The 61481-nt window shown below is 57.3% G+C and overlaps 2 protein-coding genes and 1 long non-coding RNA gene across 5 annotated transcripts; all 3 read right to left on the bottom strand.

The window, feature by feature from the left end:
- Positions 1-310: 310 nt before the first annotated feature.
- Positions 311-21726, bottom strand: PPP1R12C (protein phosphatase 1 regulatory subunit 12C). Of its 2 annotated transcripts, XM_048832452.2 has the most exons (23): positions 21424-21726; positions 16894-17024; positions 15732-15850; positions 15489-15648; positions 14274-14418; positions 13959-14033; positions 13502-13590; positions 13055-13194; positions 12802-12887; positions 9426-9602; positions 9067-9189; positions 8406-8491; positions 7756-7848; positions 7298-7388; positions 6830-6961; positions 6274-6364; positions 5574-5701; positions 5153-5238; positions 4663-4768; positions 4143-4247; positions 3135-3185; positions 2886-2936; positions 311-2566 (listed from the first exon to the last, which is right to left on the bottom strand). In XM_048832452.2, exons 1-23 carry the CDS (start codon positions 21694-21696, stop codon positions 2480-2482), a joined length of 2625 nt encoding a protein of 874 aa, XP_048688409.2. In that variant the 5' UTR covers positions 21697-21726; the 3' UTR covers positions 311-2479. The 2 variants fall into 2 exon arrangements, with proteins under 2 accessions (XP_048688409.2, XP_074978497.1); XM_075122396.1 differs by lacking the exon at positions 9067-9189.
- A 610-nt stretch (positions 21727-22336) lies between these two features.
- TNNT1 (troponin T1, slow skeletal type) lies at positions 22337-29985 on the bottom strand. Of its 2 annotated transcripts, XM_048833492.2 has the most exons (11): positions 29927-29985; positions 28714-28746; positions 25998-26019; positions 25464-25527; positions 25033-25149; positions 24365-24442; positions 24135-24245; positions 23760-23869; positions 23020-23110; positions 22832-22872; positions 22337-22546 (listed from the first exon to the last, which is right to left on the bottom strand). In XM_048833492.2, the coding sequence occupies exons 5-11, from the start codon at positions 25129-25131 to the stop codon at positions 22501-22503; spliced, it is 576 nt and encodes a 191-aa protein (XP_048689449.2). In that variant the 5' UTR covers positions 25132-25149; positions 25464-25527; positions 25998-26019; positions 28714-28746; positions 29927-29985; the 3' UTR covers positions 22337-22500. The 2 variants fall into 2 exon arrangements, with proteins under 2 accessions (XP_048689449.2, XP_074978575.1); XM_075122474.1 differs by lacking the exon at positions 28714-28746 and having other exon boundaries at positions 29927-29962.
- A 3910-nt stretch (positions 29986-33895) lies between these two features.
- LOC142069861 (uncharacterized) lies at positions 33896-35958 on the bottom strand. Its single transcript, XR_012665827.1, has 3 exons — positions 35897-35958; positions 34845-34898; positions 33896-34447 (listed from the first exon to the last, which is right to left on the bottom strand). It is a non-coding gene; the product is annotated as an uncharacterized LOC142069861 (long non-coding RNA).
- Positions 35959-61481: the final 25523 nt, after the last annotated feature.

Consider the following 61481-nt stretch of genomic DNA (forward strand, 5'->3'; position numbering starts at 1 on the left):
CCTGATCTGAGAGACTCATTGGGCTTGTGCTAGTCCCCCGCATGGAAGCCCCCCGACTGGGCCCAGAGACCCTTTCAGGGTCTGTTATCTCTGGGGTGCTTTCGCCCTGAATAACCAGGCGGGGCCACGGGCAAGCCGGCTGGGCCCGCGTGGCCCCGGCTGCGGAAATCCGCCCACCCCAGCAGTCTCGGAAGGAAGCCACAGAGGGGCGCAGCGCCCCCGGGACCTGCATCACCCCATTATTCACACATCCAGCCCCCGCCCCGGTTAACCGAGCCCCTTAAAAAAACACGCCAGCAGGGAGCGGTGCGGGCTTTAAAATTTTTTTTTTCTTTTTTTTTTTACGGTTTCATTTTTGTAAGATTTTTTTTTCTATCCCTGTGCTTTAAAGATCTGCAGCCGGGCTGCTAAAATAAACAAATACAATATATAGAATTTCCTTTGCCGTATTGCACACGTCGTATCTTTCGGGGAGGGGGGGAGGGCGCCGTATAGAAAATACTTTCCTTTATATACAGATATGTTCACAGGGGTGGCGTGGGCGGGGGGAGAGCGGTTGCCTGGCATATAAATGGGGGGGGACCCCTCTGCAAACTTCATGGGGATTTTCATTTTGCTGAGGGATGGGGCGGGGGGGAGATGGTTGCACAGCCTGGAAAATTTGTGGATGCCGGCTGAATCTGGGGGCGTGTTTTTTGCTGAGGGGGGAAATCAGTTGCATGGCACAGAATTTAGGGGTCCCCCCGGTATTGGGGGGGATTTTGAACTGAGGGAGAGGGTAATGGCATGGAAATTTGAGGTTCCCCTACAAATTTCAGGGGGACATTTCAGCAAGGAGGCGTGGTATGGCACAGAAAACTGTGTGTGTGGGGGGGACATTTTCCAGGAGACCATGCTCTGGGGCCAAACGGGGACAAAGCTGTTTTGCATGGCAGGTTTTAAAGGGAGTCTGAACCCTGCTTTTTTTGCACTTGCATCTGTCCAAACCACCCCCCACCCCCTTTTCAAGGGGTGGACAAGCAGCGTTTGGGGCCCATTAAAGAAGGGAGCAGAAAACTGGGATCTGACCCCCCCCCCCACATACACACGGCACATTTTGGGGGGGGGCTGAAGCAGCGCCTTGGTTCTGAGATCCAGGCCCCCCCACACACACACACTTGGGGGGGCAGCAGATCTGCAATGCCCTTTGTCTTACCTGAACCCCATAATCCTGGGGGCACCCCCAGCTGGGTTTGCGATAGACAGGAGTTTGGCAAAGCCAGGAACCCCCATTCATTCCCTATGTGTCCAGGGGGGACATTGGGGAGCACCCCCCGACTTTGGTCATCTAATTATTGGGTGCCTGCTCCCCCAAATCTCCAATGGAAGAAGCTCTTAGGAGGAAGAATTGGGAGGCACCCCCATTCCCCGCCATCCACGTTTTGGCCCAGATACTGCAAGGGGGGAAGGGGGGCAGGGACTACAAAGTCCCGCCCCCTTTTAACACCAAGATTCCGAGGGGGTGGAGCCAAGGCAGGAATGCAGGTCAGTACAGCAGATGGGCCCCCCCTCCTTTGGACCCAAGTAGCGCACACTGGAGATGCCCCAATGGGGCTGTTTATTCAGGGGTCACCCTGAATCCCCCTGCTGGGTTCCTCTGGGGGCTGACCCTATAGTAGCCCTCCCCGGAACCCCCCATTTGTCCCCAAGGGCACCCCAATACTGGCATAGCCCCCCCTTCCCGCTGCCCCCCACCCTCCCGTGTGCCAGCCCCCCCACTTACTGGCACCTGGGGGGGCATGGCACAGTGCGCCCATGGGGCAGGCAGGTGAGAGATCCTTGGCAGCTCCTTGGCATCCATGGGGGGGGCACCGTGGGGCAGAATCAAAGCTGCCGGTTGGCAAGGGAGTTAATGTTCTGGGATTTGTTTAGCTGGGGTGGGGGGGAATTGAAGGGACCTTAAAAAGTGGGGGTGGGGGTCTTGCAGTACCCCCATCTCCGCTAACATCCCCACGATCAAATGGGGGGGGGCATCATTTTGGCTTCTAACTGGAGATTACTGGGGTTAGGACTAGGGGAGGGGGGCAGGCAGGAATCTGCCCCCCCTCCCCGCCCCCAGCTACTGACAACGAGCATCACTTAACGAGTAGCAGGAATTGTAAAGAGCCACAAATAATAAATATTTTTCCCAGGGCTGGAGGCTGGATTTTGTTGTTGGGTTTTTTGGGGGTGGGGGTGTGTGTGTTGGTCTGATTATCAGGGGCTCAGACACCCCTCCACCAGTGGAAAGATTTTTGGGGGAGATCAGCGAGGCCCCTGTTTTGAGGGGGAGGCCTAAGGGGTGTGGTCCTGCTGTGGGGGGGAAGGGGCTTATTCTGGTCCATAGACTCTCCCCTCGCATGGCACCTTGGCGGGGGAGCTGGTCTGGAGTGTGGGGGGGCTCCCTGACGGTTGGAAGGGGCTGGCCCGGAAAGCGGGGCGACTCCCTGCCCTGGGGGCATCACTTGGAGAGTTTGCTGATGACCCGGATCAAAGCCGCGTTCTCGTCTTTCAGGCGCTGGTTATCGGCCTTCAGGTCCGAGAGAGCCTGGGGGAGAGGAAGGGGGGTTAGCATCTGATCAGCCCCCCAGGCCCATCTGCTCCTTTCCCTTCCCCCAGATCAGCCCCGGTATCCCGTCTTCTCCTTTCCCTTCCCCTGGATAAGCCCCCCAGGCCCATCTGCCCCGGTATCCCGTCTTCTCCTTTCCCTTCCCCTGGATAAGCCTCCCAGGCCCATCTGCCCCGGTATCCCGTCTGCTCCTTTCCCTTCCCCCAGATCAGCCCCCCAGGCCCGTCTGCCCCGGTGTCCCGCCTCCCCCCCCTCGCCGCACACCAGGACCCATCCAGTCAGGTGCTGAGCCGATTACCTTCAGCTCCTCCTCCAGCTCCGCTGCCTTCCGCTCCAAGGCCCGGCGCTCCTGGGGGGCCGGAGAGAGGGGGTGAGTGCATGGAGGTAACAGCCTCAGCTGCGGCTGAGGCAGGGCACCTCACCCCCCGAGGCTCGGAGGGTGGACTCCTCACCGGGAGCAGAGTGAAGACCTGAGCTGGGGTGGGGGTGGGGATGGGGGGCAGCATCCTGGGGGCACGGTGCCTCCCACAGCAGGGCAGGTACTTACAAATCTCTCCAGCTCCAGCCGTGCTGGCCGCTCGGCAAAGCGCTCCTGTCTCTGCCAACGAGACCAAGCACAGGGTGTGAGACGGCGCCCTCTGGAGGGAAACGCCGCATGCCCAATTGCCCCACCCCCGCCCCAGCCAGTCCCCTGCCCCAGGGCCAGATCCAGGTGCCTGCTATACCGAGGATCCACCTTAAATTCCTCTCCCCCCCCCCCCCCCCCCCCAATAACTGGCCAAACGGCTGGTGACTCAGAGCAAAAGCAGCTGGCTGGAGAGGGACCAGCCCAGCCCAGCGCCCTGGGTCAATATTTGCTCAGCTTCTCCGGGCAGCGGGTGTAACTGCAGGGGGCTGCCAGCAGGGGGAGCTGTGTGGGGGCCATGAGACATTGGACACTGATGCCCAGCTCCCCACCCCATCTCTCCATGGCAACCCAGCGCCCCCTAGCGCCACCCTGGGGCCAGCCCTGCCTGCCGGGGGGGTGGGTGGGGGGAGTGCCCCCTAGTGCTGCCCCGGGGCCAGCCCTGCCTGCCGGGGGAGGGGGGGGGAGAGCGCCCCCTAGCGCCGCCCCGGAGCCAGCCCTGCCTGCCAGGCCCAGAGGAGGGGGGGGAGAGCGCCCTCTAGCGCCGCCCCGGAGCCAGCCCTGCCTGCCAGGCCCAGAGGAGGGGGGGGGAGAGCGCCCCCCGCTGAGCTCACCAGGGTTTTCCATCCAGGTCTCTCCTCCCAGCCTGACTTTGCCCCCCCCCCCCCCCCGGACCGGGGGCAGTCTGTCTGGGTGGAAAGAGACGCCCCCACGTTGCCTGGAACTTCCTCGTCCCCCACAATGCCCTGGGACACAAGGCTGCCGCCCTCCTGTCGCTAGCTATCCCAGAATCCTTTGCAGTGCCAGGCTGCGAGGTCACCCCTTGCAGTGGGCCCTTCCCTCCCCAGCAGGCGGTGGGGCAGAGGGGCTGGGAGCTCCCCCCCCGGTGCCCACAGTGTTACCCCAGCCCTGGCGCCCCGCCCCTCTCACCTGGGTCACCCGCTCCAGCTCCAGCTTGATCTGCGTCAACTTCAGCTGCGACTCCTGCAGCTGCTCCTGCAGCTTCTCGTTTTCCACCTGGAGATTTTCATAGAGCTGGGAGGGGTGGGGGGGAAGAGCACAGAGCTGAGCACAGAACCCAGGAGTCCTGGCTCCCAGCCCTCCCCCCTGCTCTAACCACTAGACCCCCCCTCTACTCCCCCCCCAGATAAAGAGAGAACCCAGGAGTCCTGGCTCCCTCCCCGGCCCCGCTCTAACCACCAGACCCCACTCCCCTCTCAGAGCCAGGGACAGAACCCAGGAGTCCTGGCTCTCTGCCCCTGCCTTAACCACTAGACCCCACACCCCTCCCAGAGCAGGGGAGAGAACCCAGGAGTCCTGCCCCCCGCCCCCATCCCACTCTAACCACTAGCCATCCCAGCACTTGGGTGAAGGCGTGGTTTGGAGGGGCAGAAGCCCCAGCACGAGGGGGTGGGGTTCAGGGTGCTGGGAGGTTCGGCCCCTGCCCCACCTTTTTGTATTCACGCTCGTCCCCGGCGCTGCCCATGCTGCTGAGCCTGGCGCAGCCGTACGCATCCGTCCGGTGGGGCAGGAGGCTGTTCAAGTGGTCGGACGTGCTGGTGAGACAGACAGACAGACACCACCCTGTTATTGCGGGAATCCCCACCTCTGCGCCCTCCCAGGTCCTCGCCTGGCACCGCGATGCAGCCATGGGGTGGGATGTTTGAAACACACCTGTTCTATAGCGCCTCCTGCTGAGCTCTCTGCCCCGCTCCCTGCAGCCCAGCGCCCCCTAGGACATGGGGGGGGAGAGCGCCCCCTGCTGAGCCCCTGCCGCTCAGCAGCCCCTCGTGCCGCCCTGGGGCATTGGGGCCAGCCCTGCCTGCCAGGGGAGAGTGTGCCCCCCCCGTGCCGCAGAGGTCTCCCTTCCAGGGCTGAACCCCCTCACCCCCAATTAGTATCTCTCAGGACCCCGTGGCAATGCTGGGGCCCGCTGGTACCTGGATCCCCCAGAGCCCCTGGCCGGAAGGTATCTGGATCCCGGGGTGCTGTCGTTCAGCTGCTCCGGCTCCTCCGGCTCGTCGCCCTAGAGAGAGACCGGGGGGGGGAGGGGGGCGGGTTTAACAGACGCACCCCGGGAAGCAATGCCCCCGCCCCTCCGGATCCTGCTGGACCAGCTATGAGCCCCCCATAACCACCTACATGTAATCCCAGCCCCCCTCCTCCCCCCACAATTCCCCCCCCCAGAGAGTCCCAGCCCCAACATCCTTCCCCTCACTCCACTGCCCCCCCCGTGGAATTCCAGCCCCCCTCCTCGCTCTGTTATTACCCCCTAGTGAGGCCATACCCGGATCTCCCCACCCCCACCAGTAAAGTGGCCCAGCTGCCCTGCCCGCCCGGAGCCTGGCCCCCTCCGCTCACCTCTGCGTTCTGCAGCATGCCCGTGGAGCGTCGTTCCCGCCGGCCTTTCCGGCGGTCCCGCACGGCCAGCCGGTTCCGCAGCTCGGCCTCCGCCTCGGAGCTCAGCCCCGGCCCCTCGGGCTCCGGCGCTGCGGCAAAGATGGGGCGGGTGAGGGGCAGGGACCGGCGCCCCCCCCCGACCCCCGCGGCACCCGCCTCAGCCTCTTTGCCGGTTTGTTAATTTCACCCGGCAACAGGCGACCCGGGAGCGGAACAAGCCACAAGGGGTTAATTCAGCTGCTGCATGGGATGTCTAGCCAGAGCCGGGATGGAACCCAGGAGTCCTGGCTCCCAGCACCCCCCGCTCTAACCACTAGACCCCACTCCCCTCCCAAAGCCAGGGAGGGAACCCAGGAGTCCTGGCTCCGAGCCCCGCGAGCACACAAGGGGTAGAACATGTTGCTGCGCTGCCCTCTGCTGGCCACCTCCTGGGACTGCAGGCAGGTGCTGGCTGGAGGATCTATGAGGGGCAGTAGCATGAATCTGCCCCCACATTTCCCGGAGGCTGGGCTGGACCCCAGAGGACAGAACCCTCCCCTCCCCCCGGCCCCACCCACAGAGCAGGCTGCCTGGCTACTGAGGCAGGATCCCAAGGGGACGAGACGGGGTGTGGGGGTGTCAGCACCAGAGGCTGGGGGGCCCAGCAGGGGGTCAGCCTCACCTCTCCGTGCCTGAGAGTTCACCACGATGGGACTGACAGGGTACACCGAGGAGCCCTCAGGGTTGGCTGCGCGGCATTGCCTGACCGAGTCCTACGGAGGGGGGATAATGACCCATGGACGTGGGGTGTCTGCTGGACAAGGCCCAGGGGCGGGGAGGGGGCGCGAGTTCGGTGGGGGTGGGGAAGACAGACTGACAACCCCCCTCCTGGGTAACAGACTCAGAAAGCTGGGATCCCCCCAGATCAGACCCACAGGCCCGTATACCCCAGTATCCCGCCTCCTCTGGACCAGACCCACAGGCCCATCTACCCCGGTATCCCGCCTCCCCCAGACCAGACCCATCTACCCCGGTATCCCGCCTCCCCGGGACGAGACCCCCGGGCCCTACTACCCCACCCTCTCCCTGCCCCCTGCCCCCCTGTCAATGAGACCCCCGGGCCCATGAACTCACTGAAGCCCTTCACACAAACCCAGCTCCACTACCCGACTGCAGCGCCTGGAGGCAGGGAGTCCTGCAGGTTAACAACCCAGCTGCTGCTTGGCCCCTGCCCTCACCGTGGTATCCAGCGGCTGCTCCCCTTCTCGGCCCTGCTTCTCGTCCTCCCCGATTCGCTGCTCGGTGGCCCTGGCGTCCCCGGATCGGCCAATGGTCTTCTCGGCCTCCTTCAAGTCTGTGAGGGTGACACCCTGGGAGGGGAGCAGGTGGGTCAAGGAGGGGCGTGACCAGGCCTGGCACCCCTGGGGGGAGCAGCATCGCTGGCCAGGGCGGCAGTAACCCCCGCAGGAAGGGAAATGAGCTACAGCACCCCCAGGAGGTGGAGTACAGTCACTGCACCCACAACACACGGGGGAAGGGACTGGCCCAAAGTCAGCCACAGAGCTGGGAAAAGAACCCAAGAGTCCAGGCTCCCAGCCCCCGTGCGGCTCCAACCCACTTGATCCCCCCTCCCCTCCCAGAGCCGGGGAGAGAACCCAGGAGTCCTGGCTCCCAGCCCCCGTGCTCTAACTACTTGGTGGAAGTACCTGGGTGGATCGCCGGGACTGCCTCATGAGACGTGACCGGGCTTTGCGCTGTGATTCTGACTCCTCATCCCTCACGGGGGTCTGATATGATCTGGTTGGGGGGGGGGGGGGAAGGGGGCAGTTAGTGAGACCGGCAGGACCAGGGTCCCCTCGCCCAACGTTGGGACACAGCCCCCCTTTGGGGTTGGGCGTGGGAGCTGGGTATACAGGGACCCAGAGCCCAGATGTGGCCCCTCTGGGCCGGGGCAGCAATTTCACAGCAACAGCAGTTGTCGAGCCTGGTCTCTCCCAACCACCCTCGTGGCCCCCCAGCACTAGTCGCGCTCACAGCCAAGGTAGGACCCAGGAGTCCTGGCTCAGTGGGGTGTTACAGGAGAGGTTTACCCCTGCAGACACCATGCTAGTACCCCCTGAAGGTAGAGCTCCATCACCCCCACGCCCCTCTGGCTGCCCCCTACCTTCGGCGGTCGCGGGGGTCTGTGCTGGAAGTGGGGAGCTGGTTGGGGGCAGGACCCACATCGATTTTCATCTGCAGGCCATCTTCCAAGCTCCTACAGTGAGGTCACAAGAAGAGGGAGTGTTGGACAGAGTATGCTGACACACCGCAACTCTGGTAAACCCCACTCCCCTCCCGGAGCCAGGGCGAGAACCCAGGAGTCCTGGCTCCCAGCCCCCCTGCTCTAACCATTAGACCCCACTCCCCTCCCAGAGATGGGGGGAGAACCCAGGAGTCCTGGCTCCCCGCCCCCAACCACTAGACCCCCCCTCCCCTCCCAGAGCCGGGGCTGCGAACCCAGGAGTCCTGCTTTCCAGGGCCCCCTGCTCTAACCACTAGACCCCACTCCCCTCCCAAAGCCGGGGCTGAGAACCCAGGAGTCCTGCTTTCCAGGGCCCCCTGCTCTAACCACTAGACCCCACTCCCCTCTCCGAGCCGGGGCTGCGAACCCAGGAGTCCTGCTTTCCAGGGCCCCCTGCTCTAACCACTGGACCCCACTCCCCTCCCAAAGCCGGGGCTGAGAACCCAGGAGTCCTGCTTTCCAGGGCCCCCTGCTCTAACCACTGGACCCCACTCCCCTCTCCGAGCCGGGACACCACCCAGGTGACTCACGCTCTGCTTGGCTCTGCGTCAGGCAGGGTGAAGATGCGCCGGGTGGGCGTTGGCGGGACCCGGGCCAGGCGCGGCGGCTCCTTGCTCTGGCAGGGAAGCAGAAAAAGGGCCCGTGAATGTCTCGCCTAAAGCAGGGCACTCAGGGCTACCCCGGCCTTCAGCCAGGAGGGGGCGCTGCCCAGAGAACAGCTCGATACCCTCTGGGAGGCAGGGTGTCAGTCCTTGCTGCAGCAAATGGAGTGGAGGGGGAAGGGAAAAGAATGGGGTCTAGTGGGGGGGGCGGGGCGGGCTGGGAACCAGGACTCCTGGGTTCCATCCCAGCTGTGGGGGTCTAGCAGTTAAAGCACAGAGAGTCATGAATCAGGAAAATTAAGGAGCAAGAAACAGACCAGGGCGGGGGGCAGAGTTAAGGGGAAAATGCAGGCCTGGAGAACAGACCTCGGGATTGAGGGATCCCTGCCTGATGCTCCAGGATGGGGATCCCAGCCCCCAAGACACCCTATGGTGCCCCCCACCGTCCCCAGGGGAGAAGGGCAGCTCCAACTAAGCACCTAACAGCGGAAGGCGTCCCAGAATGCACCAGGACACCGCTGACATGGGCAAATAAGCAGGTGGGCGGGAGAGGAATAAGGCCACTCCCCCTATGGGCGGAGCCTCCTACCAGGTCACCCGATGAACTCCCTTCCTCCCGACTGGCTAGCTCTGAGGCTACGCTCTTATTGGCTAACCCCGGGCCAATCAAAGTCCTGTTCCACTTCTGTAGGATTTCCCAGATGTCCTGTGGCTGAGGCAGGAGGGAAAGCAGGAGACAGTTAGTGGGAGAGATGGACAGACAGACAGGCACGAGAAGTCTCAAAGACCCACTTTGCATTGTGGGAAAACACCTGCCCTCCCAGAATCCTCTCTGCTGTGGCATTTACCGCAGCGAGAAAGGGAGGGGTCTGTGTTTCAGTGCCCCCTTGGCTAGAGTGTCGGGGTCGGGTGCCCCGCATGGCTACAGGGTTCCCCCCTACCCCTCACCTTCTCCTCTGTGTCCAGCCTGGGGCTGGACGCCGAGCGCTTGATCCTGCCCTCCTTGGGGGGCCCTTCGTCCAGCCGGGCATCCTGCAGCACCCCGAAGCTGCCCGTCTTCCGCAGCCCCGCCCTCCAGGCAGGCGCCGACGAATCCTCTGTTGTGGTGGGGCGGCCTCCAGAGAACTGGGGATGGGTGGGAACGGGGGACGAGAAAAATGGGGAGGGGAATTGGGGGGGGGAGAAGGGGGTGGAGTCAGGATGGGTGGAGGGAGCTGAACCTGGGGTCAGGGGGTCGCGGAAGGGGATCGAAAGGCAGCGGACGTGCTACGCCGGTGGGCGCGGTCTGCTTCATGACACCCCCCAATCCCACACAACCCCCATGCACCCCCTATCCTCTCTACCCCCCACTGACAGACACCCCATTCTCCCCCCACCCACTGATCCCCCCACTTGACCCCTCCTCACCCCACTCCCCCCCAAATCCCCATTGAAACCGACATGCACCACCCCACACTCCCCCTCACATTCGCCACCTCCATCCCACGAAGCTGGGGTGGGCTGGGGGGTGTCATTAATTAACCCTCCCCCCCGACTCTCAATTTCCCCCCACAACGCACTGGCCTTCGATCGCCTTGCGTGCAAGGCTACAGGTAAGAAGCAGGGTGGGGGCGCTCGGGGGCGGGTGGAGATACCTTCCCCCCCCTCTGTCCCCTCATCACATAGGGGGAGGAAGGCAGGTATCCCTCCCCAATCTGCCCCCCGCCCCCGCCATTATATGGGGACAGAACTTAAAAGAGGGATCTCTAGTCAATATCAGAACGCAAGGGGATTGGGCTAGAAATTAACCGGAGTGGGAAAGGGGGGGCAGCATCCCCCCAGAAGGGGGGCACCTGCCCGCCATGCACACCTGGGGGTGGGGGGAAGATGCCCACCTGCCTCATGGGTTTCCCCTTGCTGCGTGCCCCATTCCCCATCCCCAAGCCAACCAGGCCCTCGGCCCTGGGGACAGATTGAAGCCGGCGCCCCCTAGTGGGTAAAAAGTGATCCATTATCGTGTCTCCAGAGCTATTCTCTTTCCAGCCAAGGGAACGTCCATCCTCTCAGCAAGTGTCCCCCCGGAAGGGGCCCTGCCCACCTAGTGTATCTCAGACACCGCTGCCTGTGTAAGGTGGTTTCGAATGGCTGGCGGGACCCCTGCTATGACACCCGCAAACCCTCCCCGTACGCAGGGCCATGGGAACAGGATCGGAGCCCGAATCAGAAAAGCAAACTCAATATCCCGCCGCGCGGTGGGAACCGTCTGGGTCCGATCAAGGGTCTCAAACAAGCGTTAAACCCAGAGGGAGGCTCCCACAGAAGGGGTGACGCGATCGCACGCCGTCGGGGACGAGAGACCAGGCTAGATGCGGGGTTGGGGGAGGAAGGGGTATTTGAACCCCGGTCTCTCACAAAGCAAGGACAGCAGAACGCCAAGCCAGGTATCCCTGCAGAACTAGGACTTCTGGCTTTTAGACGGTGCACTGCGGGCCCCCCTGGCTCAAACAGATACCAAGATACTGGCTGAAAACCAAGCGGCAACTGGCCGGGCAGAGCCAGCAGTAATCGGAATGACGGGATTTTGATGTCAGACACGTCATTAGAAGCCAGGGCACATGGGCCCCGAGCCAGGGAGCCTCTCTGCCCCATGGCACCTAGCAACCAGGCAAACCAAAGGTACTGCGGGGCATGGGGGGCTTTCCCAGGCCATCAAAGTTCTGGAGCGTCGCTGAGATCAAACGGGAGCAGGTCAGAGTTAAAAACAACACAGTGGAGGGTATGGTGCGCTGGAGCGGGGCGTGGAGACGGAGAGGGAGAAAAGGATCCGAGAGGCAGGTCTGGCCTCCACGCAGCTCCAGTGACTCATCTTCTCTCCTCCCCCAGAGCTGGGAATGGAACCCAGTAGTCCTGACTCCCCCATCCCCCTCCACTCTAACCAATAGACTCCGCGCTCCTCCCTCAGCGGGGGAAGAGAATCCAGGAGTCCTGGCTCCCAGCCCCCCCCCCCGGTCTAACCACTAGCCCCCACTCCCCCTAGAGCTAGGGAGAGAACCAAGGAGAACTGGTGCCCAGTCCACCCAGCTCTGACTCACTAGATCCCACTCCAACCAGTCAATCCCTGCTTCTCTAGAAGACACCAGAATGGAGGAGGCTGCTGGGAGATGCCTAGAACCAGAGACACCCCCCGCCCCCCCCCCACCTCTGCCAAGGCCCCTTGATCCCCCACCCTCTGTGTCCCCCAGCCTGGGGCCCTGTGATCCTATGAACATCAAGTAGAGTCAGCCAGCTGAGCCTGGCCAACTCGTGACACCGCTGGAGGGCCAGAGCCCCCCCGGCCCCCTCCGCGCTGCAGGTCTCGGGAAAGGGAGAAGAGGCTCTCGTGCTGGGGGGAGGGCGGGGGGGAGTGTCGGGTCACTCACTGTGGCTTTTTCGCCCCCCTGCGGGACCAGGACGATGCCCGTTTTGCGTAGGCTTTGGCGCCAAAGTGCCGGCCCCAGGGTGTCCAGGGCGGGCAGGGTGGGAGGGGGGCAGGCCAGCGGGGACTGATGGCGTATAAAGGAGAAGGTGAGGGGGCCATGGAGTGGGCAGGATCCAAGCAGTAGAAAGACAAATATGGGGTGCGGGCAGGGGAGAAATACAGGGCAGAGATAGGAGAGAGTCTAGATGTGGCCAGATTGGAGGGGTGGGACCAGAACAGTGAGGGGGTGGGGCTGGGGCCCCTAGATCGTGGTGACAAGGGGCTGGAGGGAAAGATCCTGCCCCATTGCCGGCTGGTCAGTTTCAGTGCCCCCCTCAATGGTAAGAGGTGAGGAAGGAGGGTGGATTGTAGGGTTTGGGCCCCACCCCCTTGGGTGTAATTAGCGAATCACAGAACGAGCAGGACAGGAGTAGAGAATCAGCATACAAGGGCAGGGGAACGTCAGTGTCAAGGGGGCATGCTAGGACCAAGATCCAGTTCACATGGGGCAGGGTCTATCCACATGGGGGGGCATTAGACTGGGGAGAGAACCCAGGCATCCTGGCTCCCAGCCCTCCCTGCTCTAACTACTAGACCCCACTCCCCATACAGAGCAGGGGGATAGAACCCAGGAGTCCTGGCTCCCAGCCCCCGGCCCCCCATTCAAAACCCACTAGACCAGAGTATTATGACTAAGCTGAGAACTTGGCTGTACTGGGCGGGGGGAGGGACCTTTCCATGGAGGGGAAGCTGCCCCCCCCCCCAAGGGCCCTCTAGCCACACCCCCACAAGGGAACTCAGCCACCAGAGGGAGTCAGCACCCCTCAGGCCCCTTGCAATCCAGCCCCGGGGGGGGGTGAGGGGGTGTGTGTGATGGAGGCGACTCACCTTAGGCCCTGCAGGCACGGCCGAAACGGGGGGCAGGGTGACCCCGTTCAAGCCGCTGCTCTCCTGTGGGAGGGGCTTCGTGGTCTCTGTGGGGAGAACGGAGGAGCTGGGGTGACACGGGGACCTGGCATCGCCCCCCCCCCCATTCAGCCCCATGCAGCCCGGCACCTCTCCCCACAATGTACCCCATGGGCCCAGCATCCCCCTCCCGGCTCAGCCCCAGGCCCCGCCCCAGCTCACTAGCCCCGCCTACCGGTGGGTTTCTCCGGCTCCTCCCCCTCGGAGGCGGAGCTGTTCTCCTCATCCGGGACGATGGGGCCCAGAGTCTTGCGCTCCTTGGACTGGTCCTGCACCGAGATCTTCTCCCGGCTGCTCATGCGGCACACGGAGCTCCTGGGGGGGGAACGGGGGCGGGAGGGGGGTCAGCAGGGGCGGGGCCCGTTAGGCACCCTGCCAGCAACTGAGCAAGGGGCCGTACCCCACCCACCTGACTGGGCGGCAGCAGGGAGCTCAAAGTGAGCCCCCAGACTCCTGTGGTGCCGGTGACCCCACTCCCGACCCACAGCCCCCTGCCAGCCCAGCCCCCCTCAGCCCTGCCGGTGCCCCTCACTCCCGACCCGCAGCCCCCTGCCAGCCCAGCCCTGCCCCCCTCAGCCCTGCCGGTGCCCCTCACTCCTGACCCGCAGCCTCCTGCACTCACCGCCTGTGCTTGGCGCTGTACACTGGCTGCTGCTCAGCGCTGGTATCGATCACCGCCTGCTTCAGGTGAGCTTCCTTCTTGCTGCGCAGCTGGGGAGGGAAGGGAGGGAGGGTCGCTGTATTCCTGGGACCCCCCGCCCCCCGAAATCCCCACCAGGCGGGGAGGATGCTGGGAGATCCAGTGGGGTTAGGGCCAGGTGTCACTGGACAGCTGGGGGAGAGCAGCAGTGGGGCGGCGACAGCCCCTCATTATGGCTGCCCCCTTACCTGGCTGAGTGGGGGTCTTGACCCCCTCTCAGGCCCCTGGAGCAGTATCCCTGCCCGGGGTTAACCCTTTCCTGCCTTGCTGCCGAGTGGACAGGCAGGGCCAACCAGTGCTGCCCCGATCTGAGGGGGGAGGGGCGCAGGAGTAGTGGGGGGGAGAACAGGGCTAGGGGTGGGGGAAACCCCTCACTCACATCCTCCTGCTTCTTCTGCAGCTCCTCCAGCAGGCCGAGTGTGTCCTCGTCGGCCAGGTCACATGGGCGCTGGCCCTGGCGGGGAGCAAGGGGGCAGTGGTTGAGAGGGGCCCCAGGCCTCCAACTGTCGTCCCCCCGCCCCCAAACTTCCCTTACCCTCCTGGCCTCCACCCTGCCCCTAGCCTCCACCCCAGCAGCAGCTGCTCACTTCCAGGCCTTCCCCACCCCCCCACTTCCCTTCTCATCACCCCTGAGGCGCCAGGGCTGCTGTGATCCAGTAGATCCTGTCCCTTCCCTGCTGCCCCACCCCCTCACCACATTGTTGAGGGTGTCCATGTCGCACAGATGCTCCACCAGCAGGCGACAGGCTTCTTCCACCCCCCAGTGGGCCGCCGCGTGCAGGGGGGTCCAGCCGTCCTTGTCCCGCACGTTGGGGTCATAGCCAGCCTGCAGGAGCAGCCTACGCAGTGGGGGAGAGAGAAATCAGGACGCCTGGGTTCTCTCCCTGGCACGGGGAGGGGAGCAGAGTCCAGTGGTTACAGCAGGGGGGCTGGGAGCCAGGACTCCTCCTTTCTAACCCCACCAATCTTGGGCAAGCCACTTCCCCTCCGTGCCTCGGTTTCCCCAGCTGTAAACATGGCCCACACCTGTCACGAAGGACCAGAGCATGGGGTAAGGGGGCTGGGATATGAATGGCTGCTCCCAACCCACAGCTGCGTCCCCAGGATACCTCACACACTGCTTGGGGGAGGGGGGCTGGGTGGCTATTAACTGGCCTTGGGAGTCAAGTTGGGGGCGGATCCAAACATGCTGACTCCGCTCCCCCAGAGGGACTGGGAGCCCCTCTGACCTGCCAAGCTGGTCGGACTGGGAGGGGCAGCACACACCCTTGGGGGCTGGGCGGGAGGGACTCGGCAGCCAACGCAGCTCCCATGAGCTTCGGGTGGGGGGGGGCAGCTCCCCCAGTCCAGCCCAGTGGGGGCGGGAGCTGGCAGGAACTGGGGGCGGGAGCTGCAAGGAGAGCAGGGAGCACAACGAACTCCACCAGCCCGTTCATCAGTGACGCCCAAGGGCGAGAAGGAAACTTGCAGCATGCACCCACAGCACTGCCTGAAACGAACCAGAGGGGAATGGCTGGGACAAGGGGCCTTTCCCCTCTAGGGGGCGCCGGCTCCCACCTGGCCCCAAGGCGGGGACTGGCTGGCTCAGGGGGGCGGGGAATGGGGCACGGGACCTTTCCCTTCTCGGGGGCGTTGGCTCCCATCCAGCCCCAGGACAGGGATTTGCTGACTCGGGGGGCGGGGAATGGGGCCTGGGGCCTTTCCCCTCTAGTGGGCGCCGGCTCCCACCCGGCCCCAGGGCAGAGACAGGCTGGCTCAGGGGGGTGGGGAATGGGGCACGGGACCTGGCCCCACTAGGGGGTGCTGGCTCCCATCCGGCCCCAGGGCAGGGACTTGCTGAGGGGGCAGCGAAGGGGGCCTGGGGCCTTTCCCCTCTAGGGGGCGCCAGCTCCCATCCGGCCCCTCTCACCTCATGACCTCGATGTAGCCCTTGGCGGCAGCCACGTGCAGGGCGCTGGCTCCAGTCTTGGGGTGCCGCGTGTCGTCGATGCGGCCGGCGTTCAGCCACTGACGCGTGTCCTGCAGCATCAGCTCCTCCTCCTCCCGCTTGGCGGCCGCCACGTCCACCCCTGCGGGGACAGGCCGGGCATGAGGGTGGGGCCTGGCGCCCCGGGGCCCCGCCCCCCTCCTGCGGCCCCGCCCCTCCCCACACCTCGCTTGGCGATCTCCTCCCGCAGCAGGGCCTCCATGCCGTCGTCCTCGGCGATATCCAGGGGAATCTCCCCGTCGCTATTCACCGCCGCCACCTGAGCGCCGTGGGCCAGCAGGTACCTGGGGACAGGCGAGAGCATCGGACCGGTGGAGCCCCCTAGGGCCACGGGGCAGCCCCACCCCTCCCCTGACCCGACCCCTTTGCGGTAACAAGGCTGCAGGTGGACCCGGCACTGAGCCCCTGGCCTTGAGTGGGCTGCAGGTCGCCAGCTTCCGCCCCCCGAGAGCTTCCCTAGTTGGAGCGGGGGCCCATCAGAAGGCGCCTGTCCCACCTGTGGGAAAGAGCAAGAAATTGATGGGGGGGGGGCATGAGGATGGGCACAGGGGAGCAATGAGCGGGGCAGCAGGGAGGGGGTGCTCACAGCAGTGGGGGTAGGTTGTTCAGGGTGGGGTGGGGATGGGAGCTGGGGGAAGATCAGAGCAGGTGGGGAGTTTGGAACTGGGCGGGGGGAGTTTGGAGCAGAAGGGGGGAGCTTAGGTCTCTACGACCCACAGGGGGCGGGGGAGAGATTATGTGGCACGTGACCAGGGATTAGCACCATGTGACAGGGATTACGGGGCGTAGGGGGGATTGGGGTCAATGTGTGGCCGGGATCCCAGCGACTGACCTATGGGACTAGCAGCGTGGGCAGGCAGGAGAGGAGAGACCCATCGGCCCACAGGGCGCGTCTGTTCCTTATGCCCAGAGTCCCCCCACCCTGCTGCAGCCCGTCCCACCCCCCGCCGGGGGGGCACCCATATGGGACTCACCCTGCACTTGCCCAGCCAGTGTGGGGTCCCTCCTGCACCCCACCATCAGACACATGCACCCACGGAGCCCGGTTCTCCCCCCGACCCCGCACAGATCCAACCTCTGAGCACGTCCAGCCCAGTGTGAATTCAGGGGGTTGTGACTGGGGGCCTGTGGGTCTGACGGGGGAGCAGGCAGGACACCAAGGTAGATGGGCCCATGGGGCTGATCCGGGGAGAGGGTGGAGCCAGGATAGCAGGGTAGATGGGCCCGTGGGGCTGATCCAGGGGCAGGGAGGAGGCAGGATACTGGGGTAGATGGGCCCATGGGGCTGACTGCACCTGGCCATGCCCCACACACCCTGCCCACTCACTGGGCGATCTCCTTGTAGCCGCAGGAGGCAGCAACATGCAGGGGCGTCCAGCCCTCATTGTCCGCCTGGTTCACGTTGGCTCCGTTCTCCACCAGGAACTGCACCACCTCCAGGTTCTCATCGATGCAGGCCTGGGGGAGGGGGCGGGGGGAGGCAGGGGTCAGAGACTGAGCAGATCCAGCCCCCCTGCTCTACCCACTAGACCCCACTCCCCACACAGAGCAGTAGATAGAACCCAGGAGTCCTGGCACGCAGCCCTTGCCATTCCACGTTCCCTCACGCATCCATCTGTTTGGCCCTAGGCCAAAGCAGCCCTGGGACTGGACTGAGACAGGACAGGTTAACCGGGCCCTGCAGTCCCTGGGACGTGGAGGGAGGGACGGGACGTGGGATCCGGAATCAGCCCTGGCTCCCAAAGCGTGGCCAGAAATAGCCGGGGGGGGGGGGGGGGCGGTTCGCCTGGCAGAGGCGCTGCCCTCACCAGCCCTGAGCGCCGGGCGCTTGAGCGAGGCGGGAGCGAGGGACACCTGCAATGCTGGAGGGGGCCGGGGGAGCTCAGGTCCAGAACAAGAGGAGTGGGGCCCCCCTGCCGGTGCCCCTCACTCCTGACCTGCAGCTCCCTGCTACCCAGCCCTGGGCTCCCCCAAAGCCCCGCTGGTGCCCCTCAATCCCAACCCATGGCCTCCTGCTGTCCCAGCCCTGGGCTCCCCCCGACAGCTCCGCCGGTGCCCTCACTCCCGCCCCAGGGCCGTGAAGACAGAGAACTCCCAACTTCATCGCCGGTGGGCTCTGTGCAGTGCCTGGGGACCACCCACCAGCTTGGCACGCAGCCAAGGAGCGGGGGAATTCAGGGGGACCCGGGTGAAGCCAGGCAGCAGATGCGGGGGAGAGGGGGACTCCCAGCGGAGGGACCAAGCAGCAAGAACCCTCAGTTCTATGGGGCTGAAATCGCAGGTGGTGCTTTGGCCGGGCACCAGCAGCTTTCACCGTCCTGTGAGGCTGGGGAAGGGGCACAGACCGCCCAGCGCAGGGGGATTCCCCCAAAACCCCTTCGCCAGGGAGCTGAACCCTGAGCAGCCTCCGGGGATCTGGAGCCAATTTCAATTCACCTGCAGCCCTTTCATTAGCAAACCGAGTCCCGGAAGAAGTTGCCTCAATGGAAGATTGGGGTGGGGGGCGGGGAAGCATGTGGACCCCTCAGCTCCATGGGTCCCACCCAGAATGCCCTGGGGTGGAAGGATATGGGGCACCCCAGATTCATGACTGTAGGAGATGGGTACCCCACTCCGATGGGAAGATGGTAACAGGTTGCTGGGGCAAATGGGACCCAACGCTGCCCCAGGCATGGGCACCGGGAGACCCCAAAATTCACTCTCACATGGGCACGTGCCCCAGAATTCACACTCATTGGGGTGTGTAACCTCATGGGGGGGCAGGCTGGGCTGCACTGTTGAATTCACACCTCTGCCTCTCCCACCTAACAGCCCCCTCCTGTGCTCCCCCGCAGCTCTGGCCCCCTGCCCCCACTCACTGACACTCCCCCCCTCCCCCCAGTTCTCTTCCCTGGCTTCACCCCTATTGCAGGGTTCGGGGTGGGACTCGGCAAAGCGCTGTGCAGGGAGATCTGCAATGGGGGTTGAGCTGAGGGGGGCTCCCCCTGAGTGGGGACAGGCCCCGCACCCCATTCAGTCCCCCGGGCCAGCCACCCCCTGAGGCAGAAGCTGTCAGCCGCCAGCCCTGCTGGGAGGAGCTGGGGGCGGAGGGAGGCCGGGGTCCAGGGAAGGAAGCCAAGGCCGTCAGGGGAATGAAGTCATGGAAAGTCGGGGCGGGGGACAGACAGAGGGGGAGCTGGGAGCTTCCCTGATGAGAAACCCAGAAAAGGACTGGAACCGACTGGAGCCTAAAATAACCTCCCAGACAGGCCCTGGCATAGGGATGGGCTGGATCCTGGGGGACTGAGGGGGGGCAGAGCTAGGGCACAGGTGAATGGAGACAGCCCCACCCCCTGTACACTTCTACAGGCCCTGCCAATGGGTCACTCCTCTACAGCCTCCCCAGGATCACAGCTGTGCGGGGCAGCCAATGGCTGGGCTAGCAGGGGGCTGCGGGTGCAGGGGTGAGGAGCAGGGCGGGGGGTGGGAGCCCAGGGCTGGGGCGGGGGGCACCGGCAGGGCTGTTCAGCTGGAGCTCACCGTGGCTGGTGGTGGCGCGTGGTGCTCTGACGGGGCGGCCAGCAAACCCCGGAGCTGCTGGCCCGTACCAAGCTCTGTTGCCCGGGCGCAGGTTGTGGGCCACAACAGGGCACCAGGCTGAGGCCTCCCCAACTCATTGCACAAGTGAGATGGGAACAACCCGGGCCGGATGGGGGCTCTGTCGCTGCGCATCTCCCCGCAGGCCAGAATCGGGGCCTCCCTTTGTGCTAGGTTCTGCACAGACCCCTCCGCCTCGGCCAGGATTGGGGGTGTCCCCACACGCAGGGCACTGCACAGACCCCACTGGGGCTGGGAGCTCGCTGTCGGGCTGGCCACTGCCCTGAAAAGCCTGTAGGTTGGGATGGGGGGGAGCCCAGGGCCGGGCTAGCAGGGGGCTGCGGGTCGGGAGCGAGGGGCTCGGGCAGGGCTGGGGGGAGCCCAGGGCCGGGCTAGCAGGGGGCTGCGGGTCGGGAGTGAGGGGCACGGGCCGGGCTGGGGGGAGCCCAGGGCCGGGCTAGCAGGGGGCTGCGGGTCGGGAGCGAGGGGCTCGGGCAGGGCTCCTCACTCCAGTCCACCCCTCCCCCAGGAGCCCCACAGAGGATGGTGGATCGGAGACTGGTGGGTCACTTCCCCTGCATTCAAAGTAAGGGGGCTGGGTGCCAGGACTCCTGGGTTCTCTCCCGGCTCTGGGAAGACAGCCAAGTCTAATTCCAGAGAGTCCCTGCACTGCAAAGTGCTACTGGGGGCTGAGGCTGTTTTCCGCACTGGGCCCCCTCCCCCCGCCTGGAATAGAACCCAGGCGTCCTGCTCCTTTTCCTGCCCCCACCCCCTGCCGGGCCCCAAGGAGCAGGTGCCGCCCTGCGGCCGACAGCTGGAGACAGCCCCTGCCCCCAACACCTCTCTGGGGACAGAGCGACCCCCAGCTCCCCTCACTGCTCTGCCGCTGTCCCCAGCCACCCCCTGCAGCCTCCCCCCACAGCCCCCCTCCTGTGCTGATCCACCCCCGCAACTGCCCCCTCGCCCTGACTACCCCCTGCACCTGCCCAGGGACTGCCCCTCCCCCAGCTTCCCTCAGCACTGCCCCCGCCTCCACCCTGCAGATCCCCCCCCCCCCCCGTGGGCCTGTACCCGCCCCCCATGTCCCCTTCCCCAGCTTTTCTCACAGCCCCACTAACCTGCCCCCAGCTCCCCTCCCCCCTCAGACCTGCGCCCCCACCCCACTGACCTGCCCCCAGCTCCCCTTCCCCCTCAGACCTGCCCCCCACCCCACTGACCTGCCCCCAGCTCCCCTTCCCCCTCAGACCTGCGCCCCCACCCCACTGACCTGCCCCCAGCTCCCCTTCCCCCTCAGACCTGCGCCCCCACCCCACTGACCTGCCCCCAGCTCCCCTTCCCCCTCAGACCTGCGCCCCCACCCCACTGACCTGCCCCCAGCTCCCCTTCCCCCTCAGACCTGCCCCCACCCCACTGACCTGCCCCCAGCTCCCCTTCCCCCTCAGACCTGCGCCCCCACCCCACTGACCTGCCCCCAGCTCCCCTTCCCCCTCAGACCTGCGCCCCCACCCCACTGACCTGCCCCCAGCTCCCCTTCCCCCTCAGACCTGCCCCCCACCCCACTGACCTGTCCCCAGCTCCCCTCCCCCCTCAGACCTGCCCCCCACCCCACTGACCTGCCCCCAGCTCCCCTCCCCCCTCAGACCTGCGCCCCCACCCCACTGACCTGCCCCCAGCTCCCCTTCCCCCTCAGACCTGCCCCCCACCCCACTGACCTGCCCCCAGCTCCCCTTCCCCCTCAGACCTGCCCCCCACCCCACTGACCTGCCCCCAGCTCCCCTTCCCCCTCAGACCTGCCCCCCACCCCACTGACCTGCCCCCAGCTCCCCTTCCCCCTCAGACCTGCCCCCCACCCCACTGACCTGCCCCCAGCTCCCCTTCCCCCTCAGACCTGCCCCCCACCCCACTGACCTGCCCCCAGCTCCCCTTCCCCCTCAGACCTGCGCCCCCACCCCACTGACCTGCCCCCAGCTCCCCTTCCCCCTCAGACCTGCCCCCCACCCCACTGACCTGCCCCCAGCTCCCCTTCCCCCTCAGACCTGCCCCCCACCCCACTGACCTGCCCCCAGCTCCCCTTCCCCCTCAGACCTGCCCCCCACCCCACTGACCTGCCCCCAGCTCCCCTTCCCCCTCAGACCTGCGCCCCCACCCCACTGACCTGCCCCCAGCTCCCCTTCCCCCTCAGACCTGCGCCCCCACCCCACTGACCTGCCCCCAGCTCCCCTTCCCCCTCAGACCTGCCCCCCACCCCACTGACCTGCCCCCTGACCCGCCCCGCCCCCACCTGGTGCAGGGCGCTGATCCCGTCCGCGTTGGTGCCGTTGACCAGGCCGGGCACGGGCCGCTCCCCGCCGGGCCCCCCCCGCAGCATGGCCCGGGCCTCGCCCAGCTCCCCCCCCGCGCAGGCGGCCAGGAACTCGGCGGCGCGCTCGAAGCGCACGGCCCGGGCGCGGGGCGGCCGCGGGGGGCAGGGCGGGGCCGGCGCCGCCTCCCACTGCCGGAGCTGCTCGCGCCGCCGCTCGCGGGCCGCCGCCGCCGCGCCCCCGTCCGCCGCCATCTTCCCGGCGCGGCCCCGCCGGCTTCCGTACCCCGCCCCCTCCCGCCTTCCGCTCGGGCCGGGACCCGCCCCCTCCTGCCGGCTTCCGTACCCCGCCCCCTCCCGCCTTCCGCTCGGCCCGGGACCCGCCCCCTCCTGCCGGCTTCCGTACCCCGCCCCCTCCCGCCTTCCGCTCGGCCCGGGACCCGCCCCTTCCTGCCGGCTTCCGTACCCCGCCCCCTCCCGCCTTCCGCTCGGGTCGGGTCCCGCCCCTTCCTGCCGGCTTCCGTACCCCGCCCCCTCCCGCCTTCCGCTCGGCCCGGGACCCGCCCCCTCGCAGCCTCCCGTCCAGTCCTGGCCCCGCCCCCTCCTGCCGGCGTCCGTCCAGTCCTGGCCCCGCCCCCTCGCCGGTTTCCGTAGGGGCTCATGGGAAATGGAGTCTGGGGAATCTCCCCCCCCCCCGCAGCGGTCCCCCCGGGGGGGGCCTGGCCCCGCCCCTGTTCTCGGACCCCTCCCCTCGGGGCGCCCTTTGTGGGCGGGGCGTGGGAGAGTCCCGCCCCCACTCACAGCCTCGGGGTGTCTGCGCACGTGGGTTGCCGCGGGGGGGTCATTCTCCAGCCGCCCTTCGCCCCCCCCACAAAGCACTCGGAGGCGGCGCCTGTGCGGGCGGGAGGCCGGTTTATTGCCCGGGCGGCGGGAGGCACCAGGCCCACGCGGGGGGGCACAGGGGGAGGCCCCCCCGGCTGATGGGCTGCGGGGGACGCGCGGGGGGGGGAGGTCTCCACGTGGGGAGCTGGGGGGGCCGAGGCTGCTCCGTCTCCGGGCTCATTTCCAGCGGCCGCCCAGGCGGCCCTTGGGGGCCCCCTTCTTGCTGCGAAGAGAACAGGGGAGGGGGCGGGTGAGAAAAGGCGTCAGCAGCGCCCCAGATCCCCGCCCCCCTCCCCCCCCGGGGCCCCTCCCCCGGGGTCCAGCCCGGCCTCAACCCCCTCCCCCCCCCCCCCGGCCAGCTGGCCTCGGCATCCGCCCCGCGCTGCCCCCCTCCCCCGCCCGCCCGCCCGGGGAGCTGGGAGAGGGGAGAAGCATTTGCGGGGCTTGGTCTCGGGACCGGGACCCCCCCACCCACTTCCCCGAGAGGGACACGGCGGAGGCTACTCACAATTTCTGGGCATGGCTGATGCTGTTGTAAAGGATGTTAATCTGCAAACGGGGGGGGGGGGGGAGAACCAGTTATTACCCAGCTGTTCTGTTCCCCCCCCCGCCGGGGGCAGCCAATGCCCCACCCCGGGGCTGGACGGAGCCGGCGCCCCCTAGCGGGGAAAGGCCCCCCCGGCCCCCTTCTCTCACCTCGTATTTCTGGCGCTTGAGTTTCTCCATGAGGTCAAACTTCTCCGACTCCAGCTGGTGGATCCACTCGTGCAGCTCCTTGGCCTTCTCCCTGTGGGGCCAGGAGGAGGCACTGTCGGGATCGGGGCGGCTGCCAGTCAGCCCCCCGCCCCGCACGGGCCCCTTGTACCCAGAGCACCCCGGGAAACGGGAGGCATGTGCCGCCCCAGGTAGCCGTGCTTGCTAGCCGCAGGGGCTCATGGGAACGACACGCAGAGCATCATGGGAAAGGGGGGCATTGACGGGCCACGGTAGCCATGGTCGCTAGCCCCAGGAGATCATGGGAACAAAGTGCAGAGCATCATGAGAAATGGGACCTTAGATGGCCAAGAGGTAGCCATGGTCACTAACCCCAGGGGATCATGGGAAATGGGAACCAAGAGAAGAGAATCAAGGGAAACGGACACAGATGACCAAAGTAGCAATCGATCAGGTTGTTAACCTCAAGGGATTATGGGTAATGAGAACCAAGTGCAGAGCCTCATGGGAAATGGGACCATAGGCGGCCAAGGTAGCAATGGTTGCTAACCCCAGGGGATCATGGGAACAAAGCTCAGAGCGTCATGGGAAATGGGACCATAGATGGCCAAGGGGGAGCCATGGTTGCTAACCCCAAGGGATCATGGGAAATGGGAACCCAGCACAGAGCATCGTGGGAAATGAAGTCCCCTGAGCGCCCACCCCTACTGCGCCCACTGTACCTCAGCTCATCCTCCCGCATGCTGTCGATGTTTAGGGGCTTCCGTCGCTCAGCCAAGATTCGGTTCTTCATCTCCCGTCCCGTCTGCCGCTTGCCCCGCTTCTGCTCGGCCTGGCAAACAGGGCATGGGGGTCACGTCAACACGGGCTCCCTCCAGAGGCGGTTCCTCTGGGGTGGGGATCAGGGGGCTGGTTATAGAGACCCTTCCCCCGTGCTGAGATGTGGCCGTCTCTGGGGTGGAACGCCAGGGTTGGTTATACGGGGACCCCTCACCCGGCGCCGAGATGCAGCTGCCTCTGGGGTGGAGCAGCTGGTGATTTTCAGACCGCTCCCCAGACTCCTCCCCCCTGCACACCCTCCCTGGCCCCCCCCTCACCTTGACCAGATAGCCGCCGAAATGAGGCATGTTGGACAGAACCTTCTTCTTCTTGGCGTCGTCTTCGGCCCGTTTCTTGGCCTCCTCCTCCTCCTTGCGCAGCTTCTCTTCCTGCATGTTGTGGGGGGGGGGGGAGCAGAGCTGTCAGCCACGCAGCTGGGGGGGGCACAGACTGGAGGGGACAACCCCGCTCCAGCCCAGGAGTGGGGAGGGGATGTGGGGGGACTCACCGCTAGCTTGGCCTGGCGTTCCCGCTCCTTCTCGGTCCGGACCCGCACCTGCTCGTTCCGTTCCGCTCGGCGGCGCTCCTGCCAGGGGCCCGGTGACGGGTCAGGGCATGGCCTGCCACCCGCAGCGCCCTCCGGCCGGCTCCACCTCTTCCCCAGAACCCACAGTCCACCTGGCATGCCCCCGGTACCCACAATCCACCTGGTATTCCCCCTGGTACCCACAATCCCCTGCCCTGCCCCCTGTACCTACAATCCGCCTGGCACACCCCCCTGGTACCCACAATCCGCCTGGTATTCCCCCCGGTACCCACAATTCCCTGCCCTGCCCCCCATACCCACAATTCCCTGCCCTGCCCCCTGTACCTACAATCCGCCTGGCACACACCCCTGGTACCCACAATCCCCTACCCTGCCCCCCGGTACCCACAGTCCGCCTGGTATTCCCCCCTGGTACCCACAATCCCCTGCCCTGACCCCTGTACCTACAATCCGCCTGGCACACCCCCTGGTACCCACAATCCGCCTGGTATTCCCCCCGGTACCCACAATCCCCTGCCCTGCCCCCTGCACCCACAATCTGCCTAGCACACCCCCAGTGCCCACAATCCCTTGCCCTGCCCTATGTACCCACAACCACCCTCCCCCGCCCCGCACACCCCAGAACCCACAATTCTCTCCATCAAGCCGATGAGCTCCTCCTCCTCCTTCTTCCTCTGCTCGAAGTGCACGTCGATGAGCGTCTGCAGCTCCAGCAGGTCCTTCTCCATGCGCTTTCGGTGAATGTCCTGGAGGGCAGAGACAGCATGAGCTGGGGGGCACCCCCCATGGGGGGGAGTTCCCTCTGCTGAGCCCCCGCGCCCAACAGCCCCTGCTCAGCCCATAGTCCCGCACAGCCCAGCGCCCCCTGCTGAGCCCCCCCGGCTCCCTGTAGCCCAGTGCCCCCCGCTGAGCCCCCCGCAGCCCAGCACCCCCCGCTGAGCTGCCCCCCCGCTCCCTGCAGCCCAGTGCCCCCCGCTGAGCCCCCCGCAGCCCAGCACCCCCCACTGAGCCCCCCGCCCTGCTCCCCGTAGCCCAGCGGGATCTCTCTCACGACACTCACATCAAAGTCCACTCTCTCCCCATCGGGAATCTTCGGGGGGGCCAGCTGGGGAACTAACGGCCTGCTGCGGGCGGGAAGGGATAAGAAACAAGACAAAGAGGAAAGGGTTTCACGATTGACTGTTACAAGTTCAGACCTCTCCCCCGGTCCCAGGACTTGGACCCTCTGGGGTGGGGCGGGGGGCTGGGCATACAGGAACCCCCCGCCCAGCACTAAGACGCGGCCCCGCTGGGGTCGAGCGCGGGGGCTGCATATACGGGGACCCCTCGCCCAGCAGTAGGATGCAACCCCTCTGGGGTGGGACGTGGGGGCTGGGCACACAGGGACCCCTCGCCCAGCGGTAGGATGCAGCCCCTCTCAGGTGGGGCGCGTGGGCTGGCTATATAGAGTCGCTCAGTGCATTGGGACAGCACTCCTGTCCAGGTTGTGGGGTTCCCTGCTCTGACTTGTGGGGTGCAGGCTGCACCCCAATTGTGAGTGGAAGTGGGGGATCCCCCATCTTAAACTCCCCCCCGCAATGGGTACCGCAGTTACCTGGGTTTGGGACGCTCCTCTTCTGTGAAGAGAACAAGAGAAACATTGTTATTAGACAGAGAGAGGGAAACAACTTGTGTGGGGGGGAAACTGGGGGGGACTGGGGGGGACACCCCAAAAACCTCTTAGCAAGAAAGCCCCTGATATGCTCCACCTGTATCCAGTTCAGATGTCGGGGTACCTTCATAAGGGGAGGTGAGAATTGATGTGGGGGGGGGGAATCCATGGACAGATGGCCCCCCTCGGGCAGGGTTGGAGAGAGTCCTGGCTGTTAAATAAAAAAAAGGAAGGGAAAAAAAGGGAGGAAGAAAAATGTATCCCTGAAGAAGAGAAGAAAATCCGTGAGGAGTGCGGGGGGCTGCAAGGTGGGGTGCAGGGAGCGGCACCGGAGATCCAAGGAGGGGGTGTCATAAGAATAGCCGCGGAGAAGGGTTTGGTGGAGGATGATGCTGAAGAAAGAGCAAAAAAGTCCTTCCAATGGAAGGTTTTTTGGGGGGCAAGTAAAGGGTTAAAGAAGGAGGGTAAGGAGGACGTGTCCTCCGCAAGGGGCCTGCAGTGGGGGGGGGCTCCCCCACCCCAGGGGACACAGACCGTGTCTCTCGTGAGTAGTTTTAGAGGCAAGCAAGCTCTGCAGTTGCCACGTCTCTATGTAGATAGAGGCTCATATACATTCAGCGCCCCCCCCCCAGCAGCTCCCCTTCCAGCCCCCTCCTCCCCAGTGCAGTCAGGGGTGACTCCGGATGGACCCAGGGGGAGCTGAGATCAGAATCCGGCCCTGTCCCCACTGCAAACAGAAGTGACTCCGGATTTGGGATGGGGGGGGGGGGAGGACTGAGATCAGAATCCGGCCCTGTCCCCACTGCAAACAGAAGTGACTCCGGATTTGGGGTGGGGTGGGAGGGGAGGACTGAGATCAGAATCCGGCCCTGTCCCCACTGCAAACAGAAGTGACTCCGGATTTGGGGTGGGGTGGGAGGGGAGGACTGAGATCAGAATCCGGCCCTGTCCCCACTGCAAACAGAAGTGACTCCGGATTGACTCTGGGGATGCTGAGCTCAGACCTTCCCCTGTGACAACGGAACCCCGTGAATGTATATTTGGGTCATGGCCATGCACCCGGGAACTGAACTGTATCCCATACGGTCGCCGGTCATAGCGATCCGTTCTTCCCGCCAGGCCCCGGGCTGCACCCCAGACCCGTCGCGGATACATGGGGAGCACACGCCCGGCCACCCATGTATCGGGACCCGCACCGGCCGGCCACGCACACGGGGTTTGCAGGAGCCCACGTCTATATCCCAGTCCAGCCTGGCCGGCGAGGGATTTACCACCTGCCCTGCCCTCAGGCTGAGATATAGAGAGAAACATACGGGGGGAGGGGGGTGCCCCGGGCAGAGCTGGGCGGGGGCCGTGCCAGGGACCCAGGGACCAGGCTAGAGTGGGAGGGTGGAGGTGTCAGTCACTGGGGTGCAGGGATCTCCGGCCTCTAGGTGGCGCCCTCCCTCCATGCCAAAAACCAGCCATTTCTAGGCAAGGCCCAGCCCCCCCAATCCACCCCCTGCCCCCCAGCCACCCCTCTCTTTCCCCCCCAGCCACCCCTCTCTATCCCCCCCAGCCATCCCCCCTCTATCCACCTCCACCCCTCCAATCCAACCACCACCCTCTATCCACCCCCTGCCCTCCCAGCCACCCTCCCTCTATTCCCCCCAGCCATCCCCCTCTATCCACCCCCAGCCCCCCATCCATCCGCTCTATCCACCCCATCCACCCCCACCCACCCCCACGCACCCCATCTATCCACCCCCATCCACCCCCCACCATCCATCCATCCACCCCCTCTATCCACCCCCACCCACCCCCCACCATCCATCCATCCACCCCCTCTATCCTCCCCCAGCCACCCCCAGCCAGCCACCCCCCCTCTATCCACCACAGCCACCCATCCCTCTCTATCCACCCCCAATCCAGCCACCACCCTCTATCCATCCTCAGCCCCCCAGCCACCCCGTTTATCCACCCCCAGCCACTCCCAATCCAGCCACCGCCCTCTATCCATCCCCAGCCCCCCTCAGTCCCCCATCCACCCCATCTGTCCACCCCATCCACCCATCCTCCTCTATCCACCCCCAGCAACCCCCCACCATCCACCCCCTGCCACCCTCCATCCATCCACCCCCTCTATCCACCCCCAGCCACCCCCCAGCCACCCCCCTCTATCCACCCCATCCACCCCCACCATCCACCCCTGCCACCCCCCATCCACCCACCCCCCTCTATCTACCCCATCCACCCCATCCACCCTCCTCTATCCACCGCATCCACCCCCAGACCCCCATCCATCCCCAGCCCCCCATCCACCTCCCATCCATTCACCCACCCCCAGCCGCCCCCTCTATCCACCCCCAGCCACCCCCCATCCATATCTCTCTATCCATCCATCCACATACACCCCTGTGTCTGTCCCTCCACCCCCGTGTCCAGCCATCGTAGCTGCCCCTCCTGGGGACTGGACAGTGCGGACACCAGGCCCGGGGGCGGGGGTGTGTGATTTACCCTGGGGGGGGGATAAGGCCTGGGGGGCCCAGCTCAGCTCTGCCCATCCCCCGCTCTGCCGGCGCCACCCCCCCACCCTCAGCCGGCGGGGGCAGGGTGGCGCCCCACCGAAGCCCCCACCTCAGGGGTATTTCTCCAAGGAGGAAGCGAAGCAGGAAAATACCTGGCTCTGCGGCCGGCTGGGGTTCCTCAGACACTGCACAGCCATGGGGCGGGGGGCAAGGGTTTAAGGGCAGGTATGGGGGAGGGGGAGGGGAGGGAAGATTGGGGAGGGGGGAGGAGGGATCAGGGGTGGGGGGAGCGAGCGCGGGAGAGAAACGGAGAGGCGGTTAAACCAAGGCAGCTCGGGTGGGGGAGTAACCGGTTAAATCCGGTTACTCGTTAGTGGGGGAGGGACTGCCCCCCTGGTCCCCTTTCAATGTCCCTGCCCATCCCCCTCCCCCACCCGGGTGAGATCACAATGTGCCCCCCCCAACACATGCGAAGCGGGATGGGATGTGAGGGAAGAGGGGCAGTGATCCAGTGAGGGGGGAAGGGTGCCGCAGTGGGGGGGTAGTGATGCAGTGGGGGGCAGTGATGTAGTGGGGGCTGCGGGGGAGAGGGCCCTGCAGTGACGCAGTGGTGGGAGGAGAGTGAAGGGCCCTGCAGTGATGCAGTGGGGGACAGAGATGCACTGGGCAGCTGTGAGGGCAGGGCCTGCAGTGATGCAGTGTGGGGGAGGGGGAAAGGGCCCTGCAGTGGAGTGGAGGGGGGAAGGGCCCTGCAGCGATGCAGTGAAGGGAAGGGGGGGAAGAGTCCTGCAGTGAAACAGTAGAGGGGAGGGGAGGAAGGGCCCTGTAGTGATGGGGAGGGGGAAGGGCCTTGCAGTGACGCAGTGGAGGGGAGTGGGGAGGGCCCTGCAGTGATGCAGTGTGGGGGGGAGGGGCCCTGCAGTAACGCAGTGGGGAGATGTCCCAAGTCAGGAACACACCTGGCATCCTCTGCACTGCCCCCACCCTGGCTGATGCCCCCATGGCTGCCCCACCCCCAGACCCCTGGGGAGAAAAAAACCCTTCAGCCGACAAACCAGAAAGGAGGAAGCCTGTGAAGAGAAAACCTAACATGGACGAGAGCAAACGTGATGGGAACAGAACCCAGGAGTCCTGGCTCCCAGCCCCCTCTTCTCTAACCACTGGACCCCACTCCCCTGCCAGAGCTGGGGAGAGAACCCAGGAGTCCTGGCCCGCAGCCCCAGCCCCATTCTACCCTTAGCCCCCACTCCCATCAAGTTGCTTGTTCCTGATTCCAGCTGGAATGTGAGGTCTCTGCTACTGGTGACCTAGAGGAAAGAGTGGGGTCCCCACGGCATGGGGGGGGCAGGTGTGCAGCTGTCTCACCTTCCTCCTCCTCAGCCTCCTCAGCCTGTTCCTCTTCTTCAGAGAGAGAGAGAGAGAGAAAGAGAGCAAGGGGTTAGTGCTGGGCTGTGTGTTCCCGGAGTCCCATCTCAGGGGGCAGATTGCAGGAGTCTGGGGGGAGGGTGTCTGGGGGGAAGGTTTTGGGGGGTGGAGTGTAAAACTGGGCCACATAAGGTTAAGCAAATCAGCAGGCTGGGTGACCTGGAAGCAACCCTTAAGGACGTTTCAAAAGGGCACAGCCATGGTGAACAAGGCCATTCCTGGTAGACAGGTATCACAGCCATGTTGAGGAGCCTTGAGCCTTTAACCTGTTTGCCAGCATTGTTAGAGACACAAAGAGCAGCTGCTAAATGTGTTTCCGTTTACCGCAAGCTGCTGGTGGGATCGAATTAGCTGGTAGACGCTGCATCATAGAATCATAGAATATCAGGGTTGGAAGGGACCTCAGGAGGTCATCTAGTCCAACCCCTGCTCAAAGCAGGACCAATCCCCAATTAAATCATCCCAGCCAGGGCTTTGTCAAGCCTGACCTTAAAAACTTCTAAGGAAGGAGATTCTACCACCTCCCTAGGTAACGCATTCCAGTGTTTCACCACCTTCCTAGTGAAAAAGTTTTTCCTAATATCCAACCTAAATCTCTCCCACTGCAACTTGAGACCATTACTCCTTGTCCTGTCCTCTTCCACCACTGAGAATAGTCTAGAACCATCCTCTTTGGAACCACCTCTCATGTAGTTGAAAGCAGCTATCAAATCCCCCCTCATTCTTCTCTTCTGCAGACTAAACAATCCCAATTCCCTCAGCCTCTCCTCATAAGTCATGTGTTCCAGACCCCTAATCATCTTTGTTGCCCTTCGCTGGACTCTCTCCAATTTATCCACATCCTTCTTGTAGTGTGGGGCCCAAAACTGGACACAGTACTCCAGATGAGGCCTCACCAGTGTCGAATAGAGGGGAACGATCACGTCCCTCGATCTGCTGGCAATGCCCTTACTTATACATCCCAAAAAGCCATTGGCCTTCTTGGCAACAAGGGCACACTGCTGACTCATATCCAGCTTCTCGTCCACTGTCACCCCTAGGTCCTTTTCCGCAGAACTGCTGCCGAGCCATTCGGTCCTTAGTCTGTAGCGGCACATTGGATTCTTCCATCCTAAGTGCAGGACCCTTCACTTATCCTTGTTGAACCTCATCAGATTTCTTTTGGCCCAATCCTCCAATTTGTCTAGGTCCCTCTGTATCCTATCCCTCCCCTCCAGCGTATCTACCACTCCTCCCAGTTTAGTATCATCCGCAAATTTGCTGAGAGTGCAATCTACACCATCCTCCAGATCATTTATGAAGATATTGAACAAAACCGGCCCCAGGACCGACCCCTGCAGCACTCCACATGACACCGGCTGCCATCTAGACATGGAGCCATTGATCACTACCCGTTGAGCCCGACAATCTAGCCAACTTTCTACCCACCTTATAGTGCATTCATCCAGCCCATACTTCTTTAACTTGCTGGCAAGAATACTGTGGGAGACCATGTCAAAAGCTTTGCTAAAGTCAAGAAACAATACATCCACGGCTTTCCCTTCATCCACAGAACCAGTAATCTCGTCATAGAAGGCGATTAGATTAGTCAGGCATGACCTTCCCTTGGTGAATCCATGCTGACTGTTCCTGATCACTTTCCTCTCGTGTAAGTGCTTCAGAATTGATTCCTTGAGGACCTGCTCCCTGATTTTTCCGGGGACTGAGGTGAGGCTGACTGGCCTGTAGTTCCCAGGATCCTCCTTCTTCCCTTTTTTAAAGATGGGCACTACATTAGCCTTTTTCCAGTCGTCCGGGACTTCCCCCGTTCACCATGAGTTTTCAAAGATAATGGCCAATGGCTCTGCAATCATAGCCGCCAACTCCTTTAGCACTCTCGGATGCAGCGCATCCGGCTCCATGGACTTGTGCACGTCCAGCTTTTCTAAATAGTCCCTAACCACTTCTTTCTCCACAGAGGGCTGGCCACCTACTCCCCATGCTGTGCTGCATCCATCCCGTGCCTGTCCCCTAATGCTCCGTCGCTGTCTTCTAGTGACTCGGAGAGCAAATCTTATCCCTCGGATGGGATGTGTGGTGTAATAACTCCTTGGGCCTCATCTGTCCTCGAAACCCGCAGTTCACCCTTTGGGACCCTTGTCTTTTATTTTTCCTGAGCAGTCTCAGGTTTTGGGGTTGAGGATTGGCCATGAGCGTGTGTTTGAGGGTGGGGGGGTGGGGCGAGATCTGAAATATTCATTGACCGGGGAGCAATTGTGTCTGATCCTTTGGGATTAGAAAGAACCTCACCCAGGGTAAAATGGGGTTTTGAATAACCTCTCACTATATTCGATGGGGCTGACTGGATGGGAATCTAAAGGGGGTGGCGTTCGGCTTCGGGTTAACCGGCCTGGTGCTACAGAAGCTGGTTTGTTACTGGCTCGATTAATCTGATTGTAAACCACCAGTTTGGAGGTGGGGCGGCTGCCCTGGTTCTTGGAGTCTGCCCTCAGGGTGGCCTTCTCAGTGCGGCCCATCCAGGCAGCCGGTCACAGGGGGAAGGTTTTTTGGGGGGTATCAGTGGGGGGGAACCAGGTCTCCCAGAGGCTGTGATAGCCCCGGCCAAGAAGCCGGGGGCTCCGTCTCTTCCCCTGCGGCCGCCTCCTCTGGGACAAAAAGACAGACTGTCAGAGACAGATGTTGGGGGGGATGGGGGCTGGAACCCTCCGTCCTTCCTTCCTCCAGCCATCCCCCCACCCCACCCTCCCCCTCATGCTGGGGCCAGGCCTAGAGCATATTTGACTTCAGACACAAATTTGATTATTTAAAGGGGAACAGGGGTGGGGGCATAAGCCCCCCCACCCCACCCCCAATTCCATTCAGAAGAGCAGCTAAGTCTGTGAAACAAGACGGATTCCTGTCCAGGCAGCCTTGCCCTTTAAGAAGGCTGGCCCTACAAATACTTGTCTGCAGACAGAAATTGAAACATTAAAGGGGAGTTGTGGGTGGAGCATAGGGAAGCCACTTTGCCATCCTGTTTTAGGGGCGGAATATGTCGGATGATGACTTTCCCTTTAAGAAGGAGGGACCTACCAATATTTGTCTGCAGATAGAAATTTAGAAATTAAAAGGGAGTTGGAAGGTGATTCTAATAATGATGCCCCTAAACCCAGCCCCTCCCAAAGCAGCACTTGGGGCAGCCATAAGATGTGGGTCAAATAAATAACCAAAAATAATAACAACTAATAATATCCATACAAAATAGCCTTTAAGGGAAAGTAGCAGGCTGAATGATGTTGATACTTAGAGTTAGGGTTAGGATAGTAATTCTGATGGATAGTAATTATTAACCTTCAGCCATTAAATACTAAAATGTGTGTATAGTACATTAGTAAGAATTTATAATTGATTATTAACACCCGTCAGTAAGCATTTCAATATAAAATATCTATATAAATTAATAATTTTATTGATTAACCATATGTTGTTAAATATTTGAATATAAAATATATAACTAAATGATTAGCAAATTATTATTTATAATTATTAACCATCTGTTATTGATATTTAAATATTAAAATATGAAGATAATAAATTTTAACCATTTCTTATTGATAACTGCTATCTGCCATTAAATATTTGACTGTTAAAATCTGTATAGAATCATTAAATTATGAACCATTTCTTATTGATAGTAATTACCACCTATAATTAAATATTCAAATAGTAAAATATTTAAATGATAATTGCATTATTAAGATCATAATTAACCACTTGTCATTAACTAAGTAAACATTAAAATTGTATGTAACGATTAAATTACCAATCATTATTGATCATCATTATAACCTGCTATCATTAAATATTTGAATAATAAAATATTTACATAATAATTATACTCTCTGTTACTGTTCGTCATTATCAGCCAGCAATAAATATTACAATCTAAACAGGATAAGTAAATGATTAATCATTTAGTATTGGAAATAATTATTAGCCACTGGTCATTGATTATTTGTCTGTAAACACGGCTACACAATGATGAAGTTACTAACCATCATTTAATCACTGATTGGCTAGTGACTGGTTATTAACCACACTAGATAGTACCTATTGCCCTATTAGGTAAGAAGAGATTCATATCATGGGATGAATCCCTGTATGTCCATTGTAACACGACCCGATTATCCATGAGCTACGGATGCCGGTTGGCCTAAGAACAAATGGGGATGGAGCGACTGAGAAGGGAAATACCTGGCCTGACCCATCCGAGAGGGCCTTGGCCTCTTCCCTGGCCACACATTCCCTCAGTGGCTCAGACAACTCCAGCCCCAGACTGACCCACTGGGGTCTTCTCCTCCTCTCTCACTGCCAGTGGAGGCCCCAGTCATTCACTAATAATGGCTAATTAACAGAGACCAGGGATTAACTGATTGTGGCGGTGGGAGTGGGGGAAAGCGTCACGTACCTTCATGCTGCTCCCTGCGGAGAAAAGGAGAGAGAGAGAGAGAGAGAGAGAAGCTTGTTGCATATTAGTATAGCCAGCACCTGGCATGGGTCCTGACTCATCCAGGGCTGCTGTGTGCCAGGGACCCCCCTGCCTTCCCAGGGTTAAAATCCATGGGGCAGCCCAAATTAATTCAGTTCCAGGGCAGGGACTGGCTGGCTCGGAGGGCAGGGCAGGGAATGGGGCACGGGGTCTTTCCCCTCTTGGGGGCATCAGCTCCCATCCGGCCCCAGGGTGGGGGCTGGCTGGTTCAGGAGAGGTGGCGGGGGGCAGGGAATGGGGCACGGGCCCTTTCTTCTCTAGGGGGCAATGGCTCCCATCCGGCCCCAGGGCGGGGTCTGGCTGACTCGGGGTGCGGGGACGTTCACTTACTCCTCATACTCCACTTCTTCTGCATCAGACATGGTGATGGCTGATGGGCTTCACCTGTGGCGGGGAGAAATAGACACAGATTAGCACTTTGGTGGTGGGGGAAGGTTTCAGGCCTGGGCGAGCAGGGGGCTGCGGGTCGGGAGTGAGGGGCCACGGCAGGGCTTGGGGAACAGGGTGGGGGGCTGGGCTGTCCTTGGGGTGGCCTCAGAGCTCAGGGTGCGCTGTGGGGGGGAGCCGGCAGCTGCCGAAAGGTCAGAGCTATTTCGGGGTCTGGCTGCCTTTGTCTCCTGCATTTGTCTCTCTGTGTCTCTAAATAACAATGCGGGCAGGCGGGTGGCCAGATGCCAGGATTTGCCCTGTGCCAGACCCCCCCACCACGCCCCCCCGCCGTCACTCCTGCGCCAAGCGTCCCGGTCTCAGCCGGGCTGAGAGATGCAGCCGCTCTGCTCCCCGGGCCTCTGGGGGCGCTGTCCTCTGGCTCCTCACACCCCCTGTACCCCAGCCACCCACCAGCACCCCCCAGCTGCCCTCCAGCACCTGCCTGGTGGGTGTGAGTTGGGGGGCAGATTCTGGGGTGACTTTGGGAGGGAGGATTTGGAGGGGTCAGGGGTGACTGGGGGAGGGTTGGGGGGTTGGGGTGACTTTGGGAGGGAGGATTTGGAGGCTTCAGGGGTGAATGGGGGAGGGTTGGGGGGTTGGGGGTGACTTTGGGAGGGAGGATTTGGAGGGGTCAGGGGTGACTGGGGGAGGGCTTGGGGGGCCAGGTGGGAGTTTGGGGAGAAGTTCCAGGGGTCAGGGTGAGTTTGGGGGGAAGGTTTGGAGGGGCTGGGGGTGGGGCTGGGGACAAGTTTTGGGGGGTCAGGGCAAGACTTTGAGGGAAGTTTATAGGGTGCATTCAGGGGGAAAGACTAGGAGGTCAGGGATGAGTTGGGGGACAGGGTTGAGGGGGTCTTTGGCTGTTCTGTATTTCACCATGGATTCCCCCCCAGTGGGGGACCCCAGGCGCCCCCACCCTGCAGACCCCCCCCCCCAGAACCCCACAGCCCTGGTACCTGGGGATGGGCAGTCGGTTCAGGGCTCCTCAGGCACCGCACAGAGTCACTCTCTGTGCTGTGGGGGGGGGGATTTATTAGGGGGAACCAGACACCAGACCCCCCAGCTCCCTCCCACATGATTGGCTGGAGGGGGTGTGACATGCCTGTGATGTCATCAGCAAATTCCTAGGGGAAAAATTCATATTAATAGGAACAGGGGGACATGAACAGACAGATGGATTTTTGGGGGGGTGCTGTGAGCTTCCCCACAGCAGTGCCCCAGCCAGGGACCCTGGTGCTGCGAGATTCCCCACTGCAGTGCCCCAGCCGGGGACCCCAGCGCTGCAACCTTCCCCACAGCAGTGTCCCAGCTGGGGACCCTGGCACTGTGAGCTTCCCTACAGCAGTGCCTCCAGCAAGGAGGGCAGGAGGATGGGGAGAGTGAAAGAATAGACACTGTCGGGTTCTGATTCCATTGTTCCAGGGATGCCTGGGCTGAAATGTCAGGGTAACCCGAGCCTCTGCAGCTGTCAGAGGGGAGATAAACATAGCCTGGGGGGTGTCCAGAGTGAGGGGCACTGGCAGAGCTGAGGGGAGCCCAGGGCTGGGCTAGCAGGGGGCTATGAGTCGGGAGTGAGGGACACCGGCAGGGCTGGGGGCTGGGCTAGCAAGCTGGGGAATTCTGTAGAAAGAATCCATGCCTCCCAGACACAGCGTGGGGGGCAGGGGCTGGGAGCCAGGACTCCTGGGTTCTCGCCCTGGCTCTGGAAGGGGCGTGGGGCCTGGAGGGTTTGAGTTTGGGGGGACTGGGTGCCAGGACTCCTGGGTTCCATCCCCAGGTACCTGATCTCACCCCCAGTCCCCGTGCACCTGTCACGGCAGCGGGAACATTGCTGAGCTTTGTTCTAAACTGGGAGCAGTGAGCTCACGGGGCCGGCACCGCCTGCGCCATGGGGGCACAGCTGGGGGAGAGGGGAGCTTGCGGGGTGCGGGGGGGGGGGGATCCATCCATCCCACATCACTCCTGGCCAGCCAGCCCTCCCCAGCCACCGAGCCGGGTAACGCGCTAATCAAGCCGCGTCAGGCGGCCCGGGGCTGGGAACCGGGGACTCGCAGCGTTCGCGAATTAAAGGCGACACCGACTGTATGTCTCGGTGTTTCCCTGGCTGGTGAGGTGTCACCGGTGCCACCAGATAGCTGGGGGACGCTCCACCGCCGACCCCGGCCGCTCGCTCCGAGATCAAAGGGGGACGTCGGCAGCGAGAGGAACCGGGCGGCGTCTCTAGTTCGCTTTGGAGTTTGTGGTAAACTGTCTCGGGAGCTTTGAATGGTAAATGGCCTGATGCCAGCGCCCCAAACCTTTCACGTCACACCCGCCTTTACCCCATCCGTAAACCTTCCCTTCCCCCCGCCCAGGAGCTGTGGTAGGGAGCCGGGGCCAGGAGCAGGGGCCAGGGCTGGGGCTGGAGCTGTGGCCAAGCCAAGAGCCAGGGGTCAGGGCTGGGGGCAGGGCTGGGGGCGGGGCCTGGGGCTGGGGGTGGAGCCTGGGTCATGGTCAGGGCCAGGGCTGGGGGCGGGGCCTGGGGCTGGGGGTGGAGCCTGGGTCATGGTCAGGGCCAGGGCTGGGGGCGGGGCCAGGGCTGGGGGTGGAGCCTGGGTCATGGTCAGGGCCCGAGGCTGGGGCCAGGGCTGGGAGTGGGGCTAGGGGCAGGGCCGCAGCTGGGGGTGGAGCCTGGGTCATGGTCAGGGCCAGGGCTGGGGGCGGGGCCTGGGGCTGGGGGTGGAGCCTGGGTCATGGTCAGGGCCAGGGCTGGGGGCGGGGCCAGGGCTGGGGGTGGAGCCTGGGTCATGGTCAGGGCCCGAGGCTGGGGCCAGGGCTGGGAGTGGGGCTAGGGGCAGGGCCGCAGCTGGGGGTGGAGCCTGGGTCGTGGTCAGGGCCAGGGCTGGGGGCGGGGCCTGGGGTTGGGGGTGGAGCCTGGGTCATGGTCAGGGCCAGGGCTGGGGGCGGGGCCAGGGCTGGGGGTGGAGCCTGGGTCATGGTCAGGGCCCGAGGCTGGGGCCAGGGCTGGGAGTGGGGCTAGGGGCAGGGCCGCAGCTGGGGGTGGAGCCTGGGTCGTGGTCAGGGCCAGGGCTGGGGGTGGAGCCTGGGTCGTGGTCAGGGCCAGGGCTGGGGGCGGGGCCTGGGGTTGGGGGTGGAGCCTGGGTCATGGTCAGGGCCAGGGCTGGGGGCGGGGCCAGGGCTGGGGGTGGAGCCTGGGTCATGGTCAGGGCCCGAGGCTGGGGCCAGGGCTGGGAGTGGGGCTAGGGGCAGGGCCGCAGCTGGGGGTGGAGCCTGGGTCATGGTCAGGGCCAGGGCTGGGGGCGGGGCCAGGGCTGGGGGTGGAGCCTGGGCTGTGGTCAGGGCCAGGGCTGGGGGCGGGGCCTGGGGCTGGGGGTGGAGCCTGGGTCATGGTCAGGGCCAGGGCCAGGGCTGGGGGCGGGGACTGGGGGTGGAGCCTGGGTCATGGTCAGGGCCAGGGCTGGGGGCGGGGCCTGGGGTTGGGGGTGGAGCCTGGGTCATGGTCAGGGCCCGAGGCTGGGGCCAGGGCTGGGAGTGGGGCTAGGGGCTGGGCCGCAGCTGGGGGTGGAGCCTGGGCTGCGGTCAGGGCCAGGGCTGGGAGCGGGGCTGGGGGCGGGGCCACAGCTGGAGGTAGGGCTGGGGCTGGGGGTGGAGCTGGGGCCAGGAGCGGGGCCGCGGTCAGGGCTGTGAGCAGAGCTGCTGCCGGGCCGCAGTCAGGGCCAGCAGCCGGGTGCAAGGCTGGGAGGGGAGACCAGGGCCACAGCTGGGGGCAGGGCCGGAGCAGAGCTGGGGCCAGAGCGGGGCTGTGTGGTGCTCCCTCCCCACCCTGCCATGGGGCTTGGCCCTGGCCCCACTGCACCCCCCCCAAATGTTCCTGAACACCCCACCCCAGTTTGAGGACCACTGCTTTATGCTGATTCCCTGTGTATCCCTAGGAAATAGAATTGACTTCACGGCCACACTGGCGGTCTTGAGTTGCCAGATCGAGGTCTCCTGTGCCGGTCAGGATCCTCCGCCCGCCCCGCCAGTTCTCCCGGGGGAATCGACACAGACGTGGCCCACGGGCGCCCGATCCCATTCTCACCCGTGCAGCTCAGTCCGAAACAACTTCTTGCGACACAGCGGCTCCCTGTCTGGCCAACCAACCAGCCCTAAAATCTCCCCTCAGACCTGTGTGGCTAAGGAGCCTTTCACCTCGCGCCGTTTCCTTCTCAAGACAGCTCCAAAGAATGGGCTGGAAGCGGGTAGTTGGGCAAGATCTGAAATATTCATCGACCTGGCGGGGAACGTGTCCGATCTCTCAGGATTGGTAGAACTTTTCAGTTAGGTGCAGAGTTTTATTTTTCCCTGGGGGTGCTCTGCCCCGAGGCCCCACCCCCACTTTGCCCCCTCCCCCAAGGCCCTGCCCTCACGCCACCCCTGCTTCAAGGCCCCACCCCACCCCGCCTCTTCCTGCCCATGCTCCACCCCCTCCCTGAGCCCCTGCCCACCCACCACTCCACCCTTCCCCAAGTGCCTCCCCCAGCTGCCGATCAGCTGTGGCTGGTCGGTGCTGAGCACCCATTTCTTTTTCCATGGGTGCACCAGCCCTGGAGCCCCCACGGAGTCAGCACCAAGGACTATTTATATGGTGAATAAGATTTTAACTCATCCTCATCGTATTTCACTTGGCTGGCTGGGTGTGATGGGATCCCCAGGGGGCAGCCTGGGACTGTGGGATTGCTGGGCCCCCTGAACTCTCTCCAGCCTGGGCTATCTCTCACGATGCTTTGCTAGTGACAAGCAGCAAACCCCTCCAGGTGCTGTGATCACTCAGCACAACCGCATGTGGAGCCCCCACACCCAGCTAGCTTGCATGAATACTCCCAGAGCCCCTCATGAATCATACCGAGAAAGGCACCAGCCACGTCCCCCCAGCTCCCAGCCTTGTACCTCAGGAATACACCATCAGGACAAGCAGTGCATATTTATTAATTGGTTCACCACTTCGTCAATGGAAAGTGGACATACACCAGCTTTTGTAAACCTGAGCAGATTTACCGCACGCTTCAGGCAAACTCACTGGTGAAGATAAACAGTAAAATGAGTTTACTGACTGCAAAAGAGAGATTCTAAGTGATTATAAGTGATAGGCAAAAAGTCCGCGTTAGTTACCAAAAGAACATGAAATAGAAGCCCACAGTCTAAACTCTGCTCCTGGGGGAATTCTGTGACCCTGCGCATGCACATAATTAATGATAATCATAATTAATGAGCGGTGCATCTTTGCAGTACCTGTCAGGCCAGGTCAGGAGACAAGAGCTATGGGAAGACAGATAGTGTGGGCTACGGGGGGGTCAGAAAAGGGCTCATAAGGGGTAGTGGGGGAGGACAGACTGGGACAGGGGCTGAATGGCAGTGGAGACACAGGGCCACAGTGGGGAGGGAGGTGCAGGGCCACCTGGTGATGGGGGGAGGGGGTGCAGAGCTACATAGGGACAGAGGGTGGCTGAGTGGGGGCACAGAGACACATGGGGATGGGGGGACAGGGACACAGAGGGACAGAGGGTGGCTGGGTGGAAGCACAGAGACACATAGGGATGGGGAGGGGGTTCAGAGCCACATAGAGGGAGGGGGAGGGGTGCAGGGCCATGTGGGGATGGGTGACGGGGTGTCTGAGTGGGGGCGGAGGGACACATGTAGACAGGGGGTGCAAAGACACATAGGGGTGCTGGAACACATAGGGATGGGGCAAATGTGCCTGACTGAATAGGAGAGGTTAGGGGTCAGCCAGGGTCTGCATGGGGGAAGCTCCCTAATTATCCCTCCCCACCCACCCCCAAAAAACCTGTTCCATTCTTTTCTCACCCATACTCAACAAACCTTCAAGTTCACATCCAAGCTCCTTCTCAGCAATTTACTTCCCTCTCCCTCAGCTCCTCTGTTACCCCTGACTCCCCCACACCTTTGCACTGCTTCTGAGGGGTGCGGGAAATACGGTTCTGAATTATTACTCAGAGTTCAGTATTAACATACCTAGTAAGGAATCTACCTGTCAAAAAACATTTCCTGAATCTTTTTTTGTTGTTTGTATTGTTTCAGACTTACTTGCTGACAGGTATTTTGAAACTAATGACCAAAAAATAATTGAAAGTGGTGTGATTATCTTGTGTTATTTTGACAAATAAAATATTCAGAATTTTCAAATACTGTGCACAGGATTTTTAACTTTTTGGCACAGAATTCCCCCAGGAGTAAAACTCTCAACGCTTTTAGACTGGACAACATCTAGATGAAGCCGTTGTTCTCACCCCACTGGGTAATGCAGTTCATAGTACGCAGATTTCACCCCTGAAACCTGGGCCAGTCTCCTCTGTTGCAGTCTTCAGCCTTCTGAGTGTCCTTGTTGCCTGCAGTGTAAGTGGGTGAGGAGATAAGGCAAAACATGGGGGCCCCGTGTTCTGTTTTATACCCTCAGTCCATGTGCTTGGAGAACACAAGTCCAGGAATGTCTGGCGGGGCCTTGCTGAGTCCCCCAGCAACACCCCAGTGTGTTTCCTGTGAGTGAGTCATCGAATTGTAACTCCCAGGCAGGACAATGGCTGGAGATGTCTCTTCAGCACCCCTCCCCCCATGGCGTTGGTTACCCGCCTTGTCAGTGTCTCTTGAGAGCTGGCATCTGGGCACTCCCCAACCTCACTGCATATTTTAGTGACAACCCGATAACACATTCGCATAACGCACATGCATTAATGACGTACATATTTAGATAGAACAGTGACTTTCAGAGGAGCTTTAACCTTTCCCACGATCCCTCACATGGCCTGATTTCTATGCACGATCACAATTCTATATAAATGAGGAATATGGGGGTTACAGGACGCTCCCCCAAGGTACAGAATGCCACAGGGGGTGCCACTTAGGTGGGGCGGGGATGGATTTAGCTCCCCTGGGTTTCAAACTGGAGGTCTACTCACCCTAGCCCCAGATGGAGATTTTAACTGCAACACAGCTAAGCCAGGTTTCAGAGGAACAGCCGTGTTAGTCTGTATTCGCAAAAAGCCAGAGTGTGCTTTGTAATAAATCCCCAAACCGGGAGCAGCCCAGCCTTTGGGGCAGGGAGTTTGTTTGAACAGAAACCAGGAGATTAAGATAATGAAAGGCTTGTCATTAAAGTAAATTAAAAAGAATGACGAGTACCTGTGGCACCTTAGAGACTAACAAATTTATTTGGGCATAAGCTTTCATGGGCTAAACCCACTTCATCAGATGCATGCAGTGGAAAACACAGTAGCAAGATATATATATATATATATATATAAACAGAGAACATGAAAAAAGGGGGGTTGCCAAACCAACTCTAACAAGAGTAATCAGTTAAGGTGGGCTATTATCAGCAGGAGAAAAAAACCTTTTGTAGTGATAATCAGGATGGCCCATTTCAAACAGTTGACAAGAAGGTGTGAGTAGGATACAATTAACTTAGGCTTGAAGAGACTGGGAGCGGATGGGTCATTACACAAAGTAAAACCATTTCCCCATGTGTATTCCCCCACAGCTCTCCTCCTGGTAGTAGCTCACCTTACCTGATTGCTCTTGTTACAGTGTGTATGGTAACACCCATTGTTTCATGTTCTCTGTGCATATAAATCTCCCCAGTGTATTTTCCACTGAATGCATCCAAGGAATTGAGCTGTAGCTCACAAAAGCTTATGCTCAAATAAATTTGTTAGTTTCTAAGGTGCCACAAGTACTCCTTTTCTTCATGGGGAAATAGTTTTTAGTTAGTGTAATGACTCATCCACTCCCAGTCTTTATTCAAGCCTAGTTTAATGGTGTCCAGTTTGCAAATTAATTCCAGTTCTGCAGTTTCTCTTTGGAGTCTGTTTTTGAAGTTTTTTTTTTAAACAATTGTGACTTTTAGGTCTGTAATCGAGTGTCCAGGGAGGTTGAAGTGTTCGCCGACTGGTTTTTTAATGTTATAATTCTTGACGTCTGATTTGTGTTCATTTAGTCTTTTGCGTAGAGACTGTCCAGTTTGGCCAATGTGCATGGCCGAGGGGCATTGCTGGCACAGGATGGCATATATCACACTGGTAGATCTGCAGGTGAATGAGCCCCTGATGGTGTGGCTGATGTGCTTAGGTCCTATGATGGTGTCTCTTGAATAGATATGTGGACAGAGTTGGCAACGGGCAAGGATAGGTTCCCGGGTTAGTGTTTTTGGTGTGTGTGTGTGTGAAAGTTTTTTTTCTCCTGCTGATAATAGCCCAACTTAATTGATTACTCTCATTAGAGTTGGTTTGGCAACCCTCATTTTTTCATGTTCTCTGTGTATATATATATATATATATATCATAGAATCATAGAATATAAGGGTTGGAACGGACCTCAGGAGGTCATCTAGTCCAACCCCCTGCTCAAAGCAGGACCGATCCCCAATTAAATCATCCCAGCCAGGGCTTTGTCAAGCCAGACCTTAAAAACTTCTAAGGAAGGAGATTCTACCACCTCCCTAGGTAACGCATTCCAGTGTTTCACCACTCTCCTAGTGAAAAAGTTTTTCCTACTATCCAACCTAAACCAACTTGAGACCATTACTCCTTGTCCTGTCCTCTTCTACCACTGAGAATAGTCTAGAACCATCCTCTCTGGAACCACCTCTCAGGTAGTTGAAAGCAGCTATCAAATCCCCCCTCATTCTTCTCTTCTGCAGACTAAACAATCCCAGTTCCCTCAGCCTCTCCTCATAAGTCATGTGTTCCAGACCCCTAATCATTTTTGTTCCCCTTCGCTGGACTCTCCAATTTTTCCACATCCTTCTTGTAGTGGGGGGCCCAAAACTGGACACAGTACTCCAGATGAGGCCTCACCAGTGTCGAATAGAGGGGAACGATCACGTCCCTCGATCTGCTGGCAATGCCGTTACTTATACATCCCAAAATGCCATTGGCCTTCTTGGCAACAAGGGCACACTGCTGATTCATATCCAGCTTCTCGTCCACTGTCACCCCTAGGTCCTTTTCCGCAGAACTGCTGCCGAGCCATTCGGTCCCTAGTCTGTAGCGGCGCATTGGATTCTTCCATCCTAAGTGCAGGACCCTGCACTTATCCTTGTTGAACCTCATCAGATTTCTTTTAGCCCAATCCTCCAATTTGTCTAGGTCCCTCTGTATCCTATCCCTACCTGCCACCGTATCTACCACTCCTCCTAGTTTAGTATCACCCGCAAATTTGCTGAGAGTGCAATCCACACCATCCTCCAGATCATTTATGAAGATATTGAACAAAACCGGCCCCAGGACCAACCCTTGGGGCACTCCACTTGATACCAGCTGCCATCTAGACATGGAGCCATTGATCACTACCCGTTGAGCCCGACAATCTAGCCAACTTTCTACCCACCTTATAGTGCATTCATCCAGCCCATACTTCTTTAACTTGCTGACAAGAATACTGTGGGAGACCGTGTCAAAAGCTTTGCTAAAGTCAAAAAACAATACATCCACAGCTTTCCCTTCATCCACAGAACCAATAATCTCATCATAGAAGGCAATTAGATTAGTCAGGCATGACCTTCCCTTGGTGAATCCATGCTGGCTGTTCCTGATCACTTTCCTCTCGTGTAAGTGCTTCAGAATTGATTCCTTGAGGACCTGCTCCCTGATTTTTCCGGGGACTGAGGTGAGGCTGACTGGCCTGTAGTTCCCAGGATCCTCCTTCTTCCCTTTTTTAAAGATTGGCACTACATTAGCCTTTTTCCAGTCGTCCGGGACTTCCCCCATTCGCCATGAGTTTTCAAAGATAATGGCCAATGGCTCTGCAATCACAGCTGCCAACTCCTTTAGCACTCTCGGATGCAACGCATCCGGCCCCATGGACTTGTGCACGTCCAGCTTTTCTAAATAGTCCCTAACCACTTCTTTCTCCACAGAGGGCTGGCCACCTACTCCCCATGCTGTGTTGCCCAGCGCAGCAGTCTGGGAGCTGACCTTGTTCGTGAAGACAGAGGCAAAAAAAGCATTGAGTATATTAGCTTTTTCCACATCCTCTGTCACTAGGTTGCCTCCCTCATTCAGTAAGGGGCCCACACTTTCCTTGGCTTGCTTCTTGTTGCCAACATACCTGAAGAAACCCTTCTTGTTACTCTTAACATCTCTTGCTAGCCGCAGCTCCAGGTGCAATTTGGCCCTCCTGATTTCATTCCTACATGCCCGAGCAGCATTTTTATACTCTTCCCTGGTCATTTGTCCAATCTTGCACTTCTTGTAAGCTTCTTTTTTATGTTTAAGATCCGCAAAGATTTCACTGTTAAGCCAAGCTGGTCGCCTGCCATATTTACTATTCTTTCGACACACCGGGATGGTTTGTCCCTGTAATGCAATAGGGATTCTTTGAAGTACAGCCAGCTCTCCTGGCCTCCTTTCCCCCTCATGTTATTCCCCCAGGGGATCCTACCCATCAGTTCCCTGAGGGAGTCGAAGTCTGCTTTCCTGAAGTCCAGGGTCCGTATTCTGCTGCTTACCTTTCTTCCCTGTGTCAGGATCCTGAACTCGACCAACTCATGGTCACTGCCTCCCAGATTCCCATCCACTTTTGCTTCCCCTACTAATTCTTTCTTGTTTGTGAGCAGCAGGTCAAGAAAAGCTCTCCCCCTAGTTGGCTCCTCTAGCACTTGCACCAGGAAATTGTCCCCTACATTTATATATATCTTCCTACTGCATGCATATTTTCCACTGCATGCATCTGATGAAGTGGGTTTAGCCCACGAAAGCTTATGCCCAATACATTTGTTAGTCTCTAAGATGCCACAAGTCCTCCTTGTTCTTTTTGCTGTTACAGATTAACATGGCTACCACTCTAAAGTAAATTAAGGATCCTTAGATGATCCTAACAGCGTTGACAAAGTGGGGGGGTTTTCTTGGTTTTTCAATGGTTTGCATGCAGAGGGGGTGGGACTCAGTTTCCCTGCGTGTTACGGGTTGAACGAGGTGATGGGAGAGGGAGTTGGTTGGTACAGAGGACCAGCAAGGGAGCTTGGGACCCCGGCCAATGGCCTGGAGAATGGAGACCCCAGCGACTGGTGACCTGGTGACCAGGAGGCCCAGCTCGGGAGTCACAGCAGCGTCCGGCCAGTGGGAGGACAATGGGCTGTGAAGAGAGGACCCCGGTGACCAGACCAGCCGGTTCCAGCCAGAGGGGCCAGAGGACAGAAGAGGGGAGAGGGAGCCCAGGCGACCCTGTTTACCTGGAGAGAAGACAATGGACAGAGGTGGGACTTGGGGCCGGTGAGATCAGATGCCCAGCTGGGAAGCAGGAGGACTCTGGACTGGAGAGAGGGAGCAGGCAGAGCCCACCTGGATGCAGGGGAGACTGGGATGTGCTCTGCTGAGGGAGGCCAGACCTGAGGCCCTGAGAGTTTTCTGTGCTTGGTTCAGACACTCAATAAACCCTACTTTTAATGTAGCTATACTTGAACAAAAAAACTTCAGAAACAGACTTCAAAGAGAAACAGCAGAACTAAAATTCATTTGCAAATTTAACACCATTAATTTGGGCTTGAATAGGGGCTGGGAGTGGCTGGCTCATTACAAAAGCTGCTTTGCCTCTCCTGGAATTGACACCTCCTCATCTATTATTGGGAGTGAACTACATCCATCCTGATCGAATTGGCCCTGTCAACACTGGTTCTCCACTTGTGAGATAACTCCCTTCCCTTCATGTGCTGGTATATCTATGCCTCCATCTGTAATTTTCACTCCATGCATCTGAAGAAGTGGGTTTTTTACCCACAAAAGCTTATGCCCAAATAAATGTGTTAATCTTTAAGGTGCCACCGGATTCCTTGTTGTTTTTGTGGATACAGACTAACATGGCCACTCCCTGATACATGAATACCCTGTTAAGTCCTATGCGCTAGCCTTGCATGGGAAGTTATGAAATTTGGCTACATATGGTGCGTGCCAGGGAAACATGGTGTAAGGTTGGGAACACCCAAAAGCAGCCTTCAGGTACAACAGTGAACAGGCCAGACAATGCTGCCAGCCCATTGAAGAAATAGACACTCCCAGGGATTATCCGATGCTTTGGGTACAATGGAACCGACCTAGCTACCCATTGGAGAGGGTTTGACTACGGTCACAGCAAAAGAGCTTTCCAGCTACCTGGAAGAAGGTAGAAGACTATTGTTAGTTTATGAGTGCCTGGCAAAAGCATTCATGTACCTGCAGCTTGGGTGTGTCCCTGCCTGGGGATGGCTGTGTGGGTGCAGGACCTGGAGGGGTTTGCAGCACAGTGTGAGAGGGAGCCCTGGCTGGGGAGACAGAGGGCTCAGCACTTTCCCAGTTCCAGGTTGCACACCGGGGAAGTCTGTCACAATCACCCCCTGTGACCAGGGTCCTAGAGGGGAGCCAGCTGTGGTCACTCAATTAGGGGGAACTGCAAAGCATGGGGCAGCCAAACCCGCAAAAGCTGGTGGATATTCCAATACTTAGATTCACCAAGCCAGCATAAAACAGCTTCTCTATTACACTGTTATACCAATAAAATAAAAACCAGCAGGATCTTATTAAAGGGACAAGGCAAAATGCCACATGTATTGTAAATATAATAAAAAGAAATATATATAAAACTCACACTGCTGTATTGTTAGTTATTCCTTACTTAACTATATATATATATATATATTCATTCATTCATTCATTCATTCACTCATTCATACCAGCTCTGCATAGGGGTTCTAGTTACCAGCCTAGAAGTTGCTGGTGACAGAGTACAGGCCAGGTAACCTGTACACGAGAGTGGAGCCGAGTCCGTGTCAGATGCGCATCCGATGCTCCTGAAGGGTAGAGGCAGAACTGGAGACTCAAAGTTCTCAGTCCTTAGTCTCCATTTTTATAGGAATTTCTTCCTGTGCCAGTCCGTGGAATTTGCTTTGTCATATTGTTAGTCATGACGGCTCCAGGACAGCTGTCAGGTGCTCATCAGCTTTCTTCATCCTTTGAATTGGTCTTAATTGGTCTTGAATTGGTCGGGTGGATCCCAGTTTGCCCTACAGAGGAATCATAGAATCATAGAATATCAGGGTTGGAAGGGACCTCAGGAGGTCATCTAGTCCAACCCCCTGCTCAAAGCAGGACCAATCCCCAATTTTTGCCCTAGATGGCCCCCTCAAGGATTGAACTCACAACCCTGGGTTTAGCAGGCCAATGCTCAAACCACTGAGCTATCCCTCCCCCCCACTGAGCTATCCCTCCCCCCACCCTCCGGTGGGGTTCTCTGGTTGTCTCCACCCGGCGTCTTTTTCGGCCAATTGATATTAAATTCCTAGGCTGGCACTTCCCTGTTTATTCAAAACCCACCATTCATTCACATACATTCCTTACTTTAATAAAAACACATTTCTCATTTCACCAAGTATTGTTATTTTATTTGAGACTCCCTGTCTCTTAACAGTCCTTCGGTATTGACTTTCTTTTCATATACAAAGGTGTTATTTATTTGAGACTCCCCGTTTTTTAACATTCCTGATCCAAACTATAGAGGGTGGGAGTCTCTATGTGACATTTCTATGAGTGCCGCTCCAATTCGCAGCTCTTCGCGGGCGTTACAAAAAAGCATGTCAATCTCCATCACAAAGTATCCGTTTGCAAAGTAGAGCCATTTGAACAGAACCATTTGAGAAAGTAACGTTCATTGATTGGTTTACATTTATAAGCGTCAATCTTAATAACAAGTGAGAAAAAGTATCAATTCAGAGAAAGCAGAGCCAGCTGAGCGGTTTGCAAGGTACGGTTTGCAAGCTTTAATACAGAATTGTCAATCAATATTGCAGATTTACAATTATGTCAAATAGAAGAATTATAAATGTTATAAATGCAGACTTACAAATATTATAAATCAGTATTGCAGGTTTACAATTTATTATAAACAGAATCACAAATATTAAGAATATGCCTACAATAATCCCCCTTTTGACACTAAGATATACAGATAATCATCAGTGTCACCTATTATGTAGCCTGTTCAAGAGGAGGTACTGTGTGGCTATTTGACTTTGCAATTCTAATCGAGTGTACATTCTTTTTATCCAAAAACACATACCACACATTCCGATTATGCAGATACAATTTAATAGTAAAACTATTATCAAGGGATGTAGCATTACTGATAGGATACCAGTGGTGGTTGGGGACCATCCAGAGACTATATCATACCAGTGATACGTTGTTATTTGTTTCTCTGCTGTGGCAATTCTTAACATGTCCCCATTGGTATGTATAATATGAATAGTTCGATTTCCCACCTGGTCATTTGTTTGTTCTAGAAACTGTGTCACTTCTTTACTTCTTATTAGACTATCAGTAAGGTCATGCCATTGAACTCCAAGGTCAATGGAGAATTCAGCCAACTGAATATAGCACTTACTTTGCACTTACATTCATCTACTGGAGGACTGCTAACACTCCCGTCTTCCCAGAATACTTCCTCCCAAGAATTAATACACACACATTGTCCATTGTACAATACTTTGGTCTCATTATCCAATTCGTCCCATATACATGATCCTAATGAGGTGTCTTTACTACAAGGTTCTGGAGCAACAGGCAAGGTGGGGCACACCCACTGTTGAGGAGTCCATTCGGTACAACCTCTCGTGTCCAATAGCTTCCCTCCCTCCCCAGCCCACTGGCTCGAGGTTTGGGGTAGCCAGAAGGATCCCATGTGTAATATGGGGAGGGAGCTAACCTTCCATATCTTTGCCTCCAGGGACCATTGGTGTGCAATTTTTATAACAATTTCCCCTATTAACAAGTCTGGTTTTACACTGCTGGAAACATATTGATAAGTGTCAAATAATGATCATAGAATCATAGAATATCAGGGTTGGAAGGGACCCCAGAAGGTCATCTAGTCCAACCCCCTGCTCAAAGCAGGACCAATCCCCAACTAAATCATCCCAGCCAGGGCTTTGTCAAGCCTGACCTTAAAAACCTCTAAGGAAGGAGATTCTACCACCTCCCTAGGTAACGCATTCCAGTGTTTCACCACCCTCTTAGTGAAAAAGTTTTTCCTAATATCCAATCTAAACCTCCCCCACTGCAACTTGAGACCATTACTCCTCGTTCTGATCTCTTTCTTTGTTTTAACAAATGCATCAAAACCTTAATATTTCCCAATATGACCCAGAACATTTCGTGTTCCAAAGTGGCTAGGGCAAGTATCTGCATTCCATGGCTATGGCCGTGTGGTTTCCTATGTCTAAACTTTTCTTATGCATAAGCCATGTAGCAGTATTGAGCCATTGCCAGAGATTCCACTGGGCTTTTAAGTTGCCCAGACCAATTTGGACCAAGTCTACATTGGCATGTACTTGTTTTTGTATCAGGTTGTCCTGTAGTTGAGCCAGGGAGTTTAATTTGTTTTTAATAGTTTCCAAATCTACTGAGTTGGCAAGTCCTGCTCCTGCTCCGAACCCGCCTAGCATGGTATCCATAATGTCTCTTTTAGTTCTGGGGTGAAGGGTATCTGGAGGGGACAGCTTATGTGTCCTTATCCAGGCTAACAGTATGGGGAGAGAAAAAGGCATACACTTGGGCTGTACTCTTGGTACATTTAGTCGTGTCCAATCCATGTCGATTCTTACTTTTACCAGCAGGGGGCTCACCAAGGTTTTTACGGGGGTAGTCTGGGTTTTAAATAACGCTGGTTTTGCCATTTGTACTGGGGTGTTTCTTATAAACACATATTCTTTTTCCCATGTCCATTCACACCCATCTGGGAATGTCATTGCATGTGTGTGACTTGGGCAGTAGACTACAATTACGGTTACAAGGTCCCCTGATTTTATAAACCCCTCCCATACGTAAGGGAGCGAGGGGTAGCCTGAAAGTATGGTGGTATCTCCCACATATCCTGCCGTTCGTACCCCCACCATTTTCCTTCCTGCGGCGACTGAGATATTTACTTGTAGCCCCAGTTCCCCTTCTCCAATATACACATTTGTTTCCCCTAAAGTTGTTAATGTGAGATTAGTTTTTAAATCAACCCATCTTAAGTGAATGTCTGTTTCCTGTGGTGGAAGCCATGGTGTGTTGTTGGCTTGTGCATGTATTAGTAAGGCAGTGAGAATTGATTTACCTTGTCCCCTGTATGCCCGAGCATGGATATCATTGTTATTGACGGACAGGGAAGCGTCTGAGTGTTGTGTTTTCACCACTGTAAGTAGGGTGAATGCTTTGATCCAGACCACGGACTGCCACATTTGTTGCAGCTCTGGTTTCCATCTTGTTGGAGGCATTGTTCTGCCCTTTTGATAAGGATCAGAGCTGGCGGTTTTAAGCAGCTGTCTTTCGTGCCTGCAGGAATGACAATAAACGCACCACGTCTGCAGATCCTGGTTCGCGACTGTTGTCAGGGTGTTGTGTCTGAAAATACAATTACAGTGGGAGAGGATTAAGTCATGAGAACAGCTTGATTTGTGAAACGTGAACCCATTTTAATTTGCCATTCTTGTCTATGCGATAAATGAGAGGGCTGAGGCGATCAACTATGGAGTAGGGGCCAGTCCACTTCGACTCTAGTGTGTGATCCCTCTTGCCCAGCCTTAAGCACATTACCTGATTCCCTGGCTCCCATGATAGTGAGTCCCCAGGTTTTTTGTTATCCATTCTTGTATTCATGAGCTCAATGGCTTGGCTCACCCTATGCTGTAAGGTGGCTTCATCTTCCTGCAGCTGCTTTAGCGACTGCCAGTGCTCATGAGCACCCAGCGGATTGTTTATCTCCATATCTGTTGTTGCTCAGGGTTAATGACCAGCCTCATTGCCTGCCCGAAGAGGATTTGGTAAGGCAGTATTTTAGTTCTCAGCCAGTTGCTGCTGCGGATAGCTGCCGGTATTAGTGGAAGCTTCTCAGGCCAGTCTTTACCGGTGTGGTCCACAACTTTCCCGAGAGCTTCTTTAATAGTGCGGTTCATTCGTTCCACTTGTCCTGAGGCCTGGAGTCTGTATGGAACATGGAGTCTGTGTGACACCCCCAAGGCTTTAAGCATTAGGGTAAATATGTTTCCCAAGAATGATCCTCCGTTGTCTGAGTCGATAATCTCGGGAGTCCCATATCTGCAAACCACTTCAGAGAATAGTTTCTTAGCCGCGGTACGAGCGCCATTGTCCCTAGTAGGGAACGCTTCGACCCATCCGGAGAACGAATCTATGATTACTAGCAAGTACCGGAATCCTTCTTTACTTCGTGGCAATTTGTCAATGAAATCTTTTGGATCCTATGCCAGGGACCCAGCCTTCTTTGATGTCGCAGTTGAGGCTGGTATGGGGGTCGGGCTTTATCTTTGGCGCACTGAGCACAGTTCCTGACCCATGTTTCTACATCATTTCTCATCCCCCTCCATTCTGCCACTTGCTTCAACCTTCCCAGTGTCCCCTCCACTCCTTCGTGCATGAATTGGTGAGCTATATTCACTAGTTCCTGCCTTTCAATTCTTCCTGGGACGTGGACTGATCCTAATACCTTCTGTTCCTGCCTTCGGGTTACTGCTGCCATCCCTTCATAGTCTTTGGCTATAGCATCGGCATGGTTATTCCAGATGGTTTCAGCTGCTGAGCCTTTCCCATGTGCCTTTACATGTTTGATTTTTAACTGATCGGGATGAGAGGTAACCCAGGCATAAATCCATTTCCATTCCTCTATATACGCTATTTCTTTACCATCCGCGGCTTTCCAGCCATTCTTTTGCCAATCAAACATCCAATATTGCACTCCATTCACGCAATAGTTGCTGTCAGCATGGATGTATACAGTCTTGGGACATTTTTCTGCTGCGTACTGTTTTAAAACTTGATATATTGCATGGAGTTCGGCATGTTGTGCCCAGCCGTGATCTAAATACCCCTTTAACACCTCTTCTAAATTTATGGCTGCATATCTGATTCTCTTTTTACCATGGATCACCATGGAACTGCCATTGGTGAACCAAATGTGTCTTTCCCGACCCACTGTATCTAGTTCTTCAAGGGGGGACGCTTGGGCTTGCATGATTCTCTGTTCCAGTGTAACTAGTGGACATTCATGCTTAGTTCCCCTTTCGATAAGAGCATGAGTCAGCATGTCAGGTTTAGATACTGTGTCAGTCCGGACTCCTCTGTTTACCAGGGTTAGGGTCCATTGTGCCATCCTGGAATTAGATACCCTGCCTCCTATCAACCTGCCAGACAGGATGTATTTCAGAGGTGTATGTGTACTCTGTATTGTAATTGGGGCACTGCCAGTAAGCGGCTCAAAGGATTGAACAGCCCATACGGCTGTCAGACACTCCCGTTCGCAAGTGTCAAAATTTAATTCAGCTCCCTGCAATTTCTTAGATTCGTATGCTACTGTGGAAGTATAACACTGTATAAGTATAATGTTGTATAAGGGGATATGCTGGATACATTGTATATGAGAGGGCATGCCAAAACATGTTACAAAGTATCTGAGGGAGCACACGTAGGGACAGTTAGCTTTTGAATGGAGAAGCAATTAAGATAGAGCCAGCACGTCTAAGAAGCAGGCATCAGAATGGAAGGTGTGAAGGGCAATTAGTTAAGTTAACTGGAAGCTGTTAAAGGAGATTGTTAAGGGTGGCAGGTAATTGAAGGTACGTGACTGGTCTCAGGGATCTCGAAGGGTGGTGACTAAAATCTTTTTCTTCTTTTGTCTGTAACTTCTCTGTAACTTGTTCTCCAAAAAACTGTATAAATTAAGAGACACAAGCCCCACTCGGGGGGCTCACTTCTAAATGTATTAGCAGAGCAGCTTTGCTAATAAAACAGAGTGGTCTGATAAATTGTGAGTCTGAGTCAAACTTTGACAATTTGGAGGTCCCACCGAGATGGCAAGTGGCTTCACTGAGGCTGTGTGATCCCTGACTGCCTTGCAGGACGATCGTGGCAGCCGGCGCCTGGGCGCTTAGTCCAAGCGATCCTCCACAAGACAGAAAGGTACACAGCAGCAGCGCAGTCTACGCCATTGAACTTGTTGGTTCCCACTCTGTTCGGGTAGGGGTCTTTGGATCCAGCTTCTGGAATCAGACGTCTCAGGTAATTATTATTTTTGTGCTTTAACCGGTTTGAGGACTGTCTTGTCTTTGTGTCTATCCGTCTTCCCCGTGGTGTGTGTGTGAATCTGGGAGCCATCTCTGTCCGGAGACTGGCTGACCAAGGGGTCCCCGTCCCCACGGTCTGAATAAGTGGAATCTGCACAGCTGCAGCCGCACCACGCCTTGGGTATAACCCCGGTGTGAAAGCAAGGGCAGTTGAGGCAGTAGCCTGTGGGCTCCTTTCTGTGTGTTGCACCGGGCACCGCTCTGCTGAGCCCGAATTTCCTTCTTGTGTGAGTGCTGTGTGAAGTCCTCCTGGATGGGTAATCAGAAGTCTAAGGTAGAACAGTTCCCTAAGGGAACTCCAGCTTATTTTATGTATTTTAGGAGCGGTCCGGACTCTTGTAGGTTTCTTGAAAAATGGTCCAAATTAGCTCTAGAGAACCCCAAATTACAGTGGCCACTGTTAGGTTCTTGGGACAAGGATCGAGTGGACGCTTTAAAAAGCAAACTCGTCCTCCCAAAAACCAAATTGGAGAGAGGAGAAGTAGACTGCTTCATGCAGTGGTGGGAAGAGGCAAATCGCACTGGCAACTTGATTTTGTACAAATGCCAAAGTGTCAGAAATATGAATTCATTTTAGTTATAATATGTCTGTTTTCGGGTTGGATTGAAGCCTTTCCCTGTCACAAAGCTGATTCATTGTCCGTTGCAAAATGTCTGTTAAACCACATTATCCCTACCAAGGGAATTCCTGCCACTTTGTCTAGTGACCGGGGAACACATTTTACTGGAAAAATTGTTCAACATCTAAACCAGGCATTACATGTCACCCACCTGTTGCACTGCCCTTACCATCCACAGAGGGCAGGGGCAGTTGAAAGGCGAAATGGTGTGCTTAAAAATAAGCTGGCAAAAATCTGTAGTTCCACGGGGTTAAACTGGCCAGCTGCTTTACCACTGGCCCTTATGGAAATTCGGTCATCCCCATCCCAGAGACACAAATTGAGTCCATTTGAAATCATCATGGGACGCCCTATGCGAACAATGGCTACTATTAGCCCAGCCCCAGACCTAAACCTAACTCACAGCACGCTCCTCCAGTACTGCAAAGGGTTAATGCAAGCTGTGAGCTCCTTCCATTCGCAGGTGCGAGCAGCTTGGCCGAGGGAACCCACCTCTGCTGCCTGTCACACTCTTGAGCCTGGTGACTGGGTCTACCTGCGGCCTTGGAACCCCGGTGGAAGGGTCCGTACCGGGTACTGCTCACCACCCAGACAGCAGCGAAATTATCCGGCATCGCTGCATGGATCCACGCCTCACAGTGTAAGCCAGGGCCACCTCAAGGGGACCAAGCACCTCTGCAAGACCACGCCGAACCAGCTTCAACCCCAGAAGACAAAGAGGAACCGCCTGCAATACCTTACAATCTGCGCTCTCGTAAGGGTTGCCAGAAGCAGAGGGTAAGCAGACAGCAGGACCCAACAAACAAGAAGCCGTAGTGAGCCGAGCGCCTGCTGCCTGGTGGACGTAAAACCGTGACTGCGGTTCCCTCGAAAGGGGTTGTCGGAAGCAGAAAGGGTCCTGCTTCCAACATGTGTCCTTTGAGAAGCTTAATCCTCAGCTCCTGTGTCCTGAGGGTCTGGGGAATCCAGAGTGACAGTGACAATTCTTTCATCCAACAACAGGTGCAGATAGCCCAGATCCTGAATATTTCTAATTGCTGGGTCTGCAGCCACATCCCAGCTCACTCACAAGCTAGTATCCCCACCATGGCAATCCCTTTGAATTCCTCAGAGCTTGCTGGAGAACCCTATCCACTTAAAAGGACATGGAAGGAAAATGACACTTGGGGGCTGGGAAAAACATATGTTCCTAAACTTATAAGTGTGGTGAAAGGAAAGGGCCACTGGTGCTGGGTGTGTAATGGGACAGGGCTGAATCTAGGGAGGAGCAGCTGTCTCCAATACATCGTGTCCCATGGTGTATGGGACTATTCAAACAAGGTTGGAGAATGGCGAACCGGGTATGGAAAGATAAACTTCTTCTCAACCTGCGATCAAACCAAAGATTCAATCTCTTGCTCTCCCTACAGCCTCCCTGAGAAAAACAGCACCATCTACAAATGTCATGTGAATGCTACCTCTTCTCCCAGTGAAAATCATCCTGTGCCCTTTGGGGGATACTATTCTTCCTTCGTAAATTCTTACATGTCAAAGGGTTGCAGTCAACCGTTCCCAGCTTTAATGGGACATCATTGGGTTTGTGGGGAAAATGCTTACACTGTGTTACCAGCAAATTGGTCAGGTATCTGTTATCCTGATCAGCTTTTCCCACAATTCCGGGTGCTTCAATCCCTCCCACGAAATCGCCTCCATAATTTCAGGCGAAAAAGGAGGGACTTGCCAGATGCTAAATGGTATGTGGTTAACATAAGCCCCCTAACTTGGGAAGAAGCTGTTGGCATTTCTTAAGTCCCAGTAGGGGGGGTAATCCACCATGCAAAAAGGCTTTTAAGGTTACAAGCGGTGGTTGAGATCATGGCCAATGAAACAGGAGAGAGCTTAAAAGCTCTAGCCAAAGAAGCAGGAGCGGTCCGACAAGTGGCCCTCCAAAACCGTCGGGCATTAGATATAATACTGGCAGCCAAAGGAGGGACCTGTGCTCTAATTGGAACAGAATGCTGTGTATACATACCTGATAATACTAATGAGGTAATAAATCGTGCTAGCCATCTGGAGCAAATTGCATACCTTCCCCACGAAGAACCAAGTTCCTTGTGGAAATGGATAAGTAACTTATTCAATTTCTCTAGTCTGGGAAACTGGTTATTTCAAGGAATCCTGACTATCCTATTTGGAATTCTAATAATCTTTGTGTGTTTTTGATTTCTTGTTGTATCCAAAACTGCACAAGACACACCATCCATCAGGTTACCCCTAACCAGAGTGCTAATCTAATGTTGTTAAATGTCACCAGTGAAAGTAATGAAAAAGAATGATTGATGTATGGAATCCAGTAAGTCATTGGTCATGGGCGTAGCCTTGACCAAAAGGGGGGATTGTGGAAGTATAACATTGTATAAGGGGACATGCTGGATACATTGTATATGAGAGGGCATGCCAAAACATATTACAAAGTATCTGAGGGAGCACACGTAGGGACAGTTAGCTTTTGAATGGAGAAGCAATTAAGATAGAGCCAGCACGTCTAAGAAGCAGGCATCAGAATGGAAGGTGTGAAGGGCAATTAGTTAAGTTAACTGGAAGCTGTTAAAGGAGATTGTTAAGGGTGGCAGGTAATTGAAGATACGTGACTGGTCTCAGGGATCTCGAAGGGTGGTGACTAAAATCTTTTTCTTCTTTTGTCTGTAACTTCTCTGTAACTTGTTCTCCAAAAAACTGTATAAATTAAGAGACACAAACCCCACTCAGGGGGCTCACTTCTAAATGTATTAGCAGAGCAGCTTTGCTAATAAAACAGAGTGGTCTGATAAATTGTGAGTCTGAGTCAAACTTTGACATTACGGGTACCAATTTCTGGTTCTCACTTTGTTGTAAGAGGGTAGCCGCCATGGCCACTTTGTTAGCTGCTAACCGGATGACAAATGGTTTTGATTCATCTGGGAAGTGCAAAGCAGGGGCGGTTAGGGCTTTTTGTTTTAAGGTGTTTAAATCGGTATCCCGGTCCGAACCCCATTCCCAATGTGTCTTTTTCTTAAGCAATTTCCATAAAGGAAGGGTGATCTCTGCATATTTATAGATATGGGGCCGTAAAAGGTTTAATCCCCCTAGCAAAACCCTTAAGGAGTGTACATCAGTAGGGGCTGGCATTTCAATTAATGCCCTCACCTTCCTTTGATCTACCTGCCTTCCCTCTTGACCAACGATAATCCCTAGGTAACTGACCTGGGTTTGTACCAATTGTGCTTTTTCCAGGCTTACCTTGAATCCGGCGTCCTTGATTAGCGTGAGGACATCCTCTGTAAGCCTTTGTACCTGCGTCTCGAGCTCCCCGAAAACCAAAATATCATCCACATAGGAAAAAATGAGTAGTCGATCTGCTGGACTTAATTGATCCTTCCTTAGAAGTTTTTAAGGTCAGGCTTGACAAAGCCCTGGCTGGGATGATTTAATTGGGGATTGGTCCTGCTTTTGAGCAGGGGGTTGGACTAAATGACCTCCTGAGGTCCCTTCCAACCCTGATATTCTATGATTCTATGATTCTATGATCCAGCATATCTACCACATGTCGGTGGGCAATAGCCGGAGAGTCTTGGAATCCTTGGGGTAAGTGTTGAAATGTGTATTGCTGATCCCTTATGGTGAAGGCAAACCGGTCCTGTGAATCAGGGTGTAAGGGCATTGCAAAGAAACAGTTAGCCAGATCTATAACTGAAAAGTACCTGGAGGTGGCTTGTACTTTTTGGATAACTTGTGTCATATCTGCCACGATGGGGGCCATGGGTATGCTTCCTTTGTTGATCCTCCTGTAGTCAATAGTTAGTTGCCAGGACTGTCCATCTGCCTTTATGACTGGCCACACAGGGGAGTTAAAGGGAGAGTTAGTTTTCCTGATAACCACCTGTTCTTCCAGGTCCTTGATGATCTGGATCAATTGTGCTTCAGCTTCTTTGGGGTACCTGTACTGTTTCTGGGGCGGTATTAATTCACCTACAATTTTGACACAAGCATTGATTTTACCACAAGCTGTTTTCTTCTAGGTCCAGACCACGGGAAACTTTGCACGCCACTCCTCTTTCTGTTTGGCGGTGAGGGCTGCAATTGATTGGTCTCCTCTTTTGGAAACTACGTTGTTTTGGCTCTCTATTGATAAAAAAGGGGGGAGGGCTTCCAGCCTCCACAGGGCACTCCGAAGTAAATCGATTAGGATATTGTTTTTAAACAACCAGTCTGCTCCTAGAATTACATCGTTAGTCATGCATTTTGTTTGAATTAAGTTCCCGGTTGTGTTATAGCATTGCACTGAGAACGGGAAACCTTGTACTGTGAAAGGGACTTGTGTCCACTCTTGTCCCATACGGGGTTTCCCCTGAAATGACTGCAGGATTACCTCTTGCCCGCATTCTCCACCAAAATGTTATACCAATAAAATAAAAACCAGCAGGATCTTATTAAAGGGACAAGGCAAAATGCCACATGTATTGTAAATATAATAAAAAGAAATATATATAAAACTCACACTGTTGTATTGTTACTTATTCCTTACTTAACTACATATATATATTCATTCATTCACTCATTCATACCAGCTCTGCATAGGGGTTCTAGTTACCAGCCTAGAAGTTGCTGGTGACAGAGTACAGGCCAGGTAACCTGTACACGAGAGTGGAGCCGAGTCCGTGTCAGATGCGCATCCGATGCTCCTGAAGGGTAGAGGCAGAACTGGAGACTCAAAGTTCTCAGTCCTTAGTCTCCATTTTTATAGGAATTTCTTCCTGTGCCAGTCCGTGGAATTTGCTTTGTCATATTGTTAGTCATGACGGCTCCAGGACGGCTGTCAGGTGCTCATCAGCTTTCTTCATCCTTGAATTGGTCTTAATTGGTCTTAATTGGTCTTGAATTGGTCGGGTGGATCCCAGTTTGCCCTCCGGTGGGGTTCTCTGGTTGTCTCCACCCGGCGTCTTTTTCGGCCAATTGATATTAAATTCCTAGGCTGGCACTTCCCTGTTTATTCAAAACCCACCATTCATTCACATACATTCCTTACTTTAATAAAAACACATTTCTCATTTCACCAAGTATTGTTATTTTATTTGAGACTCCCTGTCTCTTAACAGTCCTTCGGTATTGACTTTCTTTTCATATACAAAGGTGTTATTTATTTGAGACTCCCCGTTTTTTAACATTCCTGATCCAAACTATAGAGGGTGGGAGTCTCTATGTGACATTTCTATGAGTGCCGCTCCAATTCGCAGCTCTTCGCGGGCGTTACAAAAAAGCATGTCAATCTCCATCACAAAGTATCCGTTTGCAAAGTAGAGCCATTTGAACAGAACCATTTGAGAAAGTAACGTTCATTGATTGGTTTACATTTATAAGCGTCAATCTTAATAACAAGTGAGAAAAAGTATCAATTCAGAGAAAGCAGAGCCAGCTGAGCGGTTTGCAAGGTACGGTTTGCAAGCTTTAATACAGAATTGTCAATCAATATTGCAGATTTACAATTATGTCAAATAGAAGAATTATAAATTTTATAAATGCAGATTTACAAATATTATAAATCAATATTCCAGGTTTGCAATTTATTATAAACAGAATCACAAATATTAAGAATATGCCTACAAACTCACTGGTTACTCAGAAGTCCAAACAACACAGTTCCCTTAAAGTGACCCAGCCTCCAGCCTCCATCCAGGTACCCACGTCAAATATGACGAAAATTACTGAAAATCTTATTTCGTCATGTAGAAGAAAAGGTTCTACCAATCCCATAGCGTTAGACACGTCACCTCCCGTGTTAACGACCGGCTCAGATCTCACCCAGATACACCCTACCGCCAGTTCTGAGTAACTAAACTAAACTAAAATGTATTCAAGAGCAAAAGACCATGTGTTCAATTCATTGAGGTGCAGCTTCACAGCAGAGAGGGGGAGCTTTGTGGTTGCAAAGAGTTTTTGCAGAAATACTTCATAGTTTATAGTCCTATGTCCAAATCTCATATTCACCGTGCACCAGCATACCTGGGACCTCCGTCTTGCGACTCAAACCTCCCCTGGTGAAGCTTAAGCAGATCTGAGAGGACAGAATCAGGACCCAAGGATCTTTTATACAATTTCATGTCTTTTGACAAGTTGGGATTTCCTCCTGGAACAAAAGGTAATTAGGATGACTTTGAATCAGGTCAATCACTGGTACTTAGTGTGACGGGGCAAGGCCAGATGGCTATAGAAGAGTAGTGGGAGATAGATACATTAGCTTCAGGCTAAACCAATCCCTGGTACCCGGATAAGTTAAATGGCAGGTGCTCAATTAAGACACCTGGGGCCAATTAAGAACTTTCCAGAAGGCAGGGAGGACGCTAGGTTGATTGGGACACCTGAAGCCAATCAGGGACTGCCTGAAACTAGTTAAAAGCCTCCCTGTTGGTCAGGTGGGGACAGATGTCAGGAGCTGTGGGAGGAAGTTGTGCTGTTGGAGAGACTGAGCAGTACACACAGTGATGAGCTGCCAAAATCTTAACAACCGGTTCCCTCCTCACCCCACGAGGGGGTCGTGGCCCGCCCCCCCGGGACTTCTGCCCCATCCAACCCCCCTCTTCTGTCCCCTGACTGCCCCCAGAACTGGGCAGGAAGGTCTTGTGGGCCACCGTAGTGGGTACCCACCCTGCCCTCCCCCTAAGAGCCAGAGGGACCTACCAGGGGGCGAGGTGGGGAGTCCCGGGGGTGCTTACCTGGGGCAGCTCCCGGGAAGCATCCGGCAGGTCCCTCTGGCTCCTAGGGGCAGGGTAG

Source organism: Caretta caretta, chromosome 23 (assembly GCF_965140235.1).
Source record: "Caretta caretta isolate rCarCar2 chromosome 23, rCarCar1.hap1, whole genome shotgun sequence".
In the NCBI taxonomy this organism is placed as follows: domain Eukaryota; kingdom Metazoa; phylum Chordata; order Testudines; family Cheloniidae; genus Caretta; species Caretta caretta.

What these genes read in the sequence shown, in the direction of transcription:
- PPP1R12C (XM_048832452.2), bottom strand. Translation starts at nt 21,696, where the DNA reads ATGGCGGCGGACGGGGGCGCGGCGGCGGCGGCCCGCGAGCGGCGGCGC. An exon ending in GGAGTTCATCGGGTGACCTG is followed by an intron (nt 8,492 to 9,066) that starts GTAGGAGGCTCC and finishes CTTCCCTGCCAG; the next exon opens with AGCAAGGAGCCGCCGCGCCT. An exon ending in AGTCCCGGCGATCCACCCAG is followed by an intron (nt 6,962 to 7,297) that starts GTACTTCCACCA and finishes CTCCCCTCCCAG; the next exon opens with GGTGTCACCCTCACAGACTT.
- TNNT1 (XM_048833492.2), bottom strand. Translation starts at nt 25,131, where the DNA reads ATGGAGAAGGACCTGCTGGAGCTGCAGACGCTCATCGACGTGCACTTC. An exon ending in TCGGCGGCTATCTGGTCAAG is followed by an intron (nt 23,870 to 24,134) that starts GTGAGGGGGGGG and finishes CCTGTTTGCCAG; the next exon opens with GCCGAGCAGAAGCGGGGCAA. An exon ending in ATCAGCCATGCCCAGAAATT is followed by an intron (nt 22,547 to 22,831) that starts GTGAGTAGCCTC and finishes TTCTCTTCGCAG; the next exon opens with CAAGAAGGGGGCCCCCAAGG.